Source organism: Odocoileus virginianus, unplaced genomic scaffold, assembly GCF_023699985.2.
Source record: "Odocoileus virginianus isolate 20LAN1187 ecotype Illinois unplaced genomic scaffold, Ovbor_1.2 Unplaced_Contig_44, whole genome shotgun sequence".
NCBI classification, from domain to species: domain Eukaryota; kingdom Metazoa; phylum Chordata; class Mammalia; order Artiodactyla; family Cervidae; genus Odocoileus; species Odocoileus virginianus.
In genome coordinates this window covers 300,877-365,000 of record NW_027224361.1, presented here as the reverse complement: position 1 = coordinate 365,000, position 64,124 = coordinate 300,877, and the positions used below count along the sequence as shown (strand labels likewise).

At 54.8% G+C, this 64,124-nt stretch overlaps 3 gene segments (V, D, J or C); all 3 read right to left on the bottom strand.

Moving 5' to 3' along the window:
* Nucleotides 1-4,616: 4,616 nt before the first annotated feature.
* Nucleotides 4,617-51,032, bottom strand: LOC110139667 (immunoglobulin heavy constant alpha 2-like). The segment is given in 6 exon segments: nucleotides 4,617-4,737; nucleotides 5,038-5,244; nucleotides 7,393-7,725; nucleotides 7,913-8,239; nucleotides 8,437-8,739; nucleotides 51,008-51,032. Coding segments are annotated over 5 exon segments (1,155 nt in total).
* On the bottom strand, nucleotides 18,798-25,083 carry LOC110139668 (immunoglobulin heavy constant epsilon-like). The segment is given in 6 exon segments: nucleotides 18,798-19,553; nucleotides 19,646-19,779; nucleotides 23,353-23,682; nucleotides 23,755-24,078; nucleotides 24,166-24,489; nucleotides 24,596-25,083. Coding segments are annotated over 6 exon segments (1,548 nt in total).
* Nucleotides 42,158-43,586, bottom strand: LOC139034205 (immunoglobulin heavy constant gamma 1-like). The segment is given in 2 exon segments: nucleotides 42,158-43,209; nucleotides 43,380-43,586. Coding segments are annotated over 2 exon segments (276 nt in total).
* Nucleotides 51,033-64,124: the final 13,092 nt, after the last annotated feature.

The following is a 64,124-nucleotide window of genomic DNA, read 5'->3' as shown; positions in this document are numbered from 1 at the left end:
TCCCCAGCACCTCCCACCCCCCTAGATGGTGTCAGCCCCTCGAGGAGGCCCTGCACCAGCCCAGGTCTCAGCCCAGGGGCTCGGGTCTCAGTGCCCCAGGGTCCCTGGGCCTCCCTCTTAGATGGTATCCCCCCGGCCAGCCCCGTGCTTGGGCCCCAGATGCCTGTGGGCTTCTCCCCGAGGCCTGGAGGCCAGGGCCCAGGGCGGAGGGCCGGGGGATCCCAGAGACCTTGGGGTGGGACCCCGGAGGTGCAGGAGGGTCCCTGAGCAGCCCTGCCCACCTGCGCTCAGGCCCTGCTCTGACCCAGGGCTCATCGGCTGCTCCCAGGCACCGGCTGACCTCTGCCCCCACCCACCCCGGGCTTCCACACCGTGTGTGTGTGTGTGGCCTTCCCTGGGCAGAGGGCACATGCCCACCTCTCAGACGGGACCCCTGAGGCAGGACAGGGGCACACAGCTAGTGAGTGGTGGGGTTGGTGGACGCACACACCTGGCAGGTGCTCAGCCCCAAAGGACACGACCAGGCCTGAGTGAGCCTGAGCGGGGTCCAGGGGCCCTAAGGGCCTGGAGTGAGGAGCATGCGGGTGAGTGTGAGTGTGAGCGTGTGAGGGGCTTACACGAATGTCTGTGCCCACCTCAAGGCCCTTGCTATCTCTTCCTCTCTTGGCGTCTCTGTGTTTCTCTTTGTTGGTCTATGTGTCTCTATCTCTCTGTCCCCATCCCTCAGGTCTTTCCCCATCTCTGTCTCTTCCTCTCTTGGCGTCTCTGTGTTTCTCTTTGTTGGTCTATGTGTCTCTGTCTCTCTGTCCCCATCTCTCAGGTCTTTCCCCATCTCTGTCTCTTCCTCTCTTGGCGTCTCTGTGTTTCTCTTTGGTTGGTCTATGTGTCTCTGTCTCTCTGTCCCCATCTCTCAGGTCTTTCCCCATCTCTGTCTCTTCCTCTCTTGGCGTCTCTGTGTTTCTCTTTGGTTGGTCTATGTGTCTCTGTCTCTCTGTCCCCATCTCTCAGGTCTTGCCCCATCTCTGTCTCTTGCAGCCCTGTCCCCCTTGCTGACCCCTCCCTGATCCCTCTGGGCCCCTGTGTGAGAGAGGGGCCCTGCTGTGCACCCTGTGGGCTGCTTCTGTCTTGGTCTGTGGTCTGGGGGAAGCTGCTGGGGTCCCAGGGCTGGGCCCACCATCCAGCCCTGGCTGGATGGGGGTGCATGCAATCTGGGACAGGCAGAGTCACTGCTGGGCCCAGGGCTGGGCCCCATACCTGGGCCTGGCTCTGCTGTGGGCTCAGCCAGCATGGGGCCCACACCCTGAAGGGTCCTGTGGCCGGCAAGAGCACTCTGACCTGGCCCAACCCGGGTGGATGCCAGAATAACCTATGCAGATCTTGGTGGAACCCTGCCTGACCCTGGCCTGGCACTGTCTGACTGAGGGCTGACCCTGTCAGACCTTGAGTTGACCCTAGCTGACCCTGACTGACCTTGAGCTGACAGACCTGACCCATTGATGCTTTGCCTAATCCTGGCTGACCCTGGGCTTTCTCAGACCTGACCCTGGTTGACCCTGGCTGATCCTGACTGACCCTAGGCTGATCCTAGTTATCCTGGCTGATCCTTGGCTGATATTGGCTATTCAGATAGCCAGGCTATACCCTGTTATCAGGCTGTAGCCTGTTATCAGATAACAGGCTATCCCCCAGCTGACCTTGGGAAGACCCTGGCTGATCCTAGGCCCATGGAGGCTGGTGGGGGAGGGGACAGGGCCCTCTCCAGGCCTTGGGGAACTCACTGACCCCTCAGGACTCCCCTGGGCTTTGGCCCTGGGCCCAGGCCCCAGGCCCCAGGCCCCAGGCCCACCTGGCCAGGTCTCGGTTTTGGGGCCCGATTCTCAGAACAGCAGCCTGGCTGGGACACCTGGGTTGGGCTGTGCTCACAATGACTCAGTAGCCAGCTAGAGCTATTTTGAATGTTTCAGCAGGTGACGAGGTGCGGGAGGCTTGAGAAGAAAGAGAAAAACAAGAGGACACAAACACCACTGCCTCCCCCATCCCCCCCTCCCCTGCACCCAAGCCCTCCCCCTCTGGTAACTGTGCCTGGCGACCCTTGTGGACGGGGTTCTGGTTCCTGTACCCTGGGCCCTGGGCCAATTTTCTTTCCATCAAGGTGGCCTGGCATCTACAAACACCTATGGATCCTGGAGGGGGCATCACCTTATTTCCATTCTGTGTTCAGACCAAGAGGATCTCCAGGAGCCTCAGGGTCCCTGGGAGGTTCTTCTTTCTCCATGTGAGTCACTTTTTATAGAGTTCAAGATCCAGGACCCACTAGGTGAGATTAGGGCTCAGGATCTGAGATCAAGTGATGAAGCTAAAGAGTAGGGGCTTCCTGATGAATGGACAGAACATGAGGGCTAGAACCCAGTGATGAGGACCAGGGCCCAGTGATGAGGGCCAGGGCCCAGTGATGAGGACCAGGGCCCAATGATGAGGGCCAGGGCCCAGTGATGAGGGCCAGGACTCAGTGATCAGAATCAAGGCCCAGTGATCAGGACCAGGACTCAGTGATCAGGACCAGGGCCCAGTGATGAGGACCAGGGCCCATTGATGAGGGCCAGGACTCAGTGATCAGGACCAGGGCCCAGTGATCAGGACCAGGGCCCAGTGATGAGGGCCAGGACTCAGTGATCAGGACCAGGGCCCAGTGATGAGGGCCAGGGCCCAGTGATGAGGACCAGGGCCAGGTGATGAGGGCCAGGGCCCAGTGATGAGGGCCAGGACCCAGTGATCAGGACCAGGGCCCAGTGATGAGGGCCAGGACTCAGTGATCAGGACCAGGGCCCAGTGATGAGGGCCAGGACTCAGTGATCAGGACCAGGGCCCAGTGATGAGGGCCAGGACTCAGTGATCAGGACCAGGGCCCAGTGATCAGGACCAGGGCCCAGTGATGAGGACCAGGGCCAGGTGAGGGTCTGGGCCCAGCGATGAGGACCAGGACTCAGTGACCAGGGCTTAGTGATGAGGACCAGGGCCTAGTGATGAGGGCCAGGACTCAGTGATGAGGACCAGGGCCCAGTGATGAGGGCCAGGGCCCAGTGATGAGGACCAGGACTCAGTGATCAGGCCCAACACTCAGTGACTAGGACCAGGACTCAGTGATCAGGACCAGGGCTTAGTGATCATGACCAGGGCCCAGTGATGAGGGTCAGGACTCAGTGATCAGGACCAGGGCTTAGTGATCAGGACCAGGGCCCAGTGATGAGGGCCAGGACTCAGTGATCAGGACCAGGGCTTAGTGATCAGGACCATGGCCCAGTGATGAGGGCCAGGACTCAGTGATCAGGACCAGGGCTTAGTGATCAGGACCAGGGCCCAGTGATGAGGGCCAGGACTCAGTGATCAGAATCAAGGCCCAGTGATCAGGACCAGGACTCAGTGATGAGGGCCAGGACTCAGTGATGAGGACCTGGGCCCAGTGATGAGGGCCAGGACTCAGTGATCAAAATCAGGGCCCAGTGATCAGGACCAGGGCCCAGTGATGAGGGCCAGGACTCAGTGATCAGGACCAGGGCTTAGTGGTCAGGACCTGGGCCCAGTGATGAGGGCCAGGACTCAGTGATGAGGACCAGGGCCCAGTGATGAGGGCCAGGACTCAGTGATCAGAATCAAGGCCCAGTGATCAGGACCAGAACTCAGTGATCAGGACCAGGGCCCAGTGATCAAAATCAGGGCCCAGTGATCAGGACCAGGGCCCAGTGATGAGGGCCAGGACTCAGTGATCAGGACCAGGGCCCAGTGATGAGGGCCAGGACTCAGTGGTCAGGACTAGGATCCAGTGATCAGGACCAGGACTCAGTGATCAGGACCAGGACCCAGTGATCAGGACCAGGACTCAGTGATCAGGACCAGGGCCCAGTGACCAGAACCAGGGCCCAGTGATGTGGGCCAGGACTCAGTGATCAGGACCAGGGCCCAGTGATGAGGACCAGGACTCAGTGATCAGGACCAGGGCCCAGTGATCAGGACCAGGACTCAGTGATCAGGACCAGGGCCCAGTGATGTGGGCCAGGACTCAGTGATCAGGACCAGAGCTTAGTGATCAGGACCAGGGCCCAGTGATGAGGGCCAGGACTCAGTGATCAGGACCAGTGATCAGGACCAGGACTCAGTGATCAGGACCAGGGCCCAGTGATCAGGACCAGGACTCAGTGATCAGGATCAGGGCCCAGTGATGAGGGCCAGGACTCAGTGAGCAGGACCAGGGCCCAGTGATGAGGACCAGGACTCAGTGATCAGGACCGGGGCCCTGTGATCAAAATCAGGGCCCAGTGATCAGGACCAGGGCCCAGTGATCAGGACCAGGGCCCTGTGATCAGAACTAGAATTCAGTAATCAGGACCAGGACTCAGTGATTAGACCACGAACTTGAGTGCAGTTATTGTAGAGGTCTTACTTTATACTCTGATGAAGCCTAGCTCTAGTCTTTGCCTAATATTTTGGGGGCAGGATCAGCTCATGATTCTAGGCAAGGGAACCCTGTACATGCACCTGAGACCCTCCTTCATCCATGAGGCAGGTGTTTGTGTGTCCAGAGCCTCTCCTTCCCCTCCCCTCATTCAGAGTCTGAAAACTTCTGCTTGTGGGATAATTTATTGCACCAGAAAGGAAGGCCTTTGTGGGTGGGCACATGACTTCTGACCGGGGCTGACTTCTGTCCAGCTGGGCTCTCTGGAGGCTCCTCAAGTTTCCTTCCTGCCAACACAAGAGGGGTCAGGTCCTGGTGGGCTCCTGAGGTGGGCAGGGTCCTTGCCAAGGCCCTGTCCCCACCATGGCCTGCCTGCTGTACATTGGCTGAGTCCAGGGATGGCCACACCAGGGAAGCAGATGCCCTGCCCTGGAGGGGCACACAGGGTCTGCCCCAGCCTGCACAAGTCCTCTGTCTCTGCGGGCACCATACCCCTCTGAGGCCAGACCCCCACTGGGGAGGGACAATCAAGCTCTGGTGAGGCTGGGTACTCCCCCCTCAGCCCACGGCTCTGCCTCCTTGCCCACCTGCCTGACTGGCTCCTGCTCAGTACTGGGGGACCTCCCGGCTGTCCGGTGTGGCCCGGATGCTCGTCACAGTCAGTGCTGTGCTATAGAAGAGGCTCAGCAGAAAGAGGGTGAGCAGGGTGACGGTCGTGGGCCACAGGCTGGCCTCTGGGCTGTCCTCCTCGGGGCCATCCTGCATCAGGTCCAGCACCAACCAGGGCTGAGGTTCTGTAAGACACAGAGGGTTTGCCAGGCCTGGGCCTGCGTGGGCGGGGCCAGGCCAGTGCCCTCCCCTGCCCCGACTCTCAGGAGGGGACACTGGCAGCCAGTGCCCAGTCTCAGGACTGAGGCTGCAGACGCCCAGGAAAGGGGCCAGGACTCTGCAGCTTGGAAGACGCCCGCAGGACTCCTGCCTCTGGGGTCTCAGGACACCTTAGGGAGAGACGTGGCAGGGCAGGAGTGGGCATGGCTCTGCTGCTCCAAGGACAGTTAAAGGCCACGGTCTCCTGACTCCCAGCCCTGCCTGTTTCCTCAGCAAGCCCTTGTTCTGGACCTTCTTGGCCTGGGCCCTGGGTGGGGCCAGAGGAGACTGGCCAAGCCCACCCTCAGGGTGCTCCAACCTGAGACATGGGTCTTGGTCTGTCACTCAGTGTGCCAAGGGCTAGATGGACAAGACCAAGGGGCTCTGTAGGTCTCCCAGGAAATGGCTGATAAAGCTACAAGGAACGCAAGGAGGGCCCAGGTGAAAGCCCCAGCTCGGGGTCCCAGGCCTAGGCCTTGCATGTTAAGTGGGATCTGAACCTGCTTGTCATAGTTGACTCATCCAGTCATCCATCCATTCATCCATCCACCTCTGCATCCATCCACTACCTGCCCATCCATCACCTGTCGACTCATTCACCCTCCCACCTGTCCATCCATCTACCTGCCCATCCGCCTGTTTGTCCATTCATCCACCTATCCATCCAACCTCCATACATCCAACTCTCTGTCTATCCATTTGTCTATCTGTTCATCCATCTATCTGTCTGACCATTCATCCATCCACCCACCTGTTTGTCAATTTGTCCATCCATCCATCCTCCTGTCCACCTGTCTGTCCCCCCTTCCATCCATTACGTGTTCTCTCTGTGCTGTCTGCTGGCTCCGCCCTCATCTGCTGACCCTTCCTCCTCCCCATCTCTCTAGAAAGCTCCTCCTGTGGTTGGGTCCTGGCTCTAGGAGGCTGGTCCACCTTCTCTGCAGCAGCACTTCCCCATTGCTTCACCCATTACCCTTGGGGACTGACCCTTGAGGGGGGGCAGTGGCCAGCATTGGCAGGGGTCTCCAGCCCACCTTGGCCCTGGGAGAAGAGAGAGGCAGCCAGAAGGCCATGTCCCCTGGGGGCGCCCAGAAGGTGTCTAGACAAGAGCAGGGCCCCAGCTGCCCCCTTGTGGGGGCCCTGGAGCAGGTGCCCCACGGAAGTCACAGCCTGTCCTCCTGGGCTCCGTCTCCCCAGGGTTCCCTCCTGCCCGGAGCTCCAAGCAGAAGCTATTGAGGGTCCCTGGGTGGAGGTGCTCTCTTCTGACCCCTCCCTCCGCCATACTGTCCATGGTTTGGGCCACACTTGGGCTCAGGAAGGGATGGGAGACTTGAATATGGAGGCCAAGCAGGGAGCAGGTGCCAGGCTTCTCCAGTGGGTCCCTGAGCTGTGCCCAGCTGGACACAGTGGGGCCTGAGGCCAGGAGGGGCCTGGGGCAGTGGAGCTGGGCCCGGGGAACGTCTGGGTACTTCGGCGTGGACTCCCCTAGCCTTCTTGGAGCTGGGTCTGGGCTGTCAACTTCCTGCACCTGCAGGGCTAGGCGAGCATGCGCGTGCGTGCGTGTCCATGTGTGTGTGTGTGAGAGAGGGAACATGTGCATACATGAGAGCATGTGTGCGTGCAGAACGGTGGGGTGTGGGGAGGGGGGAGCTGCGCCCGGGGCAGGGGTGGCCCCTTTCTGTTCCGTCAGGGGCTCTCCAGTGCAGAGGATGGGGTGGGGCCCCTGCCGTCCAGCCCTCCCTGAGCCTCTCCTCCTCCAGCCCGGTCCTGGGCTAGCTTTGGTTCTTCCCTGGCTGGCAGGCTCCCCGCTCTGCCTGGCTCGTGCCTCCTGGCTGCCCCTAGAGGCAGCTTCCTGAACTACAAGTGACCGAGTCAGCCCTTCCCCCACCCTGGGACTTCCGTGGGGCCACCGCTCTCAGTACCCACCAGGCTGTGTCTGCTTCGCAGTCAGCCCTAGCTCAGCCCTCACTGCTGTGCTCACACCCATGTGCACACACGCGCGCACACACACACACACACACACACACACACGACCTCTGACATGACCACGGACACGTTCACGTGGGTGGGTTTACCCGCCAGGCGGTCGATGGTCTTCTGGGTGAAGGCCAGGGGCAGGGCCTCGTGGCCCACCATGCAGGAGAAGGTGTCCCCCTGCTTCCAGACCTCAGCATCCACACGTAGCACGCTGGTCACGGTGAAGGTGGCGACGGTCTGGCCAGGCTCAGGCAGGGGGTCCCAGGTCACATACTTCTCGCGGGGCAGCTCTTGATTCCCCTGCAGCCAGCGCACCAGCACGTCCTTGGGGCTGAATCCCCGCACCAGGCACGTCAGCGTCACCAGCTCGTTAAGGGCCAACTCCTCCGACGGCGGCGGCAGTAGGTGGACCTGAGGCCGGAACGTGTTCCCTGCAGGGCAGAGAGTGGGTCAGGGGTCTGCACGGGGAGGAGAGCGCCCCTTGTCCCCTGGGCCCCCCGTCCGTGCCTCAGTTTCCCTCTGTGAGGGGTGCGCAGGGCTGGAGAGGGAGGGGCAGGCTCGGGAGGGTGCCTCACATGTGGAGTGCCCTGCCGCCCACGCGCGGTGGTCCAGGCCCACCTGTGTTTTTCCTGATGGTGGCGGTCAGTGAGCTGTCCAAGTTGGGGTGGGTGGCAGAGCAGGAGAAAGTCTGTCCGCTGTTCCAGGGATCGGCACAGCCCGGCAGGACGCTGGACACGCTGTAGCAGCCGCAGGAGTCACGCTTGGGTGACCCCAGGACGGCGGTCTTCCCACCTGTCGGGTTCCAGGTGAAGCTGGCACCCTCAGCGCTTCTCAGGCCACTCAGTGTGCACGTGAGGCTGGCGTTGGAGCCCAGGAGCAGATCCTCGAGGGCAGGTGGGTGCAGGGACAGGCTGGGCTCGCAGCTTGGACACCACACAGTTGGAACTGAAAGAGAGGCGGGGCAGGTCCGTGAGCCCTCTGCCTGCCTCCCCTGGCCTCCAGCTCCAGCCCGGGCCCCTCCTGGCACCCCCACCGGGGGCTCAACCCCCTCTTGTCTGTGTACAGCACCCACAGGAAAATGGTCCACGCTGGGTTGGGGTAGGAGGACGGGGCCTCACCCCAGCCTGCCCTCTGATCTTTACCTTTGCAGGGCACGGTCACAGTCTTGCTGGCTTTGGAGAGGTGCTGCACTTGGCAGATAACGGACGACTTCTCATTTGGGCACAGGCTGGCCGGCAAGGTCAGCTGGCTGCTCATGGTATACAGACTCCCGGTCAGCACGGCAGGGAAGTTCTTGACGGACACGTCGTTGCCACTCTGGTTCCAGGTCACGTTCAAGGGCGCCGATGGGAAGAAGCCCTGGACCAGGCAGCCGATGACCACCTGCCCGGCCGGGTCTTCATTCTCAAGACTCAGCGGGAAGATGCTGGGGCTGGTTTCACCCACTGAAACACAGGGTGCACTGTGAGACAGCAGCCGTCTGCTGACCGGACCCCTGACAGCCCCACGAGGACAGGGCGACGCCCACCTTTCCTTTACACAGAGAGTGAGTGACTGGCCCAGGGTCACACAGCTTCACGAGATGCCCCTGGGGTCAGCAGGGCCCACCTGAGTCCAGCTGAGCCGCTTCTGAGCATGCCCCCCAGGGCTCTGAGCATGTGGACCACACAAGCTCGTCAGACGGGGCCTCTGGGTCAGGCCACTCCTGGGTGGGAGTCCTGGCTGACACAGGGCTCTCTCTCTGACCAGCTGAGGCTGTGGGCACTGTAGGAGCCTCAGCTGCCCTCTGTGTGGTGGGCGCAGCTTGCCCTCCCCCAGGGTGTGGGGGATTGTGAGAAGTAGAGAGTGGGCTAAGCAGAGACAGCAGTCTGGGCTTGAAGCTGAGTCTGTGGGGGCTTGGTTTGGCTGTCCTGGGGCTCCAGTGGGGAGGGGGAAGCCTGCCTTCTGTGTCCCCCTCCCACTCCTTGGGTAGTGTCTCAGTCACACTGCCCCCCGCCCTTGGCCCCGACAAAGTCCCCCACCCGTTCTCCTAAACCAGCAGTTGACTTCCATGGACTATGAGGGTTTTGAGGCTGGAAGCCCAGTAACGAATCAGTCCTTCAGGGCTGCCCCCTGGATGGCCCCTACAGAGGGTGTGGGCTACACCTGTGTTTTCGTAGTCCCCTTCCTGTCAACAGGTGAAGGCAGAGGGGAGAGTCAGAGGTGCACCCTGGGGCTGCATGGCCCTTGTGTGCCCCCAGGAAACACAGGGTGCTATCTGGCTGGACACCTGGGCTCTGGGAGTGATCCCTGCTCAACCCACGCCTCCAGGTCAACTCAGGCACTAGCCCAGTCCACCCATGTCCAACCCAGCCCAGCCCAGCCTAGATCAGTCCGTTTCAACCCAGCTCAACCCAACTTGGTCCAGGTCAACTCAGTTAAAACATTTCAACCCAATTCAGCCCAGCTTAGTACAGCCCAGTTAATCTCAGCCAAGCCAAGAAGAGCTCAGTTTAGACCAACTGAGAGGGCAACAGGCAGGAAGGCCAGGGGTCTCCAAACAGAGGAAACAGGCTGCAAGTCTCAGACATTTTTATCTCTCTTAAGCGGCGGGAGGAAACAGGCTGCAAGTGTCAGACGTTTTCCCTTCTCTGTACAAATTTAAAAAGAAGGTTTCTTCTAGAATTGTTGCCATGACGACACCTGGTTCCACCTGAACTTAACTTTTCTCAAACCTTGAGCTAACCAATGCATTTTTCTTATGGAAATGTTTTTCTTAAGCTATGTTAATGAACTATGTATTTACCTAGACTCTGTCTTTCTTCAAGTCAGTTCCACCTAAGACTCAGAACCAACTTGACAAACCAGTATGTTTTACTCATGCAAATGTTCTCTTAAGCTATGTTAATGAGACTATGTATTTGCTTGGAAACCTGCCTTTCTTCAAGATTCATGTCAATCATTTTATGGCCTGGGATGACTCACCTTGTGCCAATGTTATCTCAAAATGCATGTTGTGGGTGAGGGGCCTGGTGCCAGTCTCTGAGTTTTGAGACATTTCCTATAAGCAACAGCCTCCTTATAGGCATATAACTTATTCCTAAAGACCAGCAAGGGGGCCTCTTTCTGCCCCCTTCTGATGTCTATGTCAGAAGCTGTCTCTATCTCTTTTATACTTTAATAAAACTTTAACACACAAAAGCTCTGAGCGATCAAGCCTTGTCACTGGCCCTGGATTGAATTCCTCTCTCCGGAGGCCAAGAATCCCAGCATCGATCACGGCTCAGCAACAATCTTTCAGGCTGTGTAGTTCAGCCCACTTCAGCTTAGTTCAGCTCAGCTTACCTAGCTCAGCCCAGTTAAGTCCAGCTCAGTCCATTTTAGTCTAATTGAGCCCAGATCTACCCAGTTCAGCTCAGCTTGCCTAGACCAGCTCAGTTCAGCCCAGTTTAGTCCAATTCAGCCTAGCTCAGCCCAGTTTATCCCCGTTCAGCCCAGCCTAGCCCAGTTCAGCCTAGTTCAGGTCAGCTCACCTATCTCAGCCAAGTTCAACCCAGTTCAGCCCAGTTCAGCCCAGCTCACCCAACTCAGGCCAGCTCAACCCTGCTCAGCCAGGCTAGGCTAATTCAACCCAGTTCAGCCCATATCAGCCCAGTTCACCCAGCTCAGCTCAGCTCATCCCAGCCCAGTTCAGCCCAGCTCAGCCCAACCTAGCCCAGCTCAGCTCATTTCAGCCCAGTTCAGCTCAGCTCAGCTCATCTCAGCCCAGTTCAGCCCAGCTCACCCAACTCAGGCCAGCTCAACCCTGCTCAGCCAGGCTAGGCTAATTCAACCCAGTTCAGCCCATATCAGCCCAGTTCACCCAGCTCAGCTCAGCTCATCTCAGCCTAGTTCAGCCCAGCTCAGCCCAACCTAGCCCAGCTCAGCTCATTTCAGCCCAGTTCAGCTCAGCTCAGCCAGTTCAGCCCAGCTCAGCCCAGCTTAGCCCAGCTTAGCCCAGTTCAGCCTAGTTCAGCTCAGCCCACCTATCTCAGCCCAGTTCAGCTCAGCTCACCCAGCTAAACCCAGCTCAACTCATCTCAGGCCAATTCAGCCCAGTTCAGCCCAGCTCAGCTCATCTCAGCCCAGTTCAGCCCAGCCTAGCCCAGCTTAGCCCAGTTCAGCCTAGTTCAGCTCAGCCCACCTATCTCAGCCCAGTTCAGCCCAGTTCACCCAGCTCAGCCCAGCTCAGCTCATCTCAGCCCAGTTCAGCCCAGCTCAGCCCAACCTAGTCCAGCTCAGCCCAGTTCAGCCCAGTTCAGCTCAGCTCAGCTCAGCTCAGCTCATCTCAGCCCAGTTCACCCAGCTCAGCCCAGCTCAGCTCATCTCAGCCCAGTTCAGCCCAGCTCAGCCCAACCTAGCCCAGCTCAGCTCATTTCAGCCCAGTTCAGCTCAGCTCAGCTCATCTCAGCCCAGTTCAGCCCAGCTCAGCCCAACCTAGCCCAGCTCAGCCCAGCTCAGCTCATTTCAGCCCAGTTCAGCTCAGCTCAGCCAGTTCAGTCCAGTTCAGCACAGCTCAGCCCAGCTTAGCCCAGCTTAGCCCAGTTCAGCCTAGTTCAGCTCAGCCCACCTATCTCAGCCCAGTTCAGCTCAGTTCACCCAGCTAAACCCAGCTCAACTCATCCCAGGCCAATTCAGCCCAGTTCAGCCCAGCTCAGCTCATCTCAGCCCAGTTCAGCCCAGCCTAGCCCAGCTTAGCCCAGTTCAGCCTAGTTCAGCTCAGCCCACCTATCTCAGCCCAGTTCAGCTCAGTTCACCCAGCTCAGCCCAGCTCAGGTCATCTCAGCCCAGTTCAGCCCAGCTCAGCCCAACCTAGTCCAGCTCAGCCCAGTTCAGCCCAGTTCAGCTTAGCTCAGTTCAGCTCACCTAGCTCAGCCCAGTTCAGCCCAGCTCAGTCCATTTTAGCTTAATTGAACCCAGCTCAGGCTAGTTCAGCTCAGCTCTACCCAGTTCAGTTCAGCTTGCCTAGCCCAGCCCAGTTCAGTCCAGTTCCGCACAGCTCACCCAGCTCAGGCCAGCTCAACCCTGCTCAGCCCAGTCTAGGCCAGTTCAACCCAGTTCAGCCCAGTTCATCCAGCTCAGCCCATCTCAGCCCAATTCAGCTCAGCTCAACTCAGCCTGGTTCAGCCCAGCTCAGCCCAGCCTAGCCCAGCTCAGCCCAGCTCATTTAGCTCAGCCCAGTTCAGCCCAGCTCAGTCCATTTTAGCCTAATTGAACCCAGTTCAGCCTAGTTCAGCTCAGCTCTACCCAGTTCAGCTCAGCTTGCCTAGCCCAGCTCAGTTCAGCTCAGTTCAGTCCAGTTCAGCCCAGTTCAGTCCAGTTCAGCCCAGTTCAGTCCAGCTCAGCACAGCTCACCCAGCTCAGGCCAGCTCAACCCTGCTCAGCCCAGCCTAGGCCAGTTCAACCCAGTTCAGCCCATTTCAGCCCAGTTCAGCTCAGTTCATCCAGCTCAGCCCAGCTCAGCTCATCTCAGCCCAATTCAGCTCAGCTCAACTCAGCTTGGTTCAGCCCAGCTCAGCCCAGCCTAGCCCAGCTCAGCCCAACTCATCTAGCTCAGCCCAGTTCAGCCCAGCTCAGTCCATTTTAGCCTAATTGAACCCAGTTCAGCCTAGTTCAGCTCAGCTCTACCCAGTTCAGCTCAGCTTGCCTAGCCCAGCCCAGTTCAGTCCAGTTCAGCCCAATCAAGCCCCGTTTACCCAGCTCACCTAGCTAACCCTGCTTAGCCCAGCCTAGGCCAGTTCAGCCCATTTCAGCCCAGTTCAGCTCAGTTCACCCAGCTCAGCCCAGCTTAGCCCTGCTCAGCCCAGTTCAGCCAAGTTCAGCTCAGCTCACCTAGCTCAGCCCAGCTTAGCCCTGCTCAGCCCAGTTCAGCCCAGCTCAGTCCCATTTTAGCCTAATTGAGCCTAGCTCAGCCTAGCTCAGCTCAGCTCACCTAGCTCAGCCCAGTTCAGCCCAGCTCAGTCCCATTTTAGCCTAATTGAGCCCAGCTGAGCCCAGTTCAGCTCAGCTCACCCAACTCAGCCCACCCAGTTCATCCCAGGCTCGCTCAACTCAGTCCAGTGCAGCCCAGTTCAGCCTAGTTCAGCTCAGCTCATCTAGCTCAGCCCAGTGCAACCCAGTGCAACCCAGTTCAGCCTAGTTCAGTTCAGCTCACCTGGTTCAGTCCAGTTCAGCCCAACTCAGTCCATTTTAGCCTAATTGAGCCTAGCTCAGCCGAGCTCAGCTCAGCTCGCCTAGCCCAGCCCTGTTCAGCCCAGTCCAGCTCTCAGCTCCCAGCCCAGCTCAGCCTGCTATGTACAACATCCTGCTCTGTGTCTGGTGGGTGGCAGTCTGCCTTTCTTTTTGGATCATGTCCTCTGTCCTCCCACTCCAGGAGGCCCTAGTATGCCCAGCTACAGAGGAGATGACCCTCAACAGCTTCTGGGACCCACCTGCTCATGACTGCCCAAGGGTCCAGTGCAGCTGGGAGGGGCCCTTGCCTTTTGGCCATGTGGCCCCACACTGCAGGTCCCTCTGCTCGCTTGCCCCAGAGGTGCCGGAGTGGGTGGAGGCCTAGGCCTTGTCAAGGCCCTCCTGATGGCTGTGTAGTCTCAGCAGACCCTGCCCCACTCTGGGCCATTTGGGCTCTTGGTGAGGCTGATGCTGTGAGGGGCAGGCTGGGATGGGCTGTGTGACCCCATAGATGGGGTCACTCACCCACTTCCTGTCCCGCCAGTTGTGGCCGCTTGCCTCCACGTCATGTCTGGTCTGTGGTCTGGCTGTGGTGGGGCCAGGTGTGTGTGGCCTGAACTGTGGGACCCCCAGGAATTTGACCCTGGCCTGAGACCTTGTGGGTGCAGAGGCAGGCACTGCGGGGACGGGGGGTGCTGGGCTGGGGGCCGAGGTGAAAAGAAGCCGAGGCCACAGCGGAATAAGCAGAAGCCGTGGTAGCCAGAGTCAGAGGCCACAGTAGATGGAGCTGGGGGCCACAGTAGACAGAGTCAGGGGCCACAGTAGACAGAGAGTCAGGGGCCTAGGGTCACTGAGGGAGACATGGTCCCAGAGTGGAGAAGAAGTAAGGCTGGAGGGGGAGGAGGCCGCATGGGTCAGCAGAGGCTGGAGCCCCGAGGGAGAGGGGCAGGCACTTCAGGGTGACCCCAGTGAGTAGAACTCCTAGACCGTCAGGGTGCAGGGCTGCTTGTGGGGGTGGGGCCTCTCCAGCCTGGCCACAACCCTTCCTCTTCCTCCAGGAGCGGCGGGGTCTTTGACTGGAGCTGGAGCGAGGGTGTGGGGGTCACCTCTGTCTGGAGTCTGGAGGCCTGTGTGTGGGGGGGTGGCTGATCTCCTGCCCCTGCTGCCTCTGCACTATTTCCTGCCCAGGGTTCTCCCACCAGCTGCCCTGCCAGCTGCCCAGGTGCTCGACCTCCCTGCGGCCCTCAGGAGGTGGCCCCTGCCTGGGCACACACGGGCTGAGGGGCTTGGTTTGCATCTGTGTCTGTATAAAATTTATCTGTTTATTTTTGCTTCTGGCTGTGCTGGGTCTTGGGTTGCGATGTGTGGGCCTTCTCTGGCTGCGCACAGCAGGCCCTGCTGTGACTCAGTGCGCAGGCTCTCGTTAGGCGGCTTCTCTCGAGTGGGGAACAGGCTCTGGGCCTGTCTGTGACTCAGTGCGCAGGCTCTCGTTAGGCGGCTTCTCTCGAGTGGGGAACAGGCTCTGGGCCTGTCTGTGACTCAGTGCGCAGGCTCTCGTTAGGCGGCTTCTCTCGAGTGGGGAACAGGCTCTGGGCCTGTCTGTGACTCAGTGCGCAGGCTCTCGTTAGGCGGCTTCTCTTGAGTGGGGAACAGGCTCTGGGCCTGTGAGCTCAGCGGTTGCAGCCTGTGGGCTCTAGGGCCCGGGAGCTGCTGCTTTTGGGCTTCTTTGCCCTGTGGCAGGTGGGATCTTCCTGAACTAGGGATTGAACTGGCATCCCCTGCATTGCAAGGTGGATTCTTAATCACTGGACCACCAGGGAGTCCCTGTTCATTCATTTCTTCACACACAGAAGGTTCTGGAGCAACACAGGGACCAACAGTCCCCTCCTGCAAAGAACACTGTTGTGGGGAGGGCGGCTGGCAGGAGGAGACGCTGGGCCTCAGGGGGAGACTGGCTTTTCCCTGGGGCAGCGGTGGGGCTGGTAGGGTGGGAGGGGGGAGATGCATGGAGGAAAGGGAGCTTGGGGTGGTATACCAGGTGGGCATATACACCCTGGCTTGATTTAAGGACCTCTGGGGTCTATCATGAACCCTGGGACACCCATAGTGCCACCCACAAGGAACAATTCCTCTAAGGCTGCCAGCTGGCTTCTGGTCCACCCCATGCCCACTGTACCAGTGGTGTCTGCATTGCAGACGGCTGGCTCTGAGGATCCTTCTTCTTGCCAGGCCTTGAGTGCCTAGGGCTCTGTGCCTTCTGGGGGTCCCTGTGTCCTTCATGTCCCCTGATGCTGTCCCTGAGGGAGCTGGAGGAACGGGACTCAGGAGGTGGGGTCACATGTAGTCTGGCGGGCAGGTAGGAAGCAGAGGAAGGTGTTGGGGGGTTTGAGGGCTGCCCTCTCCAGCATCCTGTGCCCCCATACAGACAACACTACCCCACCAAGGTCACAGATGGGCATGGAGCTTGGGGCAGAAAGAAGAACTTGGACTTGAGACGGATGGACGTGGGGTCTATAGGACTGAGAGCCGCAGAGTTTGGGGGAAGGGTCTGAGCCCGAGTGGGCACTGTTGGTAAGATTCACTGAGCACCTTCGGGAGTCAGGGACTTGTTGAGTGCGGGTCCAGGCTGGAGAGGAAAGAGCCGGGACTGGATGAGTCCTCCTGGGCTTCTTTGGAAGCAGGAGGGGCCTCAGCATGGCCAAGGCCTGCTGGCTGTCAATGAGGCTCCTCGGGTCGCGACAAAGACCTCACACTGAGGGGCTCTAAACAACAGAAATTTAGTCTCATGCTTTGGAGCTAGAGGGAGACCTGGATTCGATCCCTGGGTTGGGAAGATTCCCTGGAGAAGGGAAAGGCTACCCACTCCAGTATTCTGGCCTGGAGAATTCCATGGACTGTATAGTCCACGGGGTCATAAAGAGTTGGACACGACTGAATGACTTTCACTTGGAGCCAGATGCCCGAGATCAAGGTGTGGGCAAGGCCGCGCTCTCCCCTGCATTCCTACCTCCCCCAGCTTCTAGCCGCCCAGGCATTCCAGGTATCGCCCAGATCTCTGCCTCTGTCCTCATATGACCTCCCACCCCGAGTCTGGTCTCCCCTCCTCTGTCCCTTGTAAGGACTCTTGTCATTAGATTTAGGGCCTACCTGGACAATCTCATCCTAAAATCCTTTAATCGTATCTGCAAAGACTGAATAAGGCTACACTCATGGGTTCCAGGGCTTAGGACATGGACATGACTTCTGGGGGGCACCTTTCAGTGGCGAGTTAATGGAGAAGGAAGGGGAGGAGGGACAGAGGGGACCCTGAGCAGATGGCATCTTGCTGCTGGGCGGGCACGTGAAGCAGGGTCACTGGTTCAGAGCCCAGCTGGCTGGCATAACCATTCCTCTTGTCCTCCTCTGCGGTCCTGCTCTTGGCCGAGCACTCACTGTCCAGCCCCACTAGAGGCGTTGCCTGCCACTGTCCTTGGAGAGACAGCAGGGAGCAGTCCTGAAGCAGGAGCTTAGTTCCCTGCCCTGGAATTGGACCTGCATAGCCTGGATGAAATCCCAGAGTCCTAGCTGCTAGAGCACCAGGGCCTGGGGACTAGAAGGAAGGATCGCCTGGCTCTTGCCTCATTTGAAAGCACGAATGTTCCAAGGAGGCAAACACTGTAAATACAGGTGTGAAGTTCATGATTAGAGACACAGCACAACATGTGGAAAGCACACAGAGAAGAGGTTTATTTATTCAAGACAGAGCAAGGCAGAGATGCCAGTCTGGAGAGAAAGGGTATGGGCATCCTCCCCAACGGGCAGGAGTGCAGTGAAGAGGTTGCTAACTCATGTGTGTGTTGACTCATGTGTATGTAGACTCATGTGTGTGTTGACTCATGTCTACATTGACTCACGTCTATGTTGACTCATGTGTATCTTAACTCATGTCTATGGGGTAGTTCTGGGTTTTGTTCTCCTCTGGCCCATTATCTCACCTCTTTTCCCACACTTGACCTGTCCTCGGGCTCTCCTCTTATGCATATGCATCTTTTTACTGAGAAAGATTCTAGCACAGGTTAAGTGGAGGTTTGACCACACTTATTATGGGGTGGCACCCTCCCTTTGTGACCTCTGAGGAGCCTTCCTGCACAGGTGCAGTTGGGGAGGCTTCCCTGACCTCAGGAGTGATAGATGGGGTCTTCTTGTCTCTACCTGAGCAGAGCTCAGCTCCTGCCACTAGTTTTGCCCTTGGAGTGTCAGGGAATCACTCACTGCACTTGGCAAACTCCACCTGCTCAACCCAGGGCCCTCTCTCTCCTACCTCACCCCTTTCCCTCCTGACTCAGGGAAGATGTGTGTGGTCTGTGTGTGATGACGCCCAGTTCACAGGGCTGAGCTCTTGTGGCCCTTGTTCTGGGGTCCTCAGCGGGTCTCATGGTCTGGGGTGCAAGTCAGAGAGAGGAGACAACCCACTCTGCCCTCAGGAGTCCCAGCTGAGGGGACAGGGAGGGTACCTGGTCTTGGCTTGAGGGAGCCCTGCGAGTGGGGTCTGCTCTCGGGCCTGGTTTCCTGAGACTGCGTGAGTCTGTGCAAGTGTGTTGTGTTGACCTGTGAGGGTGGAACATGGCAGGGCTGTGGCCTTGGACTTGTACGAGGCTCTTTCCTGGTCTCATGTTCCACTTGGACCAGACTCTCGGTGTCTCTGGACAACCTCAGAGTTGCCCAACCCTGGGTGTTCTGCCCTCGATCGCTGCAGGCTGCTTGGTCCATGGTGGCATCCATGGGATGCGGTCTCCCAGCATGGATGGCGGCTCTCAGAAGGGTCTTCACCATGAATGGAGTCTCCCGTCAGCGCTGATCATGACTGACCCCTTAGCGCTTGCCTGCTGGGAGTGGGACTGTTGTTTGACCTTCATGTGGGGAAGGGCGGTGAGTCTGGGCTGGAGGCCAGTGGAGCAGGTGTGGTGGAGGCTGAGGCAGGGTCTCTGTAGGCCTCGAAGGACGCTTGAATCAGGTCTGGCTGGACAATTGGGTGCTCAGGGCCCAGAGCTGTCCTCGGCCTGCTTCCCTCTGCTCCTTGTCCACTTCCTTGGGTGGAGGTACATCACACTTCCATGGGACCACAGGTACCTCCCCCAAAGTATGTTCATGGGATTTTTTACTTTAATGAACTTTACTTGGGAAAGTTAGGAGAGAGAGGTCAGACAAGGCCACAGTGGGGCGGGGGGTGGTTGGGGTGGGCCACTGGGCTGAGTGGGGGGGTTGGGATGGGCCTGGGCTGAGTCAGGGGGGCATTGGGGTAGGCCTGAGCTGAGTGGGGGGTTGGGGTGGGCTGCTGGGCTGAGTGGGGTGTTTAGGGTGGGCCTGGGTTGAGCCGGCTGCGGGGCGGGCCCTGTGGTAATCCCCCTGTGCTGTGGGACCTGCCTCCCACTCTGGAGGCCCTGCCTGCAGCCCTGAAACTCCCACAGCTCTTCTCTGCCCCCTTATTCTGTAGGCCCAGGGCCTGGGGGTGGACAGCAGGGAGGGTGGACATAGGGACGGGGCAGGGGTTGGGGGGCAGGGCCCCTGGACCTGGGGCAAGGAGGCGGCACTGAGGCTGGGGAGGGAGCTCTTGGCTTGGTTGGGCTGGACTGGGGCTCTTGAGTCTTAGGCGGGCTCTGGACTCTGAGCTTGGGGTGGACTGTGAGCTCAAGGCCCTCCTTGTGTTTTGGGGGCTGTTCTGTTGGTCAGGGTGTGGCCCCCACCCCAGGGGCCTGGGAGGAGCCTAGGGTGGTCAGTGTCCGCACCCTGCCCAGGTCTCTGGAAGGGACAGATACTCTCCTGGGACTTGCCCTCCAGTGGGGTGGCGGTGGGGGCTGTGAATGGTGGGCCTCCTTGTGGCCTTTGACCTTGAGGCTGAGCTGGACTGTGGGTGCCCGTGTGCTGGTCGTTGAGCCCCTCAGTGGATGTCTGCTCCTTCCTCCTTCCCAGAGCAACTCGGCAGCGGCAGGGAAGCTCAGACACCAGGAGGCAGCGGGCGCTGAGCGACGTTGGTGTAGTCTCGGGAGGCCTGGGGCTGCCCCTGGAGGATGGCGGTCAGGACCCACTTCACCTGGGGGAGGGCACATGTGAGGCGGGTTCTGAGCCCAGCTGGGGCTCCCCTTGTCTGGGTGCCCCACCTGGAAGCGGGGCGTCCGTGCCCACCTTGCAGAGGCTGACGGCGGCGCCATAGCTCATGCTGAGCAAGAAGAGCACGATGAAGACAAGGAGGCTGGTCCAGGTCTCCTCCAGCTCCTCGCTCTCGGCCTCCTCCACACACAGGTCCTCGAGGGCCAGCTCTGTGGGCACCGGGTGGTCAGCCCCCTGGCCTGCGGTCAAGGTGGAGAGGACAGGCCTGGCCACCCTTAGGGAGTGGAAGGAGCTGGGCCTGGTGCCCTGGTCCTGGGTGGCCCCCCTTCTGGCCCCTCCAGTCAGCCCTGGCCACGGGGGCAGGAGGCCCCTGAGCCGGCAGGCAGCTGTGTGGGGGACTCCGGCCCCCAACCCTCTGTCGTGCATCCCTTTACTCCCAGGTAGCTGGTGCTCCCTCTCCCACCATTTCACACAGCTTTTCTCCTGACTGCTGATCACCCTCTGTCCCACCCCTACTCCCTGCTCCATGGCAGGTGGTGGTGCCCTGGCCTGGAGAGTGCCCTCCTCCATCAACTGCACGGCCTGTGGCTGCCTAGCCCAGTCCCCTGGGTCCCATTCTTGCTCAGCTTCACTCTAATCAGCCTGGGGGCCCCTCGAAGAGCATGGGGCTGGCCTCCCTGCCTGGAGCCCTCAGGAGAAACCTGGACCTGGGACGGCCCCTGGAGTCAACAGATCATCGCAAGGGATGCCCAAGGGCTGTGGCCAAGCATGTGGACCTTGCCCAACCTGTGGGAATCCAGAGCTGCCCCCAGCCCCCTGCTCCTCCTGTCCTGGGGCTCGGCCTCTCCTCTCCCAGCACAGCCTCCACTCTGGGCTCTTTTCAGGGTGTGGGTTGTGCATGTGGTGCTTTCTGTATGTGTATGGTGCCCTTGTGATGTCCACATGTGCATCCACATGCATGTCTGTGTGATTGTGTTCATGTCTGTGTGCACTCAGGTGTGTGTCCATGTGTGTCTGCCCACGTGTCTGTGTGGGTCCATGTGTGTCAGTGTATGTATCCCTGTGTGTTGCCATGTGTCTGTGCATCCAACTATTCATCTGTGGGGTGCAACTGACAGAGAGGGGTTGGCCTGGGGAGACTGGGGCCACAGCAGGAAATCCCTTGCCTCCCTGGGACAAGGGAGGGTCCAGGGTCCAGGGTGTAAGGGTGTGACCTGGGTGATAGAGTGTGAGGGTGTGGTCTTGGTAAAGGGTGTGACTGGATGAGAGGGTGTGAGGGAGTGGCCTGGGTGAGAGGGTGTGAGGGTGTGGCCTGGGTGAGAGGGTGTGAGGGTGTGGCCTGGGTGAGAGGGTGTGAGGGTGTGACCTGGGTGTGAGGGTGTGAGGGTGTGACCTGGGTGTGAGGGTGTGGCCTGGATAAGGTGTGAGGATGTGGCCTGGCTGAGGTGTGAGGGTGTGGCCTGGGTGAGAGGGTGTGAGGGTGTGGCCTGGGTGAGAGGGTGTGAAGATATGGCCTGGGTGAGAGGGTGTAGCCTGGATGAGGTGTGAGGATGTGACCTGGGTGAGAAGGTGAGAGGGTGTGGCCTAGGTGAGAGGATGTGAGAGTGTGGCCTGGGTGTGAGGGTGTGGCCTAGATGAGAGGGTGAGAGGGTGTGGCCTGGGTGAGAGGGTGAGAGGGTGTGGCCTGGGTGAGAGGGTGTGGTCTGAGTAAGAGGGTGTGAGGGTGTGGCCTGGGTGAGAGGGTGTGGTCTGAGTAAGAGGGTGTGAGGGTGTGGCCTGGGTGAGAGGGTGTGGTCTGAGTATGAGGGTGTGAGGGTGTGGCCTGGGTGAGAGGGTGTGGTCTGAGTAAGAGGGTGTGAGGGTGTGGCCTGGGTGAGAGGGTGTGGTCTGAGTATGAGGGTGTGAGGGTGTGGCCTGGGTGAGAGGGTGTGGTCTGAGTATGAGGGTGTGAGGGTGTGGCCTGGATGAGAGGGTGAGAGGGTGTGGCCTGGGTGAGAGGGTGTGGTCTGAGTAAGAGGGTGTGAGGGTGTGGTCTGGGTGAGAGGGTGTGAGGGTGTGGCCTGGGTGTGAGGGTGTGGCCTAGATGAGAGGGTGAGAGGGTGTGGCCTGGGTGAGAGGGTGAGAGGGTGTGGCCTGGATGAGAGGGTGTGGTCTGAGTATGAGGGTGTGAGGGTGTGGCCTGGGTGAGAGGGTGTGGTCTGAGTATGAGGGTGTGAGGGTGTGGCCTGGGTGAGAGGGTGAGAGAGTGTGGCCTGGGTGAGAGGGTGTGGTCTGAGTAAGAGGGTGTGAGGGTGTGGTCTGGGTGAGAGGGTGTGAGGGTGTGGCCTGGGTGAGAGGGTGTGGTCTGAGTATGAGGGTGTGAGGGTGTGGCCTGGGTGAGAGGGTGAGAGAGTGTGGCCTGGGTGAGAGGGTGAGAGAGTGTGGCCTGGGTGAGAGGGTGTGGTCTGAGTAAGAGGGTGTGAGGGTGTGGTCTGGGTGAGAGGGTGTGAGGGTGTGGCCTGGGTGTGAGGGTGTGGCCTGGATGAGAGGGTGAGAGGGTATGGCCTGGGTGAGGGTGTGAGGGTGTGGCCTGGGTGAGAGGGTATGGCCTGGGTGAGAGGGTGTGAGGGTGTGGCCTGGATGAGAAGGGGAGAGGGTGTGGCCTGGGTAAGAGGGTGTGAGGGTGTGGCCTGGGTGTGAGGGTGTGGCCTGGATTAAAGGATGTGAGGGTGTAGCCTGGGTGAGACAGTGAGAGGGTGTGGCCTGGGTGAGAGGGTGTGAAGGTGTGGCCTGGGTGAGAGGGTGTGAAGGTGTGGCCTGGGTGAGAAGGTGTGGCCTGGATGAGGTGTGAGGATATGACCTGGGTGAGAAGGTGTGAGGGTGTGGCCTGGGTGAGATGGTGAGAGGGTGTGGCCTGGGTGTGAGGGTGTGGCCTGGGTGAGAGGGTGTGGCCTGGATGAGAAGGTTGAGGGTGTGTTCTGGGTGAGAGGGCGGGCCTCTTGTGAGTGTTTGGGATGCTGCCTGTGACTGGCAGTGGATGGGTGTGGAGCCTTGGCACCAGTGGACATGGTGGCCTGAGGGTGCTTAGGAGTGATGGGTGTGTCCCAGACCGATTCAGAGTGGAGTGAGGCTGAGCAGCAAGATGGGGCCCTGGGCGCTGAGCTCGGCCCAGCAGAACCGCACGGGTAGGGGGAGTTCAGAGGTGGGGGCCAGAGGAGCGAGGGTCAGAGGAGCAGACCCCACACTAGCCCACGTGCGCGGTTGGCCTGTTTGTGCCCTGGGGGTAATAGTGGAGGGACCCGTATGCTGGTGCCTGTGTGCAGGTCTGACTTGACCCTTTTCTCTATCTGGAGGGCCTGTGTATGAGCAGCTGAACTTGGGAGCTTGGGGGCTTATCTGTGTCCAGAGGGGCTGGCAGGAGCCTCAGGCGGAGGCTCCCCCAACTCTGGGGGTCCAAGACCCCTAGAAAAGCCTGGGGTCTCTGTGGTCCTTCCCCTAGGACCGCCCTCTGGCTCTTCGAATTTGCTGAGTGAGCAAAGTTCATAGTGGGGTAGGCGGAGGCCTTGACATGGACAGTGATGCTGGACAGAGCCCTGCTTCAGCCCTATCTGCCTGCTGTGCCTTCCCTTCCTCTGTGCCGGGACATCCCCCCCAACCCCGACCCACAGCCCATGAGCCCCAAGAACAGGCATGCCCGGGGCTCTGAGCAGGCACCAGAGTGTTTATTGAAAGTGGACAGAAGGTCCCACTGGCCCCTCCCCTGCCCCTGGAGAGGGGCGGGCTGGAGGGCAGGCATTATTTACCGCTGTTAATGACCACCGATTTCTCCAGGGTCCTAGTCTTGGGCAGTGCCTCGTGGATCACTTGGCAGGTGAACTCGTCATCTGTCTTCCAGCTGGCCCTGGGGACCGCCAGGCGGCTGTAGGCGAAGAAGGTGGGGGTGTCGTCGGCCATGTGGGGCTGTGTGGTGGTGTGCTGGTCTGCCCGCATCAGTTTCTTGTTATGCAGCCAGCGCACAGAGATGTCCTTGGGGAAGAATTTCTGGATCAGACAGGTGAGGGTGAGCTCCTCCTCCTTCTCCGTCTCCTTTCTGTCTGGCGAGAACACGTAGACCTTGGGGGCCACACGCTTGCCTGTGGACAGGTATGTGGTCAGCCAGGCTTCTCCCAGGAGGCCCACCCACATCCCTTCAGCCTGCTGCTCACCAACATCCTTGGAGATGGATCGCTGGATATCCGTGGGCAGGTCGCCATGGCTCACTTTGCAGTAGTAGATCTCGCCTTCAACCCAGTCAATGACGTCCACCGGCAGGGTGGACGTGACGGTGAATGTCCCGTTGAACTGCTTCTTGATGTCGGGGGGGTCCTCGTGCACAGGTTTCCCATTTGCCCTCGACCAGGTCAGGGTCAAGTTGTTCGTACTGGCTAGGTCCACAACCAGGCAGGTGATCTTGGGCGACTTGTTGACGTAGAGCTCGAGGGGGGTGGGCGGGCTCAGGTAGGCGCTCACGCCTCGGGGCTCGGACTCGGCTGTGTGCGAGAGGGGCCTGTGTGAGCTTGACTGCCCTTCTCCCTGAGCCCCCGGTGTCTGAGTGTCGGCGTCAGTGAGGGCCTTACCTGTGCACCTGCGTGCGTGGTTGTCGAAGTTGAAGCCATAATAGCTGACCCGGCAGGTGTAGGTTTTTTCGGACACCCACTGGCCCTGTGTGATGTTGACTTCACTGTAGGTGGAGGTCAGGTTGCCCTCCTGTATCTCGGGGCCGGATTGTGCATAGAGTTCTTTGGACTCGTGCCCATCCACCAGCCAGGTGACCTTGATTTTGCCTGGGGTGTAGCCAGAGATCCGGCACAGGAGCTGGATGGTGGTGTGGGTGTCGCCACTGGGGTCGCAGGAGGAGTAGAAGAGCTTCACCGAGGGGTCGCTGAAGTTCCTGATGCACTCTGCGGGCAGAGGTGGCAGGCGTGGGCTGGTCTCCCGGGGACCCCAGCCTGGCTGGCCCGCCCCCCACCCCTGGCTACCTCACTGGCTACCCCAGCCCTGGCTCACCAGTGCTGACGGTCTTGGTGGTGGTGTGGTTGGTCTCAGCGTGGAAAACACTGCAGGTGAACTCCCTGGGCTGCTCATCCGGGACGGTCAGCTGGCTGGTGGTAATGTAGAGACCGGAGTCCGCCATTTGGATGCTGGGGAAGGTCAGGGTGCTCCCGTCCAGGGGCGCTGTGTCCCAGGCCACGGTCACTGACCCTGGGAAGTAGTCCTTGACCAGGCAGCCCAGTATCACTGGGCCTTCCTTTGCGCAACAGGACCTCAACTGGTAGACGGATGGCTTCTGGGTGGAGGCTGTGGGGACAGGGCCAGGCTCAGTGCTGGTCTCAGGACTGTCACCCATATGTGCCAGGCTGACTGCTCACCGGGGGTGGGTCTGGCTCAGGGAACACTGGGACTCTGCTCCAGCCTTGAGGGACAGATGGCTTCTTCTGGGTCCTTTTCTCACCTCCTGACCCCTCCCGTGAGGAGCTGCGCTCCACCTCCTGACCCCACCAGGGACCCCTCCCGTGAGGAGCTGCGCTCCACCTCCTGACCCCACCAGAACCCCACCAGTGAGGCGCTGCGCTCCACCTCCTGGCCCCTCCCGTGAGGAGCTGCGCTCCACCTCCTGACCCCACCAGAACCCCACCAGTGAGGCGCTGCGCTCCACCTCCTGACCCCACCAGGGACCCCTCCCATGAGGAGCTGCGCTCCACCTCCTGACCCCTCCCGTGAGGAGCTGCGCTCCACCTCCTGACCCCAGCAGAACCCCACCAGTGAGGAGCTGCGCTCCACCTCCTGACCCCACCAGGGACCCCTCCCATGAGGAGCTGCGCTCCACCTCCTGACCCCAGCAGAACCCCACCAGTGAGGAGCTGCGCTCCACCTCCTGACCCCACCAGAACCCCACCAGTGAGGAGCTGCGCTCCACCTCCTGACCCCACCAGGGACCCCTCCCATGAGGAGCTGCGCTCCACCTCCTGACCCCAGCAGAACCCCACCAGTGAGGAGCTGCGCTCCACCTCCTGACCCCACCAGAACCCCACCAGTGAGGAGCTGCGCTCCACCTCCTGACCCCACCAGGGACCCCTCCCATGAGGAGCTGCGCTCCACCTCCTGACCCCAGCAGAACCCCACCAGTGAGGAGCTGCGCTCCACCTCCTGACCCCACCAGAACCCCTCCCGTGAGGAGCTGCGCTCCACCTCCTGGCCCCAGCAGTGAGGAGCTGCGCTCCACCTCCTGGCCCCAGCAGTGAGGAGCTGCGCTCCACCTCCTGACCCCACCAGAACCCCTCCCGTGAGGAGCTGCGCTCCACCTCCTGGCCCCAGCAGTGAGGAGCTGCGCTCCACCTCCTGACCCCAGCAGAACCCCTCCCGTGAGGAGCTGCGCTCCACCTCCTGGCCCCAGCAGAACCCCACCAGTGAGGCGCTGCGCTCCACCTCCTGACCCCACCAGGGACCCCTCCCATGAGGAGCTGCGCTCCACCTCCTGACCCCAGCAGAACCCCACCAGTGAGGCGCTGCGCTCCACCTCCTGACCCCACCAGAACCCCTCCCGTGAGGAGCTGCGCTCCACCTCCTGACCCCAGCAGAACCCCTCCCGTGAGGAGCTGCGCTCCACCTCCTGACCCCTCCAGTGAGGAGCTGCGCTCCACCTCCTGACCCCAGCAGAACCCCACCAGTAAGCAGTGACAGTCACTGCCCTTAGCCTGAGTGCCTGGACATAGGACACTTGAGTGGAGGTGCCAACCCGCTTCCTGGAGATGGGTGCTCAGAGCCCATAACCCATGTCAGTGTCTGGGGACTGGAGAGACCTCCAGGAGGTACCAGGCTCTTTTTCTGCCCCACTCAGACCCCTGTTGGAGATCAGGGACTCTGAGAACCCCAGGAACCATGAGTCTGTCCCCTCTGCCCACCCTTAGCCCTGGTCTGAGTCAGAGACCCCTCAGGGATCACCAGGCTGCTTCCCCACTCCCAACCCTAACTCAGACCCCCCTGGGGATCCAGAGGCCCCCACTTCCCAGGAATCACCCCAGTCCTTGTGGGCATCCTGTGGGTGGATCAACCTGCTGCCCGCTGGGCCCTGCCCCCTGCGGCTGGTGAGTTAGCCCTCAGGTCCCTGAGCTGTTCCATCATGCTGCCCCTTCACCCCATTCTTCCCCTTAACAGCCCAGGCCCCCTGGTGCTCTGCCTGCGGTCCCCCAGGGAAGTCCAACTACAGCCCCATCAAGAGAGGATGAAGACCCCTTAGGGCCCTCCTCAGCCCCCTCTGCAGCCCCCCTCAGGCTCAGCCCAGTTCAGTCAGCTCAGCCTATTCAGCCCTGTTCAGCCCAGTTCAGCCCATTTCAACCCTGTTCATCCCAGTTCAGCCCAGCTCAACTCAGTTCAGTTCTGCCCAGGTCAACCCATTTCAGCCCAGGTAAGCCCCATTGATTCCTGTTCAGCCCAGTTCAGTCCAGCTCAACTCAGTTCAGTTCTGCCCAGCTCAACCTATTTCAGCCCAGGTAAGCCCCATTTATTCCTGTTCAGCCCAGTTCAGCTCAGCTTAGCCCAATTCAGCCCAGCTCAGCCAAGTTCAGCCCAGCTCAGCTCAACTCAGTCCAGTTCAGCCCTGTTCAGGCCATTTAAGCCCAGCTTGACACTGTTCAGCCTAGCTCAGCTCAGCTCAACTCAACTCAACCAAGTCCAGCTCAGCCATGTTCACCCCAGCTCAGCCCAGTTCAGCCCTGTTCAGCTCAGTTCAGCTCAGATAAGCCCAACTCAGTCTAGTTCAGCCTAGCTAAGCCCAAATCAACACAGTTCAGCCCAACTCAGCCCTATTCAGCCCAGTTCAGCCCAGATAAGCCCAACTTAGCCCAGTTCAGTTCAGTTCAGCCCAGATAAGCCCAACTTAGCCCAGTTCAGTTCAGCTCAGCCCAGCTTAGCCAAGTTCAGCCCAGCTCAACCCAGCTAAGCTCAGTTCAGCCCAGCTCAGCTCAGCTCAGCTCAGCTCAGGTCAGCCCAGCTCAACTCAACCAAGCCCAGTTCAGCACAATTCAGTCCAGTTCAGTCAGTTCAGACCAGTGCAGCTCAGGCCAGCTCATCCCAGTTCAGTCTGTTCAGCTTGGCTCAGACTAGTTCAGCCTTCCTCAGCCTTATTCAGCCCTGTTCATCCCAGTTCAGCTCTATTCAGCTCAGCTCAACCCAGTTCAGTCCAACTCAGCCCAGTTTAGGTCAGCTCAGCCCAGCCCTGTTCAGCCCAGCTCAGCCCTGTTCAGCCCAGCTCAACCCTTTTCAGCTCAGCTCAGCCCCACTCAGCCTAGTTTAGCCCTGTTCAAGCCAGTTCAACCAAGCTCAACCCAGTTCAGCCAGCTTCAACCTGGTTCAGCCCAGTTAAGCCCAGATCAACCCTATTCAACTCAGCCTAGTTCAGCCCAACTCAACCCTTTTCAGCCCAGCTCAGCCCAGTTCAGCCCAGCTAAACCCCGCTCAGCCCAGCTCAGCCCTGTTCAGCCCAGCACAGTGCAGCTTAACCTAGCTCAGCCCAGTTTGACCCAGCTCAACTCAGCCAATCCCCACTCAGCCCCAGCCCTCCAGGGTCGGCAAGCTCACTAGAGAAGATTCTAGCGCAGTCCAGCCCATTCAGCCCAGTCATGTTTGGGTTGCCCATTTTATCCCACCTGTCCATTCCAGTTTGGCTCTAGTCAGCTGAGCCCAGTTTCTTCTGACTCAGCCCAACTCAGTCCAGCCGAGTCCAGTCAAGTCCAGGCCCAGCTAGTTCAGGTTAGCACAGCCCAGTTCAGCCAACCCAGGATGGTTGACTCCCGAGCTCTGCTCAGCTGGACCAGCCTGGTCTAGGACAGCCAAGAAAGGTTACCCTGGCCCCCTGAGGACGGCATCTCTCCGAGCCACCTGGCTCCGTCCACCCAGCTCAACCCAGAATCACCTTGACTCCAACATCCCAGCTCACTTCAGCTCAGTGCACAGTCCCATGTGGCTGAGGACAGCCCGTATGGCCAGTGAGGCCCAGCTGAGACTGGGATGGTTCGTCTCCCTCCTCATAGCTCCGTTCACTAAGCCACACTTGGCCCAGAGGAGTCTTGCCTGGCCTGCCTGAGTCAGGGTGGCTCAGGCCAGACAATGTGGGTGCAGTGCTCCTGCCGTGTTGGCCAGCATGTGGACTGACCCCTGCAGCTTTCTCCCCTGACCCTGGGCTGGCCACCACTGTCCTGGCTGGCTGTGGGCAGATCCATGCCCAGCCTGCTTCCATGCCCTGTGTGTGGTTGCTGCCCTGGCCCTGACCTGTCTGAGAATCTTGGCCCCTTGTCTCCTTCAGGTCGGCTTCGAGCATTTTCTCCCTTCCCTGCGTCCCCATGAGGGGAGTGGACAGCGGAGAGACAAGCGGTGATCCGGAGGCTGTGTTCCCACGGCAGGCAGTTCAGGTATCTTCTCCCAGCAGGGTCTGGGTGGCTCCAGGAGCTGGGGCGCCCAAGGTGCTGGGCCCTCTGTCGTGTGTCCATGGCTGATGTGGCCCGTCTGGCTGGTGCTGGCCATCTGCAGGATCCCTGGATAGGCTCCCAGGTGAGGTGAAATGTTAATACCTATTGCTGTTATTTTTACATCCAGACGGTAGGGCCTGGGCGTGGATTGGGGGAGCTCTGCCTCAGTGCTCTCAGCTAAAAATGGAGTGGGAACCCCCGGAGGCCTCAGCAGCCCTGGAACTTCCCTTCTCTCTCTGTTCTTGGAAAGTCAACTGAGTGATGGTGGGTCTCAGGTCAGGCTCCTCTCTGTGTCCTCACCCCCCAGCCTGTGCTGCTGCTTGTGGCCTCTCTCCTCCATGCCATGGGCTGCCTTGGTGAGCCCTTGGCATGCACTGTGGTCGTGTGATGGCTGGGAAGGATCAGGGCAGCAGGCACGACTCCCATTGTCCCCGAGGCCGCCCTGCGAGGGGAGGTCCTGGCTGCTTTGTGTGTGAGAGGTCGAGGCCTGGTGGCCCCGGAGCCTGCAGTGGATCCTGGGGCTACTCGAGGGCATACTGCCAGGAGGAGCAGGCTGGGGTCTGGCCCACTGGGGTGGCCCTGGCTGCGTGTGCAGGACCATGAGTTCAGCTGGGTGTAGGTAGGGGAGTTATAGCCTGCCCGCCAGCAGGCTCATCCTCTGTGTGCCTGCTGCCCGATCCCTGTCCTATAGCCAGGCTCCCATCAGATCAGTGAGGGCCTGGGGAAGGCTGGACATGAGCTTCCCCAGAGTCTGGGCTGGACCGTGCCACCTGGGATGCCATTGTCCACCCAGGGTGTGAGGACAGCAGTGACCTTTGACCTGTGGGGCTGCTGGTCCCCCACAGATGCTCACTGATGTGTGTTCAGCTGATGATGGCTGAGTGTTGATCTTGCCTCCATGTCGTGGACCTGGGCTGCAGGACGCTGTCCCCTGGACCCAGGACACCCTGGGCTGATGGTCCACATGCCAGAAGCCTTGTCAGGCCTGGTCCCCTTGGAGGGCAGAAGACCCCAGAGGGGCAGCTAGATGCCTGGGGTGGATCCAGTGCTCAGAACTGGGGCCCCGAGGCTCCCAGGACAGATTGTCCTGGTCTGTGCCACCCCTCCCCCCTTGGCCCCAGGGACAGATGGTGCATGGGAGGTGGACGGGAGAACACCGAGTTCCCTGGAAGGACCCAAGGTTCTTAGAGAAACCACAGGGAGGGCAGAGCCCCATGGGGGAGCCTCCTGCCAGGTGGTGTCGGGCCCTGCAGCCTGCACTGTGTGAGTGTGTGGGGCTGGGGCTTGGCCTGGCCCTCCGGGCCCACCCCAGCATCCCTTTGCTCATTCTCCCCCACTGTGGGCACTCAGGGCAGAGGCCTTGGTGCCCAGTCAATATATATGTTTATTTGACTGTGCTGGGTCTTAGTTGTGGCACATGAGATCTCTAGCTGTGGCATGTGGAAGCTAGTTCCCGACCAGGGATGGAACCCAGGCCCCCTGAATTGGGAGCATGGAGTCTTAACTGGTGGACTTGCAGCAAAGATCCCCCGTGCTAGTTTTCAGCTTGTGATGAGCTTCTCCTGGTTAATCCCTTGGCTGTTAATGCTGCTTATTGAATCCTTTTCATTGAACAGAAATTCTTGATTTCCACATGGCAAATTCATCAGTTATTTACCTTCCAGCTTGTACATGTGGGGCTGCTGTGTGAGCTTCCTGGGCCTGCCATAACAAAGGCCACACAGTTGATGGCTTAAAACCAAAGAAATGGACCCTCACATTCTGGGAGCCTGAAGTCCGAAACCAAGGGGTCAGCAGGGCTGAACTCTGCAGAAGGCGCCAGGGGAGGAGCCCTTCTGCCTCTCCCAGCGCCTGGTGGCTTCATGCCTCCATTTTCACATGGTCATCTGCCCTGTTTGTCAGCCCCTCCTGTGTTAAGTCATTGGACGTAACATGCTTCTGAAATCTAGAGTGACCTAATCTCAAGGTCCTTAAGCAAATGACATTTGCAGAGACCCCATGTCCAGAGGTCACATTCTGGAGCTCTGGGTGGACACACAGTGCCGGGGAGATGCTGTCACCACTCTCTGTCAGCCTCAGCCAGTCCTTTTCCTTTCAGCTTTAGAGTTGGCCTGTCTGATGTGAGTGTTCGATTCCAGCAGGCTCCCTCCACCACCCACTCACCTTGCAAGTGCTGTGGAGTAGAAATGCAGGTTGAATTTCTCCGTGAAAGAAGCCAGTTTCCCCGCCCACCTCAGAAGCTTTCCTGCTGCCTGACAGTGCCCCATGCTCCCCGCAGTCCAAGTTCCTAGAACGACCAGGCTGTTCCTGAGCGCTCTACTCGTCCTTAGGCCTGCTAATTTGTGCATGAGACCATCCTTCTCTGTTATGTTTAGGGGTATGTGTTAACACGGAGGGGGGAGTCTCCCTCAAACCCTTCATCCTTTGCTTTATTTTTCAAAATGGTCTAAGCTGTAAATGGATCTCGCCAACCAACCAACCAACCAACTCAGCTGGGATTTTGATTTGGCATACACTGTATCTCTTAGTCTGGGAGACAAATGATACTTTAATAAGCCATCCCTTTCTTGACTAGTGTATCTTTCTAGCCATTCAGATTTCTTTCATGCCCTTGAATGGAATGTGATTTTTTTTCTTCAAAGGTCTGGGACATTCTTTCCCAGGTTATTCCTTGTGCTGCCCTTTCTATTGCAGTTTCTAGCAGGCTTTTGCTGACATGGAAGAACGCGACCACTTTTGGTAAATTGGTCTTGCATAGAAATTGTGCTGGTTTTCTTGTTAGTTCTAACAGTTTGCTGATTGTGTTGGCTTTTCCTTGGAAATGATCATATCATCTGCAAATAATACCTATTTCACATCTTTTCTTTCAATTGTAACAGCCCTGTTTCTTTTTTCTTGTCACTGTACCATTGGCCAGGACCTCTACTAATCTGTTAAATGACCGTCTTTCAAACTGTTTCAACCACAGTCCTTGTAAAAAAGTGTTTTATATTATTATTTAATTCACATATATACATTATTTATGAAAGAATAGTGAAAGTGTTAGTTGCTCAGTTGTGTCCAACTCTTTGTGACCCCATGGACTGTAGCCTGCCAGGCTTCTCTGTCCATGGAATTCTCCAGGCAATAATACTGGAGTGGGTTGCCATTTCCTTCTCCAGGGGGATCTTCCCCACCCAGGGACTGAACCCAGGTCTCCTGCATTGCAGCTAGTTTCTTCACTGTCTGAGTCTCCAGGGAAGCCCAACATTATTTACATATAACATATATTATGTATATTTATTTACATAACTGAAACAAAAGTTTCATGAAAATATTTAGTCTTGTCATATACAATGCATAGATTTTTTTCATTTTCTTTATTTATTAAAAAATATGCTGTCTACAAGAGACCCATCTCAAAACAAGAAACACATACAGACTAAAAGTGAAGGGCTGGAAAAAAATATTTCACGCAAACGGAGAACAAAAGAAAGCAGGAGTAGCAATACTCATATCAGATAAAATAGACTTTCAAATAAAAAAGGTTTTTTATTAAAGTTTTTTATTTAAAAACCTTTATTATTAAACCTTATAAAAGTTTTTTATTCTTTATTTATTAAAAAAGGTAACTCTCTGATTTGATTTCACAGTCCACAAATAGTCACGTCACATGTGTGAAAAGCACTGCAAAATAGCATGACACAAGGGACAGGCATACTTGCTTCATCCCTAATTGTCTAGGAGCGAGTGACAAGAATGAAGACAGAACACGAAATCTGGTGCAGTGGGTCAGGGGACCTGCAGCCTCTATTGGACTGAGGTGCAGAGTCCACTCTGAGTCCAGCTTTTATTCCTAATTGCAGACTACAAGACTTTCTCAGATCTTATCTTTCTCAAGACACATGCTGTGTTAATCACCTACTCCTAAATGTCATGGACTACACTGACATAGTCCAGATCTCCTTGTTTATACCCCAGGCCATTCTCTTCTGGTCTAGTTTCGGGGACAATTAGCAAGTGTGTAGGCAGTGTTCACGCCTGTCGCTGACCCGGTGTTCCAAGGTCCATGTTTTCATGATCTCAGTCATACTCCCTTCTGAGTCTGGCTTTGGGGTTTGAAAGATAATCATTAACACAGTTTCTTAATATATGCTGTTTTTCCAGGTGCTATTTCTGTGGAATTTCTCAAGGCTGTGAAAGTACATTATTAGGAATTCCCACTACACATCTCCAATCTTATGGGAATGCCTCTAAAGTTTGTCTGTCAGATGTGTTCCCTATAGCTTTATTCCTTCTTTCCTACATTCTTCTGGGTTAATAAGTACTTCTTAGCATTCCATTCTAATTCCTATGTGAATGCTAATTCCTCTGTCGACTTTTTAGATGAGTCTCTTTGCATTATGGTTTTCATGACTATAGTGTGCATCCTGAAGTCACCACAATGAACTTAGATTAAATATTTTGCTACCTCACATAAGTCATTAGAACTTTGAAAAACTTTAGTTTCATTTATGAACTCATCCCTTGTGCTATTGTCATGTAGTTGCATCCGTATATATTAAAAACCCCACAACATACTGTTGGTAATTTTAAAAAAATCAGTTATCTTTTCAAGAAACTAAGAGAAGAAAGATAATTTTTTGCACTTGCATATTTACCATCTCTGAAGCTCCTCTTCCATCCTGTAGACCTGAGTTTTCAGCTGGTGTCATTTCCTTTCAGCACGAAGTTCTCTGTTAGCCTTTCCTTTACTGCAGGTCTCTTGGAAATGCACTTCCTCAGGTTTTGTGTGTTTGTAAATGTCTGTTGTATATTCATGCTCATTTTGGAATGATATTTTCTCTGGATATAGAATTCTGGTTGAAACTCCCATTCTACTGTTTCCTGGTCACTGCTTTTCCTTATGAGAAGCCAGATGTAATTTGCTCCCTGCACATTTGGGTCATTTCTCTGACTGCTCTCAAGGCATCCTCTTTATCTTTGTGCAATTTGCCTCCACATGGCACATCATGTCATATTTACTGTTAGGAACTGGCCGAGTGTCTTAAATCTGTGAATTGATATTTTGGCCACATTGGGAACTTTTGGCTTTTATCTCTTCAAAGACTTTTTCTGCCCCATTCTATTGCTTGTCCCTTTCTAGGACTCCAATTTTACATATTTTCAAGTGTTGCATAGTGTCCCGCAGGACATTGAGTCTCTTTTACTTATTTTCTCCAATACTTTTCTTTGTGTTCTTTGAATTGGATTAAAAGCATTTTATTGATATATAAAATACAGATTTAATATGTATCTATATATTATTTAAAATGTATTTTACATATGTAACACATTAGAATATCTCTAATAAATATAGAATATTTCTATACTGAAATCCGTGGCTGATTCATGTCAATGTTTGACAAAAACCACTACAATATTGTAATTAGCCTCCAACTAATAAAAATAAATGAAAAAAAAAAAAGAAATGCAGTTTTCTGACCTGTCTTTTAGCTTCTTCAATCTGCTGTTAAGCTCACCAAGTGACTTTAAAAAATTCAGAATTGTACTTCTAGTTCTAGAATTTTTATTTAGTTCTTGTAAATCATTTAAAAATTTTCTCTTTAACAAGTGGTGCTGGGAAAACTGGTCAACCACCTGTAAAAGAATGAAACTAGAACACTTTCTAACACCATACACAAAAATAAACTCAAAATGGATTAAAGATCTAAATGGAAGACCAGAAACTATAAAACTCCTAGAAGAGAACATAGGCAAAACACTCTCCGACATAAATCACAGCAGGATCCTCTATGACCCACCTCCCAGAATATTGGAAATAAAAGCAAAAATAAACAAATGGGACCTAATTAAACTTAAAAGATTTTGCACAACAAAGGAAACTATAAGCAAGGTGAAAAGACAGCCCTCAGAATGGGAGAAAATAATAGCAAATGAAGCAACAGACAAAGGATTAATCTCAAAAATATACAAGCAACTCCTCCAGCTCAACTCCAGAAAAATAAATGATCCAATCCAAAAATGGGCCAAAGAACTAAACAGACATTTCTCCAAGGAAGACATACAGATGGCTAACAAACACATGAAAAGATGCTCAACATCACTCATTATCAGAGAAATGCAAATCAAAACCACAATGAGGTACCATTACACGCCAGTCAGGATGGCTGCTATCCAAAAGTCTACAAGCAATAAATGCTGGAGAGGGTGTGGAGAAAAGGGAACCCTCTTACACTGTTGGTGGGAATGCAAATTAGTACAGCCGCTATGGAAAACAGTGTGGAGATTTCTTAAAAAGCTGGAAATAGAACTGCCATATGACCCAGCAATCCCACTTCTGGGCATACACACCAAGGAAACCAGATCTGAAAGAGACACGTGCACCCCAATGTTCATCACAGCACTGTTTATAATAGCCAGGAGATGGAAGCAACCTAGACGCCCATCAGCAGACGAATGTATGAGGAGGCTGTGGTACATATACACGATGGAATATTACTCAGCCATTAAAAAGAATTCATTTGAATCAGTTCTAATGAGATGGATGAAACTGGAGCCCATTATACAGAGCGAAGTAAGCCAGAAAGATAAAGACCAATACAGTATACTAACACATATATATGGAATTTAAAAAGATGGTAACGATAACCCTATATGCAAAACAGAAAAAGAGACACAGATGTACAGAACAGACTTTTGGACTCTGTGGGAGAAGGCGAGGGTGGGATGTTCTGAGAGAATAGCATTGAAACAAGTATACTATCAAGGGTGAAACAGATCACCAGCCCAGGCTGGATGCATGAGACAAAGTGCTCAGGGCTGATGCACTGGGAAGACCCAGGGGGATGGGATGGGGAGGGAGGTGGGAGGGGAAATCGGGATGGGGAACACATGTCTGATTCATGTCAATGTATGGCAAAAACCACTACAATATTGTAAAGTAATTAGCCTCCAACTAATAAAAATAAATGAAGAAAAGTTTTCTGTAGAGATTATCTGCTCCATTGACAACCTTGTATTTTGACTGTGGGTCACATTTTCTTGTTTCTTTGTTCAAGTAGTGATTTTTGAGTGTGTGCTGGGTGTTGCAGATGAAACGTAACAGAGGCGCTGGATTGTGTACTCTTCCTCAGACAAGGATTGATTTTCTGTCGGGAGGCAGTTAGCGTGACTGGACTGCAGTCTGTCTGCCGTGCACCACTCCTGTGTTTGGCGGTAGTTCGGGTTGCCTCAGTTCCTTTGACCTCCCACTGCTGACTCTCCCAGGCCCTTTGGAGCTTCCCTGTACATGCACAGGGGAGGGGACAGTCGAGGATCTGTGCAGAGTGCGCATGCTGCATTTGGGGGTTCCCCTTCTGTGGCCCCCTCGTTTTCTGGATGTCTCTAAGTTCCAGCTGCCCTTGCATGCAGCCCTGTGATGCGCCCCTCATGCTGACTGCAGTTCCTGCTCATGTCCTAGCTATACCGGGCGCCAGGTCACAGGTACCTCCTCAGACTAACCTTTCAAAGGGTCTCCAGTGCCTTTTGGGCATTCCCCAGTGCCTTCAGATCCTTTTTTAGGATAGTTTTTTCCTGCCACAGTTTATAATTATTATTTGCAAGGGGTTAGTCTGGGCCAAGCTGCCCCACGTGTCCTGGAATCAGAACTACTTTCTCTGATGTGGTTTTTCACTTTCATTTCTCTGGTAACCAGCATGTTTCCTTTCAAATGTTTGAGCTGTTGGGACATCTTTTGTGAAACATCTGTTTAATTCTCTTTACCACTTCTCTGCCAAACTGTTTGATTTTTCTGATTGGTTTGTAGGAGCTCTCTCTATATTCTGGATCTATTTCTGTTGTATATGTAGGAGGAACTGTGAAAGACTTGGCAGTGGGTCAAAAGGCTACTTCTTGTGTCTTCTGTGGAAAACAAGGTGTTGTCTTGCATTCCCTTCAAGGTTGTCTGACCCTAGAGGGCTCTACGATTTTCACTGTCTTTGAGCTACTTCATAACTCCATAAGCCGTGGATAATTGATGGCAATGCAAATTCTCTGTTTTGGAAGGACAGTTGTTTCTTCCCTGCCTCCCATTTAGAACTCATTTCTCTTAAAACATTTGTATTTGTTTAATTTTTGCTGTGCTGGGTCTCTGCTGTTGCGGTGAGTGGGTGCTACTTTCTAGAGGCGGTGCGCAGGCTTCTCACTGCGGCGGCTTCTCTTGTGCAGCATGGGCTCCAGGGTGCGTGGGCTTCGGTAGTTGCGGCTCCTGGGCTCCAGAGCACAGGGTCAATAGTTGTGGCTCCCAGGGTTAGTTGTCTAGGGCATGTGGGATCTTCCTGGGTCAGGGAGGGAACTCGCGTCTCCTGCAGGGGCAGGCAGATTCTTTGCCACTGAGCCGTGAGGAATGCCCCTCCAGAAGGCATTCGTTTATTTGGCTGTGCCATTCTTAGTCTTGGCACGGGATCTTTCGTTGTGGCATGTGGGCTCAGCAGTTGTGGTGTGCGGGCAAAGTTGCACCACGGCATGTGTGATCTTAGTTCCCCAACCAAGGGTCTAACCTGTGTCCCCTGCATTGCAAGGCGGAATCTTAACCCCTGGATCACCAAGGAAGTCCCTGCCAACTCATTTCTGCATCCTTGATTTTACTATATTACATGTGATAATCTGAATTCTCCTTTGAACTGGGTGTGACCCACTAATGAATGAGTTAAACTGTGAGAAGTGTCTTTTATGTATCCGCTCATCCTCAGACCATGTTTCGAAACCTGTCCTTTAGCAGGTCACTGCCATGTCCTCCCATGTGGCCCCATGTAGCCTGAGTCCAGAAAGTTCTGTGGCCTGGAGGGCAGGACAGGTGTGTGTGTGTGTCATTGAAGATGGAGATGTATGTACAGGACTGGACACACTGATAGGTGTGTGTATGCAGATGGGCGTGTGTATACAGGAGGTGAAACACTGACAGTTGTGTGTGTGTGTCTATAGACACAGATGGAGGCGTGCATATGCCAGATGACATTGACAGGTGTCTGTGTGTAGATGCAGATGGAGGTGTGTGTACAGGAGGTGACACCCTGACAGAGGGGTGTGTGTGTAGATGCAGATGGAGGTGTGTGCACAGTAGGTGACACCGTGACAGAGGGGTGTGTGTGTGTGTGTGTGTGTGTAGATGCAGATGGGGTGTGTGCATAGGAGGTGACACCCTGACAGAGGGGTGTGTGTGTGTGTGTGTAGATGCAGATGGGGTGTGTGCACAGGAGGTGACACCCTGACAGAGGGGTGTGTGTGTGTGTGTGTAGATGCAGATGGAGGTGTGTGCACAGTAGGTGACACCGTGACAGACGGGGTGTGTGTGTGTGTAGATGCAGATGGGGTGTGTGCACAGTAGGTGACACCATGACAGAGGGGCGTGTGTGTGTGTAGATGCAGATGGAGGTGTGTGCACAGTAGGCGACACCCTGACAGAGGGGTGTGTGTGTGTGTGTAGATGCAGATGGAGGTGTATGCACAGTAGGTGAAACCGTGACAGAGGGATGTGTGTGTGTGTGTAGATGCAGATGGAGGTGTATGCACAGTAGGTGACACCCTGACAGAGGGGTGTGTGTGTGTGTGTGTGTAGATGCAGATGGAGGTGTGTGCACAGTAGGCGACACCCTGACAGAGGGGTGTATGTGTGTGTGTGTAGATGTAGATGGAGGTGTGTGCACAGTAGTTGACACCGTGACAGAGGGGTGTGTGTGTGTGTGTATAGATGCAGATGGAGGTGTGTGCACAGTAGGTGACACCGTGACAGACGGGGTGTGTGTGTGTGTAGATGCAGATGGAGGTGTATGCACAGTAGGTGAAACCGTGACAGAGGGATGTGTGTGTGTGTGTAGATGCAGATGGAGGTGTATGCACAGTAGGTGACACCCTGACAGAGGGGTGTGTGTGTGTGTGTATAGATGCAGATGGAGGTGTGTGCACAGTAGGTGACACCGTGACAGACGGGGTGTGTGTGTGTGTGTAGATGCAGATGGAGGTGTATGCACAGTAGGTGAAACCGTGACAGAGGGATGTGTGTGTGTGTGTAGATGCAGATGGAGGTGTATGCACAGTAGGTGACACCCTGACAGAGGGGTGTGTGTGTGTGTGTATAGATGCAGATGGAGGTGTGTGCACAGTAGGTGACACCGTGACAGACGGGGTGTGTGTGTGTGTGTAGATGCAGATGGAGGTGTATGCACAGTAGGTGAAACCGTGACAGAGGGATGTGTGTGTGTGTGTAGATGCAGATGGAGGTGTATGCACAGTAGGTGACACCCTGACAGAGGGGTGTGTGTGTGTGTGTGTGTAGATGTAGATGGAGGTGTGTGCACAGTAGGCGACACCCTGACAGAGGGGTGTATGTGTGTGTGTGTAGATGTAGATGGAGGTGTGTGCACAGTAGTTGACACCGTGACAGAGGGGTGTGTGTGTGTGTGTATAGATGCAGATGGAGGTGTGTGCACAGTAGGTGACACCGTGACAGACGGGGTGTGTGTGTGTGTAGATGCAGATGGAGGTGTATGCACAGTAGGTGAAACCGTGACAGAGGGATGTGTGTGTGTGTGTAGATGCAGATGGAGGTGTATGCACAGTAGGTGACACCCTGACAGAGGGGTGTGTGTGTGTGTGTATAGATGCAGATGGAGGTGTATGCACAGTAGGTGACACCGTGACAGACGTGGTGTGTGTGTGTGTGTAGATGCAGATGGAGGTGTATGCACAGTAGGTGAAACCGTGACAGAGGGATGTGTGTGTGTGTGTAGATGCAGATGGAGGTGTATGCACAGTAGGTGACACCCTGACAGAGGGGTGTGTGTGTGTGTGTATAGATGCAGATGGAGGTGTGTGCACAGTAGGTGACACCGTGACAGACGGGGTGTGTGTGTGTGTAGATGCAGATGGAGGTGTATGCACAGTAGGTGAAACCGTGACAGAGGGATGTGTGTGTGTGTGTAGATGCAGATGGAGGTGTATGCACAGTAGGTGACACCCTGACAGAGGGGTGTGTGTGTGTGTGTATAGATGCAGATGGAGGTGTGTGCACAGTAGGTGACACCGTGACAGACGGGGTGTGTGTGTGTGTGTAGATGCAGATGGAGGTGTATGCACAGTAGGTGAAACCGTGACAGAGGGATGTGTGTGTGTGTGTAGATGCAGATGGAGGTGTATGCACAGTAGGTGACACCCTGACAGAGGGGTGTGTGTGTGTGTGTATAGATGCAGATGGAGGTGTGTGCACAGTAGGTGACACCATGACAGACGGGGTGTGTGTGTGTGTGTAGATGCAGATGGAGGTGTATGCACAGTAGGTGAAACCGTGACAGAGGGATGTGTGTGTGTGTGTAGATGCAGATGGAGGTGTATGCACAGTAGGTGACACCCTGACAGAGGGGTGTATGTGTGTGTGTGTAGATGCAGATGGAGGTGTATGCACAGTAGGTGACACCCTGACAGAGGGGTGTATGTGTGTGTGTGTAGATGTAGATGGAGGTGTGTGCACAGTAGTTGACACCGTGACAGAGGGGGTTGTGTGTGTGTGTGTGTAGATGCAGATGGAGGTGTATGCACAGTAGGTGACACCCTGACAGAGGGGTGTGTGTGTGTGTGTGTGTAGATGCAGATGGAGGTGTGTGCACAGTAGGTGAAACCGTGACAGAGGGATGTGTGTGTGTGTGTAGATGCAGATGGAGGTGTATGCACAGTAGGTGACACCCTGACAGAGGGGTGTATGTGTGTGTGTGTAGATATAGATGGAGGTGTGTGCACAGTAGGCGACACCCTGACAGAGGGGTGTATGTGTGTGTGTGTAGATGTAGATGGAGGTGTGTGCACAGTAGTTGACACCGTGACAGAGGGGTGTGTGTGTGTGTGTATAGATGCAGATGGAGGTGTGTGCACAGTAGGTGACACCGTGACAGATGGGGTGTGTGTGTGTGTAGATGCAGATGGAGGTGTATGCACAGTAGGTGAAACCGTGACAGAGGGATGTGTGTGTGTGTGTAGATGCAGATGGAGGTGTATGCACAGTAGGTGACACCCTGACAGAGGGGTGTGTGTGTGTGTGTGTAGATGCAGATGGAGGTGTGTGCACAGTAGGCGACACCCTGACAGAGGGGTGTGTGTGTGTGTGTGTGTGTGTGTGACCTCAGGCTCACATGGGTTCAGCTGGAGTGGCTCAAGGGCAAGCAGCCCCATTGGGCTTTGGGCATCATGGGGAATGTGCCGAGTTAGGGTGAGAAATGGAGTATTTCCTGCCCTATCCGTAAATGAGAATGCCACGGTTATCAGCGATTGCAGCCCTCCAGGGTGAGCCAGTGGCCCTGAGGGCACTCAGGAGAGAGAAGAACAGTTGCCTTCTAGAAGCCTGCAGGCTGCAGCCTCTCCCTATGGTGAGTCCTAGGGAACTCAGGATGTGAAAACGCAGGGTGCTGGCCCCAGGATAGCTAAGGTGCATACGAAAGAACCCTGACAGCGAACCCAGACTCATATCTTCAGGTATACAGAAAAGCGCTAAACCCCTTAACTCGGGCTTCTGGTTTTATTTAATTAACAATAACCTTTCGACACTCAGCTTGCCTGCCCTTTGTTGCAAACTTCTACTGCAGTCTCCTCCCCTGCCCTCATAGCAGTTCTTTCAGGGTGCTTGAGGTGCTGCACCCGGGCATGAAGTCCTAAAAATTCCCACCCAGTTAAACATAACTCTTAATTTTTCGGTTGTGAATGCTTTAAAATTGACAGAGGGAATGTGTGAGGAGGGGTGCCCTGTGGTGTTTCTTACAGCCTCCTGTGCTGACCACCCAACACAGGGCACTTGTCTGTGGCTCCCCTGGAGCCAGGCTGGCCTCTGCCTGCAAGGGGGAGTGGGAGCCTTAGGGGTGTGTATGGGGTGGGGGCAGCAACGCCAGGGGTGGTTGGGGGTGGGGGTGGGATGCCCAAGAGTGGGTGTGGGGTGTGGGGCAGACACCATGGGGGGATGGGGTGTGGAGCAGGCACCCCAGGGTCAGGTAGGGATAGGGAACAGGGACTCTAGGTGCAGGTGGAGGGGGGCAGGAAGCCTAGGGGCCAGTGGGGGTGGGGTGGCCAGGCTGTGGACTCTGCGAAGGGAGAAGGTGTGTCAACATACGGAGACTGCCCAGTTGCTTTATTGTCATTAAACAGATAAAGAGACAGCAAAGAGAATGAACAGGCCCCCACATTATACAGAAGAAGCTTCCCAAGCTCCGAGACTGTGGTCCTTCCTTCCAGTCCTGGGGGCAGTGCCTCCCATCCAGAGACACCCATGCACATTACTGCAATGACGGGAGAGTCTGTACTGGGAGGCGAGGCAGGGCTCCGGGGCCTGGGGCTTGGCTTTTGTGGGTCTCTGGTCTCGCCTCTCACCCCCGCCCTCGGTGTAGGCTGAGCTCTTGCGGGACACGTCAGGCTGTTGGCCACAGGATGGACTGGCTGCCCTGCCGTCCTGTATTCTGGGAGACCCTCCAGCTCTGTGCACTGGGGACCAGTCACCAGGCCCCTCTCCAGGCTGTCCGTCTGGCTGGACGTCACCCCTTCCCCCACCAGGGCTCCTGCAGAAGCCGTGGGCCCAGGCCCTGCTTGTAGCAGCGTCCTTAGTGGAGGTGACCTGAGTAACCATTAGTGGTATTCCCAGGAGCTTCCCTGCTGGGAGGCTGGGTCCCTGCAGGACATCTGTTCCCAAGGATCTGACACAGAGGCTTCCTCCAGGGATCTTTGGTCTGGATCCCGGCCTGGACAAGATGCCGGTGCCCTGTGCAGACAGCCCTGGACACATGCATTCTTAGTAGGGCATGTAACAGCAATGGTGTCTTGCAAGCTGTGCAGAGGCCCTTGGCATCCATCAGCTCAGGTTGGGGCATCACCTGCTGTCCACTCAGGTCTGTGAGGGGGGCTGGGGCAGACAGTGGTGGCCACAATGCCAGAGTTCTGAGGTACAGGCAAAAGTGGCTGTGAGCTCAAGGGTCAGCGAGTTCATAAGGCAATGGAACAGACCTGGCACAGGCTGAGAGGCACGAGCAGACGGAAGTGGTCCAGTCAGGTCTGGGTTGGCCCCGGACGTGGCCCACAGGAGCTCTAGGCGCCCTGCCCGATCATGTTTCGGTAGTTGGGAGTGATCGACTGTTTCAGCTCCACCACTGATGAGAGGATCCACTTCACCTGTCGGGGGGAGTGGGATGAGTGCAGCCTGGAATTCACCTGGGCTGCTCCCAGGGACAGGGAGTGGACAGTGAGTGGGCAGTGAGGGACAGTCAGTGGACGGGGAGGGACACTGAGGGGACCCTGGGGACAGACAGGGGGCCCGAGGGCCCAGTGGGGTGTCCCCCCACCTTGAAGAGGGTCACGGTGGCGCTGTAGCAGACGCTGAGCAGGAAGAGCGTGATGAAGATGGAGATGGTCGTCCAGAGCCCGTCCAGCTCCCCGTCCTGGGCGTCCGCACAGCTCTCCTCCTCCAGGCGCAGGTCTGCACAGGGAGGGGTGGTCAGTGCTGTCTCTGCCCACGGGGGGCTGGGCAGGGTCATCGGGGCCTCGGGGCAGGGCTCCCTCTGGGGGGAAGGTGGGCTGGGCAGGGGTCACCTGAGGTCAGTCTCTGGGCCCCAGCCCCAGCCCCCACCCCTCCAGCCCTGGCCGCTGTCTGGGCCTGGCCTGTGGGGTCCTGCTCCCATCCTGAGCTGCGCCCTGACCTGGGGCCCAGATCCCACCTCCCCGCAGGACAGAGGCTCAGTTCCCGGCCTTCTCTGCCCTGGGGGCCAGGCCTGGAGCCAGGAGGGTCAGCGGAACTGGGAGGGTCAGCAGAGCACATGTGCCTGGGCCCTGGCCCTGGGGAGGGAGGGCAGACAGCGCCGGGCTGTGTCCCGGTGCCCGAGGGTGAGGGTGCCGGGCTGAGGGGCTGAGGGGGGATCTCAGCCTGCGAGGGAGGGGCGTGGGTGCCCCAGGGGAGGCGAGGGACGGATGTCTGATCTGGTCAGTGTGGTCAGTGTGGGGAAGGGCTGCTGAGAAGCCCATGGGCGCTGGAGGGTGGGGACCAGCTGGTGTCCACTGTGAGGGCTCACGAGAACCAGCTCTGGGTCTGGGCCTGGGGGTTCGCCCCATGGATACCTGAGTGTGAGACCTGAGTGTGTGCAGGGGTCGTGGGTGTGTGACGGGGGTGAACTGTGCTCAGGTGGGCACCTGAGTGTGTGTGGAGGAGGCTGGGTGTGGGCTGTCTTGTGTGTGTGCGGGGCTCTGGGCTCAGAGGCCGCAGGGAGCAGGTAGGTCCCTGGCCTGGACGTTCAGGGCTCCGGCCGGGGCCCCTTTCAGGCACAGGGATGACATCCCCGTGAGCGCACAGGCCTGGCCCCGGGCAGGGAGAGCCTCCTGGATGGGGGAGAGTGAGGCCTGACCTCGGGAGCCTGAGGTGATGCAGGGCCACCCCCGGGCACGCCTGGCTCCCAGGCAGGTCCAGAGTGGACACATGGATGCTGGACACCCAGGGACAGGGGCCTGGGGACAAGGATGAGGCCCTGCCCCACAGCGTGGGCTGAAGCAGAGGCGGGAAGCATTGGGCCTCAATCCCTGAGGGTCTCGGGGGCTTCCCCCATTCCTGTCCAGAGTCCGGCCCGGCAGGTGGTGGCTGGAGGGGGCCATGGAGCTGCGCCTCTGGCCAAGCCCCTCCGCGGCCTCGGGCAGCCCCCAGGTGGCCTGCTGGACCCACTCGGTGTGTGTCTGGCCTTGGGGATTGGGAGTCAGATCCCCCCAAAATGGTGAACAAAGTGGCCCAGAGTCGGCCCAGCCACCCCCCGCAGGCCTGGCAGTCACCAGGGCTCTGCCTCGGAAAGAACCAGCACAGCGTTGCAGGGTCCCAGGGCGGCACTGGGTGCTTTATTCACGGCGGCCCAGGAGGAATGCACACAGGGAGGGGCTGGGGGTCCTGACTGGACCTGGAGCCCGGGGGGTGGGTTGGGTGAGGGCTTGCTGGTGCAGGGACGTGTGGCTCATTTACCCGGAGACTTAGAGATGGACTTCTGTGTGTAGTGATTGTGCAGAGCCTCATGCATCACTATACACGTGTAGCTGTCTCCTTCTAGCCAGCTGCTCTTGTTCACCCTGAGCCTGCTGTACAGGAAGTAGGAGCCGTCGGCGTCCAGCTGGGGTGGGGTCGTGCCGTACTTGCCCTCCGACTCAGGCTGCCGGTCTCTCTGCCACTCCACGGCGATGTAGTCTGGGTAGAAGCCGGTGATCAGGCAGGTGAGGCTGACCGTGTTTTTGCTGAGCTCTTCCCGGGGTGGGGCCAGGACGTACACCTGCGGCTCCAGGGCCTGCCCTGTGGGGACAGGAAAGGCTGTTAGCACAGCGGTCACTCTGATTGGCCCACAGGACCCTCCTAGGCCGGTCCACCTGGCCCACCTTTGGTCCTGGAGATGGTCCTCACAATGGGGGCCGTGAGGCCTTTGTTGTTGACCTTGCACTTGAACTCCTTTCCCTGACTCCAGTCATCATGTTGGATGGGCAGGGCGCTGACCACGCGGTAGGTGCTGTTGAACTGCTCCTCTTTCGGCTTTGTCCTGGCCGTGTGCACCTCCACGTCATTCACGAACCAGGAGAACTTGACCTCGGGGTTATCCTGTCCCACGTCCACCACCACACACGTGACCTCAGGCTTTCCAGTGATCATCAGGGTGTCCTTGGGTTTTGGGGGGAAGATGAAGACAGACGGTCCCCTCACGCCTAGTGGCAGAGACATGGCAGGGGATTAGTATCGGAGTTTCATTTATTTCAGGCAGCCATCCCCCTCGACCCCCACACCCCGAGTCCTCCTGGGTGCTGTCCACATCCGTAGGATGGAGAATAAGGTTTTCCGACTTACAAGTCTGTTTATGACACTTGGAGCTGCTACTGGGGACTTCTGCAGAGAAAGCAGACTGGAGGTTACCAGGAGCAGGAAGCCAGGGGCTGGGCTTAGGGCAGGGGAGGATTTTGGCAGGTCTGAGCCCAGGGCCCGCCTCTGTGGGTCCAGGCGGGTGGACGTTGTCCAGCCTGCGGCCACCCTGGATGTGGTGGAAACTCCAGACGACCCCCTCCCCAAGCCTGAGAGACCTTCAGGAGAGGAAGACAGACAGGCCTCCCCTGACACGAGGGGCCTGGTTTACATCATCCCTGGGGTGGGGTCCTGCAGGCAGGGGGGCTGACCCTGGTCTCCTGGAGTGGACAACCTCCCCGGGGCCTGTCTTCTCACCAACACGCTTGTCCACCTTGGTGCTGCTGGCCGGGTGGGCTACGTTGCAGGTGAAGGTCTGGGATCCTGAGGTGCTGGCGGGCACGGTCACGATGCTGCTGAGAGAGTAGAGCCCGGAGGCCTGCCGGACAGCCGGGAAGGTGTGCACACCGCTGGTCAGGGCACCTGAGTTCCAGGTCACGGTCACCGGCTCGGGCATGTAGCTAGAGACCAGGCAGCCCAGGGTCACGGTGGAGCTGGACGTGTCCCCACAGCAAGAATCCAGAGGGTAGACTTTCGGGGCTGTGGTGGAGGCTGTGAGAGAGGAGGCTGGGTGAATGCTGGGTCCGGCAGGACCTCAGGTGCCCAGGCCTGGGGCACGGCTGAGACCAGCCACCATGTGCTTCCAGAGTCTGACGACCGGCCGGCATGGTCTGGCCACCCTGCTCTGTGCGCGGCAGCTGGGGTGTCTGGACACAGCTGGGGTCAGTGAGTGTGGGCTCCTGGATCAGAGCCCCGAGGCCGCTCCCCTCCAGTGGGTGCCTGGCCTGACCCGTGCCCCCTGCTCCCCCATCCTGGTCAGCTTCCTGGGCCTGCAGCCCATCTGACCACCGAGCAGGCGCCCCATGTCCCCTTGGCCACTCGCACCACCCTTTCAAGCACACTGTGCCAGGCCCGGCCCCACTTTGGCTCCTGATCCACACAGGCTGCCGGGACAGGCGGACCGTCGGCCCAGGAAGTACAGCCCACTCGGTGCCCTCAGGGCGCCCCTTCCCTGCAGCCCCAGAGCCCTTCCTCTTGGGTCTTTGCTGCTCCTTGCATCGTTCTCCATGCAGACCCTCCACCAAACAGCATTCCCGTTAGCTTGAGGGGCGGCCCACACCCCTTGTCTCAGCCCTCTGCCTCACCAGCTGTGGCCTGAGCTCTCCTGGCCCTGTGCCCCTGCTCCCTGATCCCCGCCGCTCTCCCTCGTCCAGCACCCACACCCCTGGTCTCAGTCCTCTGGACTCAGCTCCGGGCGGCTGTGCTCTCGGACCCATCTTCTCTGCAGGGCTCACACTGCCCAGTGTCCCTGCGTCTGGCGCCACAGCACAAACGGCCCCTTGCACCCTAGGAGCCTTTCCTACTGAAGTGCTCAGCACACACATGGTCCGCTGAGTTCGTAGGCAGGGACCTGACATCCCAGCCCCTGCTCAGCTGTACAATCTTTGCTCCCCTAAAACCCTGGGAGAGCTCCCTGAATTCCCAGCCCCTTGCTTATTCCCAGAAGCTGTAACCACTCCCCCAAATCTCTAAGGGCACCCCCTGTCCTCCCAGTCCCCTGCTCATCCCCAGAAGCTCTACCTGCTCCCCTAAATCTCTTGAGGTAACCCTGCCCTCCCAGCCCCCTGCTCGATCTCACAAGCTGTACCTGCTCCCCCAAATCTCCAGGGGCACCTCCTGCCCTCCCAGCCCCTGCTCACCCTCACAAGCTGTACCTGCTCCCTCAAAGCACCAGGGACCCCCTTGTCCTCCCAGCCCTTGCTCACCCTCATAATCTGTGCCTGCTCCCCCAAAGCACCAGGGGCTCCTCCCTGTCCTTCTAGCCCCTGCTCACCCTCACAAGCTGTACCTGCTCCCCCAGATATCCAGGGGCACTCCCTGTCCCCCAGCCACTGCTCACCCTCACAAGCTCTATTTGCTCCCCCAAATCTCCAGGTACACCCTCTGTCCTCCTAGCCTTCAGCTCACCCACAAGCTGTACCTGCTCCCCCAAATATCCAGGGGCTCCCTCTGCCCTCCCGGCCCCCTGCTCAATCTCACAAGCTGTATCTGATCCCCCAAATCTCCAGGGGTTCCCCCTGTCCTCCCAGCCCCTTGCTCACCCCCAAAAGCTGTACCTGCTCTCCCAAAGTACCAGGGGCCCCCTGTCCTCCCAGGCCCTGGTGACCCCCAACAGCTGTACTTACTCCCCCAAAGACCAGAGCATCCCCTGTCCTCCCAGCCTCCTGCTCACCCTCGAAAGCTGTAGCTGCTCCCCTAAAGCACTAGGGAAACCCCCTCTCCTCCCATGCTCTGCTCACCCCCAAAAGCTGTACCAGTTCCCCCAAAGCACCAGGGGCACCCCCTGCCCTCCCAGTACCTGCTCACTCTCACAAGCTATACCTGCTCCCCCAAAGCACCAGGGGCTCCCCCTGATTTCCCAGTTCCCTGCTCACCCTCACAAACTGTACCTGCTCCCCCAAAGCACCAGGGGTCCCCCTGCCCTCCCAGCCTCCTTCTCACCTTTGCAAGCTGTATTGGCTCCCCCAAAGCACCAGGGACACCCCCTGCCCTCCCAGCCTCCTGCTCACCCCCAAAAGCTGTACCTGATCCCACAAAGCACCCGGGGCTCCCCCTGCCCTCCCAGCCTCCTGCTCACCCTCATGAGCTGTGCCTGCTCCCCCAGAGCACCAGGGCTCCCCCTGCCCCCCCAGCCCCCTGCTCACCCTCATAACCTGTACCTGCTCCTCAAAGCACTAGGGGCTGCCCCCTGAAATCCCAGCCCCTGCTCACCCTCACAAGATGTACCCACTCTTTGAAAGCACCAGTGGCTCCCCCTGCCCTCACAGCTCCCTGCTCACCCTCACAAGCTGTACCTGCTCCCCCAAAGCACCAGGGGCTCCCCCTGACCTCCCAGCCCCCTGCTCACCCCCAAAAGCTGTACCTGCTCCCCCAAAGCACCCAGGGCTTCCCCTGCCCTCCCAGCCTCCTGCTCACCCTCACAAGCTGTACCTGCTCCCCCAAAGCACCAGAGGCTCCCCCTGCCCTCCCAGCCCCCTGCTCATCTACAAAATCTGTACCTGCTCCCCCAAAGCACCAGGGGCACCCCCTTTCCACCCAGCCTCCTGCTCATCCTCACAAGCTGTACCTGCTCCCTGAAAATACCAGGGGCTCCCCCTATGCTCCAAGTCCCCTGCTCACCCTCATAAATTGTACCTGCTCCCCCAAAGCACTGGGGACACCCTCTACCCTCCCAGCCCCCTGCTCACCCTCACGAGCTGTACCTGTTCCCCCAAAGCACCAGGGGCTCCCCCTGCCCTCCTAGCCCCCTGCTCACCCTCATAAACTGTACATGCTCCCACAAAGCACCAGGGGCTCCCCCTGACCTCCCAGCCCCCTGCTCACCCCCAAAAGCTGTACCTGCTCCCCCAAAGCACCCAGGGCTTCCCCTGCCCTCCCAGCCTCCTGCTCACCCTCACAAGCTGTACCTGCTCCCCCAAAGCACCAGAGGCTCCCCCTGCCCTCCCAGCCCCCTGCTCATCTACAAAATCTGTACCTGCTCCCCCAAAGCACCAGGGGCACCCCCTGTCCTCCCAGCCCCCTGCTCACCCTCACGAGCTGTACCTGTTCCCCCAAAGCACCAGGGGCTCCCCCTGTCCTCCCAGCCCCCTGCTCACCCTCACAAGCTGTACCTGTTCCCCCAAAGCCCCAGGGGCTGCCCCCTGTCCTCCCAGGCCCCTGCTCACCCTCACAAGCTGTACCTGTTCCCCCAAAGCCCCAGGGGCTGCCCCCTGTCCTCCCAGCCCCTGCTCACCCTCACAAGCTGTACCTGCTCCCCCAAAACACCAGGGGCTCCCCCGGCTGTCCCAGTCCCCTGCTCACCCTCACAAGCTGTACCTGCTCCCCCAAAGCACCAGGAGCTCCCCCTTTCCTCCCAGCCCCCTGCTCATCCTCACAAGCTGTACCTGCTCCCTGAAAACACCAGGGGCTCCTCCTGTGCTCCAGGCCCCCTGCTCACCCTCATATGCTGTACCTGCTCCCCCAAAGCACCAGGGCATCCCCTTGCCCTCCCGGCCACTGCTCACCTGTGGCCTCGCTGAAGCCTGTCCCTGGGCTGTCATCTCAGCCTCCCCTGCCCCTCTGGCCCTTCCAGGACTCCTCACTCCTGCCCAGCTCCAGTCCTCACTCCTTTATTTCCTGGGCTCAGCTCTCCTCCCTGGACTTGCCAGGTGCCCCGCGGCCTCCGGGAAGCTCTCCCCTGGAGGCGCTCTGTCCACCTGGGCCCCTCCCAGTGGAGGTCCTGCCCTTGCCCTCCGCTCTTCTCTGTCCCTCCACCCACGCCCTCCTCTGGCCCCTTGCTGCCTCCAGTTTTTGGTCACCTGCCCTCTGCCCAGCTCCTGCTCCTGGTCCTCAGGGCTTGGGCTCAGGTCAGCCCTCCCGTGTCCCAGGGAGGCTGCGGGCTCAGCGCTGTGCTGCCCGCTGTGGACATGGAGCCCGACGGCCCTGCAGCCCTGTGCCTGGCTCTGCCACTGCGCTCGGCCCCAGCCCAGTTGGGACCAACAGCCACCACACGTGGCCCTGCACTGGGACCCACGCCGGCTCCACGGGCCTGTCCAGGAGCCTTCACTGCCCTGGGGTCCTCTCCCTTCCCTGCGTCCTCACATCAGACTCTCCTTCCATCCTGGCTGGTCCTCCTGCCCACCCAGCCCCGGCCTCCATATCACTTGGTCACGCACAGCCCTCCCCACCTGTCCCCAGCCCCTCCTGCTCCTCAACGGCCCAGCAGCCCCCCATCCTCCCCAGCCCCAGGCAGCAGTGCTCTTGGTGCGGTGCGCCCTGCCCGGGTTCCGTCCCCAGGTTCCATCCCCGGGTTCCGTCCCGCACTCGTCCCGCACCGTGACCAGGGGCAGCTGCCTCCCCCGGGCCCCGCTCGGCTGCTCCAGCCCTTCCGGGGGTCCCGAGGCCGGTCTCCCTGCAGGTCTCTCATTCCTGCGTTCGCTCACCCTCGGAGCCCCCACTCACCCATGGTGGGGGCCGTGGAGGGGGCTTCCCTGCAGCCTGGGGCTCCGGGCCCCTTCCCTGCTCTGGTCCCAGACACATGTGGCTCCTGGAGTCTGTGCGCTGTGTCTGCAGCTCTGCTTCCTAGGACTTGGTCACCAGTCCCAGGAGGCGTGAAGTCCCTTCCCCCAGTGCCGTGAAGACTAAGAACAGGAATGAAACCTGGTGACGCGACTTGCTTCCTGAAGTTCTCTTTTCTTCTGAGTGTTTTCTGTCTCAGAGGGCCTGAGGGAGTCCAGATGCAGCTGAGGTGCGTCTTGTGGGTTGGTGGGGTGGTTTAAGCTGCCCCCGGGCACCCAGGGGAGGAGTGGGAATCGTAGCTGTCACAGCTGCTCCTCTTCCTCATGCATTGTGTCTGGTCAACACACCACATCCCAGGGATAAATTAGGAGTTTGGTGTTAACATATCCACATGATTGCATATACATTAGATAATCAGCAAGGACCTACAGTACAGCACAGTGAAGTGCCAAGTATAGGAATTAGAGAAGAGAAAGGAATACAAGGAATCTAAAATGGAAAGTAAGAAAAATGTCACTGTTTTCAGATGACAGGATTTAATACATACAAAATGCTAAAGAAGGTACCAGAAAACTCCTAGAGCTCAGTAATGAATTGGAAAACATTTATGGATACAAAATTAATACATAGAAATCTGTTGCATTCTATATGGCAGCAATGAAATGCCAGAAAGAGAATTTAAGGAGAGAATCCCATTTACCATCCCATCAAAAAGTAAAATACCTAGGAATAAACCTTCCCTAGGAGGCAAAGTTCCTCTACTCTGAAAGCTATAAGACACTGATGAAAGAAATTAAGGCAACACAAACAGATGAAAAGATATTCTTCAATCAGAAGAATCAATACTGTGCCAGTGACACTTCTACCCAAAGCAATCTATAGGTTCAATGTAACACCTATCAGATGACCAATGGCAATTTTCACAGATCCAGAACAAAATTTTAAAAAATTTGTTTGGAGGCATAAAGACCCCAAATAGTCAAAGCAATCTCAAGAAACAAAAGCAGAGCTGGAGGCATCGGGCTACCTGACTTCAGAGTATACTACAAAGCTACAGTCATCAAAACAATATGGTGCTGGCACAAAAACAAAATTATAGATCAGTGATCAATGAAACAGGATAGACAGCCCAAGAATAATCCCACCCACCTATGATCAATTCATCTATGACACAGGAGGCAAGAATATAAGATGGAGAAAAGACAGTCTCTTGAATAAGTTCTGCTGGGAAAACTGGATAGCTACTTTTTAATAAATGAAATTAGAAATTCTCCAGTGCCATGGGCAAAAATAAACTCAAAATGGATTAAAGACAAAAGTGTGAGGTGAAAGGCTATAAAACAGAAAGAGGGAAACATGGGCAGAACACTTTTGTATCCATCTCCTAGAGTAATAGAAATAAAAATAAAAATCAACAAATGGGACTTGATTAAGCTAAAAGTCTTTTGTACAGCATGGAAAACCATCAACAAAACAAGACTACCTGCAGAATGAGAGAAGATATTTGCAAATCTCGTGATCACTAAAATGTGTAAGCAGCTCATACAGCTCAATTAAAAAAAAAAAAAAGCTAAACAACCCATGAGGAGAGAGAAAAAATTGGCCAAAATGGCATGTTCAGGCTCTCTTGCCCGACATTTTGTAAATGGTGACTACGTAATAACTGAGATCATTTATAGCACTGCACATGCTTGTCATGAGGTACTGGCTTAGTCAAGGGTTGTGTGTGGTATCCATATGTGAGCTCCACCTAGAAAGTGGCTGCATTTACTGCTTCTGCTTTATTGACTACACTAAAGCCTTTGAATGGGTGGATCACAACAGACTGAAACATTCTTAAAGAGAGGGGAATACCAGACCACATTACCTGCCTCCTGAGAAACCTGTATGCAGGTCAAGAAGCAACAGTTAGAAATAGATAAGGAACAATGAGCTGGTTCAAATTTGGAAAAGGAGAACTTCAAGATTGTATATTGCCACCCTGCTTATTTAACTTCTGTGCAGAGTACATCATGTGAAATGCTGGGATGGATGAAGCACAAGCTGGAATCAAGATTGCCAGGAGAAATATCAATAACCTCAGATACACAGATGACACCACCCTTATGGCAGAAAGTGAAGAGGAACTAAAGAGCCTCTTGATGAAAGTGAAAGAGGAGAGTGAAAAAACTGGCTTAAAACTCAACATTCAGAAAACTAAGATCATGGCATTCATGGCAAAGTAGATGAGGAAACAATGGAAACAGTGACAGACTATTTTCTTGGGCTCCAAAATCACTGCAGATGGTGACTGCAGCCATGAAATTAAAAGACACTTGTTGCACATTAGACATATAGACAGCACATTAGAAAGCAGAGATATTACTTTGCTGACAAAGGTCCATCTAGTCAAAGCTATGGTTTTTCCAGTAGTCATGTATGGATGTGAGAGTTGGACCATAAAGAAAGCTGAGTGCTGAAGAATCAATGCTTTTGAACTGTGGTGTTGGAGAAGACTCTTGAGAGTCCCTTGGACAGCAAGGAGATCCAACCAGTCCATCCTAAAGGAAATCAGTCCTGAACATTCATTGGAAAGACTGATGCTGAAACTGAACCTCCAAAACTTTGGCCACCCGATGCAAAGAACAGTCTCATTGGGAAAGATCCTGATGCTGGGAAAGCTTGAAGGCAGGAGGAGAACGGGACGACAGAAGATGAGCTGGATGGCATCACCAACTCAGTGGACTTGAGTTTGAGCATGCTCTGGGAGTTGGTGATGGACAGGGAGGCCTGGCATGCTGCAGTCCGTGGGGTCACAGAGTTGGACATGACGGAGCAGCTGGACTGACTGACGGGGTCATTGACAGGGGCCCAGGTCTCCCCACTGGGCCTCTTCCCTGCACAGGCTGCACTGTGACTGTGGTCTGGGGGAAGCCTCACGCCTGCTGCTGGGGCTCTCTTGTGCTGGTTTGACAGTGTTTGACCCCACATGCCTTTCTGGTTGTCCCTGAAGGTCTCACCCCACTTGGGGAGAGAACTTCTGGGCTTCACTGGGGCCCTTGTGTGGTTAGGAGACCCTGGATAGCCCGTTATTTGACCCAAACTGAGGCTAATCAGAAGAGAGAGCTGGACCTATGTCCGCCATTCCCCTTGTGGTCTGGGTACAGGGACCCCTGGGATGGCCCTCCATTTGCCAGCTGCTGCCCAGGGGTGAATTGCCACCATGTGAAATGAGCAATGCTGGTTCGTGGTAAGTGGGACAGGTCAAGTCCAAAAAGATACTTAGGGCTTCTCATCTAAGGCATCACCTCACAGAGGGATGGCTCTCAGTGGGCCCAGGTTCTCCTGGATCCTATTCCTCATAGGATCTTTGACCTCTATCTTTCTTCCTCTCCCCTTGGCCCACATCTATTTATCTTCTTAGAAAGATGTGTCTCCTCTAGATCACAGACATTCCATGTCCAGATGATGGTGATGCAGGATCCCAGCCTCTCCCTGCAGCAGATTTCAACCAGATGAATTCACCAGGCAGAGTTCACGGCCCAAGGTACGTAGAGTCCAGGAATCTAATACTAGCCTGAAGGAGCTACAGGACCATTACCCTCATCCCCTTAATTAGATTCCTTGGGATCCAGGTATCTCAGGGGGATTTGAGGTAGGAGACAGATGGCCCCACCAGTGGAATCAGTGTGACATCTCTCTCCCAACTCTTTCTAGTAAAGTGCCCTTAATATAAACTCCCACGAATGAACTCTGGGCTAGGGGCTTGTGGTCCCTTGGAGGTGGTTTGTGCCCCCGCCAAAGGATGTGGACAATGGGCAAAGGGAAGGGGGCAGAGGAGTGAACCTGGCCCCGAGGACCAAAGTGCCCAGCCAGGACACTTGAGTTCAAGCAAGTCGACAAAGCAGAACACTTTGTCCTGCTTCAAATACTTCAATGCCCAAAGAAACCCAAGCTCAGGCTCCACCATACCTGCTAAGCTGGCCTCCATCCCAGACTCACTGCCTCTCCCCACATGAAGGTCACACAACACTCCCACTCCCAACGGGCAGACCCTAAGAGGTCAGTCACAGTCAGTGCTGAGGCCACAGGGATACAGCTACACAGCACCAAGGCGGACCCCGTCACCACCCAACTCATCTACCCACTGAGCTCAGCCAAAGTGGCCAGTCTTTAGGCCCTGCCCCATCAGCCAGCCTAGATGGCCTGGTGAGCAAGCGACTGCATCTGGAGCCCCATGGAAACAGGGCAGAGAGATGGACACACGTGCCCTAGGGCAGGACTCCTTCAGATACAAAGAGCACTCTGCAATCAATGAGCAGAAAGACATGTGACCAGGGGGGCTTCACAAGAAGGAGAACGGGGTGACCACCAGCAGGAGGAAAATGACCAATATTTAGAAAGGGAACATAAGGAGGAAACTGGGGCAGGGGCCTTCTGGGCCTCCTGAGGGTGGTTGAGCATGTAGAGTGTACTTCAGGGCAGGGTGGCCTCGTGCCCAGGACAGAGTGCCCAGATTGTGTTGACAGGAGAGTCCACTTTCAGTGAAGACCCTTCTCACAGCCACTGTCCACGCTGGGAGATCATATCCTGTGGATGCTGACACAACCCTGCAGCCTGCAGGGATTGATGGTAGAACACTCAAGGTTGGGCAACTCAGAGGTTGTCCAGAGACCCCAAGGGTCTGGTTCACATGGAACGTGAGACCAGGAGAGAGCCTCACACAAGGCCAAGGCCACAGCCCTGGTCTGCTCCACCCTCACAGGTCAACACTCACTGGAGATCTCTTCCTGGTCAGTGGAAAGGGGGGATGCCCAGAGATCTGTGCAGGAGGTGGAGGGGCCAAGTTGCCCAGGTTAAATCCCAGGGGGCCTCATGAACATTCCTCTTTGTAAGACACAGGAACCAAGGCCAGACACTTCACAGTCTCAGAACAATGACCTATGAAGGGAGCCCCCAGCCCAGAACATCCAGCACAACCACAGGAACCAGAATGGGACACAGTCCACTCCCTCCACCCCAGACCTGCAATTTGTCAGACCTCTATCTCTATGGACAGTCCAGGAAGCCCTATCACCACTCTATGACTTCCTCCCATGGCCCCAGTCTTCTTTAATACCGCATGGCTTCCTGGATTTTGTCATCACTTCCCACTGAGGACCAACCAGAGAAAGCTGGACAGGACGTGGCCCAACCTTCACATTGCAATCCAAATCTTGTCAGCCGTCCAGCTTTCCCAGCCTTGGAGACCCCATCACATCCCTGAGGGCCTCTTTTTCCTGTAGAGGAGGTTTCTATACAAAGAAAATATGTTAACCTGCTAATATACACATTGTATATTAAGAATGTTATAGGCCATCAGTTCAGTTCAGTCACTCAGTTGTGTCCAACTCTTTGCGATCCCATGGACTGCAGCACTCCAGGCTTCCTTGTCCATCACCAACTCCCAGAGTTTGCTCAAACTCATGTCCATTGAGTTGGTGATGCCATCCAACCATCTCACCCTCTGTCGTCCCCTTCTCCTACTGCCTTGAATGAGGGTCTTTTCTCCTCCTGCCTTTCCCAGCATCAGGGTCTTTTCCAAGGAGTCAGTTCTTCACATTGGGTGACTAAAGTATTGGAGCTTCAGCATAAGCATCAGTCTTTCCAATGAATATTCAGGACTGATTTCCTTTAGGATTGACTGGTTTGATCCTGCAGTCCAAGGGACTCTCAAGAGTTCTCTGGCACCACAGTTCAAAAGCATCAATTCTTCGGTGCTCAGCTTTCCTTATGGTCCAACTCTCACATCCATACCTGACCACTGGAAAACCACAGTTTTGACTATGTGGACCTCTGTTGGCAAAGTAATGTCTCTGCTTTTTAACATGCTGTCTAGGTTTTCCATGGCTTTTCTTCTAAGGAGCAAGTGTTTTCTAATTTCATTTCTGCAGTCACCATCTGCAGTGATTTTGGAGCCCAAGAAAATAAAGTCTGACACTGTTTCCATTGTTTTCCAATCTATTGCCATGAAGTGATGGGACCGGATGCCATGATCTTTGTTTTATGAATGTTGAGTTTTAAGCCAGCTTTTTCACTCTCCTCTTTCACTTTCATCAAGAGGCTCTTTCATTCCTCTTTGCTTTCTGCCATAAGGGTTGTGTCATCTGCATATCTAAGGTTATTGATATTTCTCCTGGCAATCTTGATTCCATCTCATGCTTCATCCATCCAGGCGTTTCACATGATGTGCTCTGTACAGAAGTTAAATAAGCAGGGTGACAATGTACAATCTTATTGTTCTCCTTTCTCAATATAGAAACAGTCCTTTGTTGCATGTCCAGTTCTAACTGTTGCTTCTTGACCTGCATACAGATTTCTAGGAGGCAGGTAAAGTGGTCTGGTATTCTGATCTTTAAGAATTTTCCACAGTTTGTTGTGAATTACACAGTCAAAGGCTTTGGCATAGTCAATAAAGCAGAAAAAATGTTTTTTCTGGAACTCTCTTGCTTTTTTGATGATCCAACGGATGTTGGCAATTTGATCTCTGGTTCTTCTGCCTTTTCTAAATCCAGCTTGAACATCTGGAAGTTCTTGGTTCACATACTGTTGAAGTTTGGATTGGAGAATTTTGAGAATTATTTGCTAGTGTGTGAGATGAGTTCAATTGTGTGGTAGTTTGAACATTCTTCAGCATTGCCTTTCTTTAGGATTGGAATGAAAACTAACCTTTTCCAGTCCTGTGGCCACTGCTGAGTTTTCCAAATATGAAAGAATATTGAGGGCAGCACTTTGACAGCATCATCCTTTTTGAATTAGCTCAACTGGAATTCCATCACCTCCACCAGTTTTGTTCATAGTGATGCTTCCTAAGGTCCACTTGACTTCAGACTCCAGGATGTCTGGCTCTAGGTGAGTGATCATACCATCGTGGTTATCTGGGTCATTAAGATCTTTTTTGTATAGTTCTTCTGTGTATTCTTGCCACCTCTTCTTAATCTCTTCTGCTTCTGTTAGGTCCATACCATTTCTGTCCTTCCTTGTACCCATCTTTGCATGATATGTTCCCTTGATATCTCTAACTTTCTTGAGGAGATTTCTAGTCTTTCCCATTCTATTGTTTTCCTCTATTTCTTTGCATTGATCACTGAGGAAGGCTTTCTTATCTCTCCTTGCTGTTCTTTGGAACTCTGCATTCAGATGGATATATCTTTCCTTTTCTCCTTTGCCTTTTGCTTCTCTTCTTTTCTCAGCTATTTGTAAGGCCTCCTCAGGCAACCATTTTGCCTTTTTGCATTTCTTTTTCTTGAGGATGGTCTTGATCACTGCCTCCTATACAGTGTCATGAACCTCTGTCCATAGTTCTTCAGGCACTCTGTCTATCAGATCTAATCCCTTGAATTTGTTTGTCACTTCCACTGTATAATCATAAGGGATTTGATTTAGGTTATACCTGAATGTTCTAGTGGTTTTCCCTACTTTTTTCAATTTAAGTCTGAATTTTGCTGTAAGGAGTGCAATCTGAGCCAGAGTCAGCTCCCTGTCTTGTTTTTGTTGACTGTATAGAGCTTCTCGATCTTCAGCTGGAAAGAATATAATCAGTCTGATTTTGGTGTTGACCATCTGGTGATGTCCATGCGTAGAGTTGTCACTTCTGTTTTTGGAAGAGGGTCCTTGCTATGACCAGTGTGTTCTCTTGGCAAAACTCTGCCAGCCTTTGCCCTGCTTTTTTTTTTTTTTGTGCTCCAAGGTCAAACTTGCCTGTTACTCCAGGTATCTCTTGACTTCCTACTTTTGCATTCTAATCCCCTATGATGAAAAAGGGCTGCGCGGGCACAGGAGGACTGAGAGGAGCTACTCCACATTCAAGGTCAGGAGGGGCGGCCTGAGGAGATACCCCTGTCCAAGGTAAGGAGCAGCGGCTGCGCTTTGCTGGAGCAGCCGTGAAGAGATACCCCACGTCCAAGGTAAGAGAAACCCAAGTAAGACGGTAGGTGTTGCGAGAGGGCATCAGAGGGCAGACACACTAAAACCATAATCACAGAAAACCAGCCAATCTGATCACAGGACCACAGTCCTGTCTAACTCAATGAAACTAAGCCATGCCATGTGGGGCCACCCAAGACGGTTGGGTCATGGAGGAGAGGTCTGACAGAATGTGGTCCACTGGAGATGCGAATGGCAAACCACTTCAGTATTCTTGTCTTGAGAACCCCATGAACAGTATGAGAAGGCAAAATGATAGGATACTGAAAGAGGAACTCCCCAGGTCGGTAGGTGCCCAATATGCTACTGGAGATCAGTGGAGAAATAACTCCAGAAAGAATGAAGGGATGGAGCCAAAGCAAAAACAATACCCAGTTGTGGATGTGACTGGTGATAGAAGCAAGGTCTGATGCTGTAAAGAGCAATATTGCATAGGAACCTGGAATGTTAGGTCCATGAATCAAGGCAAATTGGAAGTGGTCAAACAGGAGATGGCAAGAGTGAATGTTGACATTCTAGGAATCAGTGAACTAAAATGGACTGGAATGGGTGAATTTAACTCAGATGACCATTATATCTACTACTGTGGTCAGGAATCCCTTAGAAGAAATGGAGTAGCCATCATGGTCAACAAAAGAGTCCGAAATGCAGTACTTGGATGCAGTCTCAAAAATGATAGAATAATCTCTGTTTCCAAGGAAAACCATTCAACATCAGAGTAATCCAAGCCTATGCCCCAACCAGTAATGCTGATGAAGCCGAAGTTGAACGATTCTATGAAGACCTACAAGGTCTTTTAGAACTAACATCCAAAAAAGATGTCATTTTCATTATAGCGTACTGGAATGCAAAAGTAGGAAGTAAAGAAACACCTGGAGTAACAGGCAAATTTGGCCTTGGAGTACGGAATGAAGCAGGGCAAAGGCTAATAGAGTTTTGCCAAGGGAACGCACTGGTCATAGCAAACACCCTTTTACAGCAACCGAAGAGATGACTCTACACATGGACATCACCAGATGGTCAACACCAAAATCAGATTGATTTTATTCTTTGCAGCCAAAGATGGAGAAGCTCTATACAGCCAGCAAAAACAAGACGAGGAGCTGACTGTGGCTCAGATCATGAACTCCTTATTGCCAAATTCAGACTTAAACTGAAGAAAGTAGGGAAAACCACTGGACCATTCAGGTATGACCTAAATTAAATCCCTTATGACTATACAGTGGAAGTGAGAAATAGATTTAAGGGACTAGATCTGATAGACAGAGAGCCTGATAAACTATGGACGGAGGTTTGTGACATTGTACAGGAGACAGGGATCAAGACCATCCCCATGGAAAAAGAAATGCAAAAAGGCAAAATGGTTGTCTGAGGAGGCCTTACAAATAGCTGTGAAAAGAAGAGAAGTGAAAAGCAAAGGAGAAAAGGAAAGATATTCCCATTTGAATGCAGAGTTCCAAAGAATAGCCAGGAAGATAAAGAAAGCCTTCCTCAGCGATCAGTGCAAAGAAATAGAAGAAAACAACAGAATGGGAAAGACTAGAGAGCTCTTCAAGAAAATTAGAGATATCAAGGGAAAATTTCACGCAAAGATGGGTTCAATAAAGGACAGAAATGGTATGGACCTAACAGAAGCAGAAGATATCAAGAAGAGGTGGCAAGAATACACAGAAGGACTGTACAAAAAAGATCTTCATGACCCAGATAATCACAATGGTGTGATCACTCACCTAGAGCCAGATATTCTGGAATGTGAAGTCAAGTGGGCCTTAGAAAATATCACTATGAACAAAGCTATTGGAGGTGATGGAATTCCAGTTGAGTTATTTCAAATCCTGAAAGATGATGCTGTGAAAGTTCTGCACTCAATATGCCAACAAATTTGGAAAACTCAGCAGTGGCCACAGGACTGGAAAAGGTCAGTTTTCATTCCAATCCCTAAGAAAGGCAATGCCAAAGAATGTTCAAACTACTACACAATTGCACTCATCTCACACAATAGTAAAGTAATGCTCAAAATTCTCCAAGCCAGGCTTCAACAATACATGAACTGTGAACTTCCAGATGTTCAAGCTGGATTTAGAAAAGGCAGAGGAACCAGAGATCAAATTGCCAACATCTGCTGGATCATCGAAAAAGCAAGAGAGTTCCAGAAAAACATCTATTTCTGCTTTACTGACTATGCCAAAGCCTTTGACTGTGTGGATCACAATAAACTGTGGAAAATTCTGAAAGAGATGGGAATACCAGACCACCTGACCTGCCTCTTGAGAAACCTGTATGCAGGTCAGGAAGCAACAGTTAGAACTGGACATGGAACAACAGACTGATTCCAAATAATGGAAAAGGAGTACGTCAAGGCTGTATGTTGTCACCCTGCTTATTTAACTTATATGCAGAGAACATCATGAGAAATGCTGGGCTGGAAGAAGCACAAGCTGGAATCAAGATTGCTGGGAGAAATATCAATAACCTCAGATATGTAGATGACACCACCCTTATGGCAGAAATTGAAGAAGAACTAAAAAGCCTCTTGATGAAAGTGAAAGAGGAGAGTGAAAAAGTTGGCTTAAAGTTCAACATTCAGAAAACTAAGATTATGGCATCTGGTCCCATCACTTCATGGCAAATAGATGGAGAAACAGTGGAAACAGTGTCAGACTTTATTTTTTTGGGCTCCAAAATCACTGCAGATGGTGACTGCAGCCATGAAATTAAAAGACGCTTACTCCTTGGAAGGAAAGTTATGACCAACCTAGACAGCATATTAAAAAGCAGAGACATTATTTTGTCAACAAAGGTCCATCTGGTCAAGGCTATGGTTTTTCCAGTGGTCATGTATGGATGTGAGAGTTGGACTGTGAAGAAAGCTGAGCACCGAAAAATTGATGCTTTTGAACTGTGGTGTTGGAGAAGACTCTTGAGAGTCCCTTGGACTGCAAGGAGATCCAACTAGTCCATCCTAAAGGAGATCAGTCTTGGGTGTTCATTGGAAGAACTGATGCTGAAGCTGAAACTCCAATACTTTGGCCACCTCATGCAAAGAGTTGACTCATTGGAAAAGACCCTGATGCTGGGAGGGATTGAGGGCAGGAGGAGAAGGGGATGACAGAGGATGAGATGGTTGGATGGCATCACTGACTCAATGGACATGGGTTTGAGTAAACTCCGGGAGTTGGTGATGGATAGGGAGGCCTGGCGTGCTGTGATTCATGGGGTCGCAAAGAGTCGGACACGACTGAGTGGCTGAACTGAACTGAACTGATGATGAAAAGATATAGTTTTTTGGTGTTAGTTCTAGAAGGTCTTGTAGGTCTTCATAGAACCATTCAACTTCAGCTTTCTTTGGCATTAGTGGTTGGGACATAGACTTGGATTACTGTGATACTGAATGGTTTGCCTTGGAAACAAACAGAGATCATTCTGTCATTTTTTTTTTTCATTCTGTCATTTTTGAGATTGCACCCAAGTACTGCATTTCAGACTCTTTTGTTGACTATGAGGGCTACTCCATTTCTTCTAAGGGATTCTTGCCCACAGTAGTAGATATAATGGTCATCTGAATTAAATTTGCCCATTCCAGTCCATTTTAGTTCACTGATTCCTAAAATGTCGATGTTCACTCTTGCCATCTCCTGTTTGACCACTTCCAATTTACCTTGATTCATGGACCTAACATTCCAGGTTCCTATGCAATATTGTTTTTTACAGCATTGGACTTTACTTCCATCACCAGTCACATCCACAACTGGGCATTGTTTTCACTTTGGCTCCCTCTTTTCATAGTTTCTGGAGTTATTTTCTCCATTCTTCTTCAGGAGCATACTGGGCACCTACCGACCTGAGGAGTTCATCTTTCAGTGTCCTATCTTTTTGCCTTTTCATACGGTTCATGGGGCTCTCAAGGCAAGAACACTTAATGGTTTGCAATTCCCCTCTCTGGTGGAGCATGTTTAGTCGGAACTCTCCACCGTGACCTGTCCGTCTTGGGTGGCCCTGCACAACATGGCTCATAGTTTCATTGAGTTAGACAAGGCTGTGATCCATGTGATCAGTTTGGTTAGTTTTCTGTGACTGTGGTTTTCATTCTGTCTGCCCTCTGATAAATAAGGATAAGAAGCTTATGGAAAAATAAACAAAATTGACAAACCATTAGCAAGACTCATTAAGAAACAAAGGGAGAAGAACCAAATTAACAAAATTAGAAATGAAAATGGAGAGATCACAACAGACAACACTGAAATACAAAGGATCATAAGAGACTACTACCAGCAGCTCTATGCCAATAAAATGGACAACTTGGAAGAAATGGACAAGTTCTTAGAGAAGTATAACTTTCCAAAACTGAACCAGGAAGAAATAGAAGATCTTAACAAAATGATCACAAGCAAGGAAATCAAAACTGTAATCAGAAATCTTCCAGCAAACAAAAGCCCAGGACCAGATGGCTTCACAGCTGAATTCTACCAAAAATTTATAGAAGAGCTAACACCTATCTTACTCAAACTCTTCCAGAAAATTGCAGAAGAAGGTAAACTTCCAAACTCATTCTATGAGGCCACCATCACCCTAATTCCAAAACCAGACAAAGATGCCACAAAAAAAGAAAACTACAGGCCAATATCACTGATGAACATAGATGCAAAAATCCTCAACAAAATTCTAGCAAATAGAATCCAACAACATATTAAAAAAATCATTCATCATGACCAAGTGGGCTTCATCCCAGGAATGCAAGGATTCTTTAATATCCGCAAGTCAATCAATGTAATACACCACATTAACAAATTGAAAGATAAAAACCATATGATTATCTCAATAGATGCAGAAAAAGCCTTTGACAAAATTCAACATCCATTTATGATTAAAACTCTCCAGAAAGCAGGAATAGGAGGAACATACCTCAACATAATAAAAGCTATATATGACAAACCCACAGCAAGCATCACCCTCAATGGTGAAAAATTGAGAGCATTTCCCCTAAAATCAGGAACAAGACAAGGGTGCCCACTCTCACCACTACTATTCAACATAGTTTTGGAAGTGTTGGCGAGAGCAATCAGGGCAGAAAAAGAAGTAAAAGGAATCCAGATAGGAAAAGAAGAAGTGAAACTCT